At 41.1% G+C, this 62,278-nt stretch overlaps 2 protein-coding genes and 1 non-coding gene across 5 annotated transcripts; 1 reads left to right on the top strand and 2 right to left on the bottom strand.

Moving 5' to 3' along the window:
* The first annotated feature begins 4,262 nt into the window (after positions 1–4,262).
* LOC134346327 (low-density lipoprotein receptor class A domain-containing protein 1-like) lies at positions 4,263–33,786 on the top strand. The gene is made up of 6 exons (XM_063047676.1): positions 4,263–4,369; positions 10,079–10,160; positions 16,323–16,445; positions 23,043–23,180; positions 30,077–30,199; positions 33,639–33,786. The coding sequence occupies exons 1-6, from the start codon at positions 4,337–4,339 to the stop codon at positions 33,770–33,772; spliced, it is 633 nt and encodes a 210-aa protein (XP_062903746.1). The 5' UTR covers positions 4,263–4,336; the 3' UTR covers positions 33,773–33,786.
* A 3,370-nt stretch (positions 33,787–37,156) lies between these two features.
* Positions 37,157–50,150, bottom strand: btf3 (basic transcription factor 3). Of its 3 annotated transcripts, XM_063049227.1 has the most exons (7): positions 50,012–50,112; positions 48,813–48,855; positions 47,454–47,522; positions 43,312–43,425; positions 40,262–40,463; positions 38,187–38,243; positions 37,157–37,890 (listed from the first exon to the last, which is right to left on the bottom strand). In XM_063049227.1, exons 3-7 carry the CDS (start codon positions 47,520–47,522, stop codon positions 37,844–37,846), a joined length of 489 nt encoding a protein of 162 aa, XP_062905297.1. In that variant the 5' UTR covers positions 48,813–48,855; positions 50,012–50,112; the 3' UTR covers positions 37,157–37,843. The 3 variants fall into 3 exon arrangements, with proteins under 3 accessions (XP_062905297.1, XP_062905296.1, XP_062905299.1); XM_063049226.1 differs by lacking the exon at positions 48,813–48,855 and having other exon boundaries at positions 50,012–50,150; XM_063049229.1 differs by lacking the exon at positions 48,813–48,855 and having other exon boundaries at positions 49,966–50,027.
* LOC134347407 (small Cajal body-specific RNA 24) lies at positions 43,808–43,935 on the bottom strand. Its single transcript, XR_010018149.1, has one exon. It is a non-coding gene; the product is annotated as a small Cajal body-specific RNA 24 (non-coding RNA).
* Positions 50,151–62,278: the final 12,128 nt, after the last annotated feature.

Below are 62,278 nucleotides of genomic sequence, written 5' to 3'. Positions count from 1 at the left end.
GCTATTTATTATATGTCCTCTCTTTTGCTTTTAAGCTGTCTTTGACTATCTTAAGATCAAACGAATTGTAGAAATATGTTACATCTCCACACTTCTGTCCTGCAACTTAATGGGTCAGCTTTTGCTAACAGGATCATTTAACTTTCAGACTAGTTCTGCTTTCTAGAACTGCTATCAGCCTTTGTACATATGGCCTAGCTTTCACTAATTCCTTCTAATTATTAACCAATTTTCGATCTTCTATTTCCCTCAAGTATTCAATGATGTCTGTCATCTAACTGCATTCCAGTCTTTCCCACATTAATTGTTGTTTATACCTCTTCAATTCAGCATTCAAACTGTCCACGGCGTTAAGACTACACAGGATTTGCAAATGAAGCTACCATGAACAGCTTTTCCTCTCAACATTTACCACTCATTTACATTAAATGTCACTTTTTGCGGTCCACATTTATGGCTTATTCTTTCAAATTGGCTATCAGTACACTTAATCTGCCAGGAGACTTTCCTGATCCTGAGCTGAGTTTTAAACCTCATATCTTAACGCCTTACAGTGAATCTGTGGCTCTGGTAGGCAAATTGGAGCGGATTCAAGTTGTGTCTCAGGTATTGATGATGTATTTCATCACCAATTTCGCAAAACACCTCTTCATTGAATATAAGTGCTGCTGGACAATAGTTGTTGAGGCAGGTTACCATGTTCATCTTAGGCGTAATTGAAGCCTGCATGAAGCAGGTGGGTACCTCAGATTGCCGAAACGAGAGGTTAAAGATCTCACTGAGCACTAGCTAGTTGATCAGCTCAGTTCTTTAGTACTCAACCAGGTATTCCATCAGGGCCGGATGCTGTTTCGTGGGTGCACCCTTCAGAAGGCTGCTCACATGTTGGCCTCAGACTGAAATCACTGGATCATTGGGGATGTGGGAGTTTGTGACAGTTCCCCTAAGTTTTGATGGTCAAGGCAAGCATAAAAGGCATTGAGCTCATCTGGAGGTAAAGCTCTGTTGTCACCTGTGTCACGAAGAGGTGATAGTATTCAAGCCCTGCCACAACTGTCAAGCATTCTTCGTTGATTCAAGTTTAGTCCGGAATTTCCGCTTCACCCATGAAGTGCCTTTCCAGAGATTGTATCTGGACTTCTCGTTACTTTCTTGGACACCAGTCTTGAATGCCTCTGATCTGGCCCTTAAAGGATTGAAGATCTCATCCAGGGCATCTGGTTGGGGAAGACTGAATGATCTTGTGGGGACACATTCATCTACAGCTGTCTTAATAAAGTCTGTGACGGCCATGGTGTATTCATTCAGATCCACAGATGAGTTCTTGAACACGGCTCAATCAACCAAATTGAAGCAATCTCGTAGACACTCCTCTGTCTCCTGCAACCACCTCATTGTTGTCCTAATCTCTGGAGCTTTGCTCTTTAACTTCTGCCTGTATTCAGGTAGGAGAAGAACAGCAAATTGATCAGATTTATCAAAATGAGGTCGGGCATGGGACGATAGGCATTTGTTATCTTTGTATAACAGTTGTCTAGCGTGTTGGAACGTCTGGAGCTACAAGTTATGTGCCAATGGAAATTGGGCAGGGTTTTCTTCAAATAAGCTTGGCTGAAGTCCTTGACTATGATTTGAAATGCATCAGGATGGATTGTTTCTGGTTTGGAGATGGCTAAATGCAGTATCTCAAGCGCTTAATTATAGTTGGCCACTGGTGGTATGTAAACTACTGGCAGGATTATGGAGATCTCCTTAGGTAAATAGAATGGATGGAATTTGACCATTACATGTTCAAAGTTGGGGGGAACACAAGTTCAATAAAGCCACCACATCAGAGCATCACCGAGAGTTTATCATGAAAAACACACCTCCACCTTTTGCCTTTTCTGAATCAGCAGTTCGGTCCATTCTGTAAATCAAGAACCCTTCTGGTCCAATCACTAACCTGGTGTGCTGGAAGAAACCCACGTCTAGCTCAAACATAGAATACAACAATCTCTCAATCACTCTGATGCTGCAATCTTGTCCTCAGGCCCTCAGTTTTGCTCTCCAGCGACTGCACATTTGCTGACAAGATGCTGGGTAAAGGTAATCTCATCCCTCTGCATTTCAGCCTGACTTGGAGCACTCCCCCCCCCCCCCAACGACCTGGCCTCACTTCTGGCCATGGTGATGAACCCTTGTCCACTTAAAGGTGGCATACCTGCTTGGTCTGCAGAAGATCGTGAAATCTGTAGATCATTAAGTTGATTTAAAAGTACATTACTTTAAGGAAAATTACATGCTGCAGATTGCAGTGACAGTAATTCGAAAGTATATTTAGAAGTATTGTATGTAACCCACAGATGACATTTGCACAATGGTGGTTCACTGGCACTGTCATGCAAATGCCATCTCATTGTCCTCTTCATTAAACGCTGCAACATCTGGACAGCAAAGTTACATACATCAGGATGCTCTTTATCAACTTCTTTGGGATACTTGTTACAAATTGTAATCTATAATAATCCAGTACATTGATAATAACGCTGGATAATTTACAGTTTGTGTAATCAATTGTTTTCTTTAAAAATTAATTATACATTGTTCAATATGGTTTGACAGGAAAAAAAACTAGAATCATAACTTTTAAGCTTGGTTATTAGATTATGTAAGTGACCAAAATTAGTCAAAGAATTCAATACCAATTTTCAACTAAAGCCTCAACCTTTTAGTAAAACACTTGTTACAAATGTTTAGATTACATGAAATGCGAAATGAGGGAAGGAATCCACGTTTTGTCATGTCATGGATTTCTCTTCTTATCCTTCCAACTAGCCTGATGGTAATGGTGGGCAAGTTACTGGGAAAAACGTTCTGACAGAGCCGATGCTTTAGAAAGGTATATTATAAATCCGGGACATTCAACATGAATATAAGGTTTTTGTTGCACTTTGGTTAAATGAATTTTTGTGAGGATATTATGAGTATGTGTGTATGTCTGCAGCACATTTTAGGTAGACCATGTGGATTTTAGGAGCAATTTTGACAAATTCACACTAAATTATCAGATTTTTTTAGAAAAAACATGAAATCCAGAGAAGTGGGATTGAATTAAAACTTGTCTCAGGAGAAGTAAAAGCAAGATAAATAGAAATATAGTTTCTGTTTGAACTACCCTTATTCATTAATTTTGGGGATCTTTTTTTAATTACCCCAGCATGTGTGAATTCAATTGAATTGACTTACATCCTTCATATACATGAGTAAAAATCTTTACATTATGTCTCTGTCTAAATGTGCAATTTATAGTAATTTATAATAAATATTATGTACAACAGGATAGTCAATATAATATAGAAATACAGTTGTGTCAGCATGAATTAATCAGTCTGATGGCCTGGTGGAGGAAGCTGTTCCAGAGCCTGTTGGTCCTGGCTTTTATGCTGTAGTACCCTTTTCCGGGATGGTAGCAGCTGGAATAGATTGTGGTTGGGGTGACTCAGGTCCCCAATAATCCTTCAGGCCCTTTTTACACACCTGTCTTTGTAAATGTCCTGAATAGTGGGAAGTCCACATCTACAGATGGCTGGGCTGTCTGCACCACTCTCTGCAGAGTCCTGCGATTGAGGGAAGTACAGTTCCCATACCAGGCAGTGATGCAGCCAGTCAGGATGCTCTCAATTGTGCCCCTGTAGAAAGTTCTTAGGATTTGGGGCCCATACCAAACTTCCTCAATGGTCTGAGGTGATAGAGCTGTCTGTGTGTGCATTAGTGTGTGTGTGTATGTGTGTGTGTGTGTGTGTGTGTGTGTGTGTGTGTGTGTGAGAGAGAGAGAGAGAGAGAGAGAGAGAGAGAGGTACAACTCAAACTACTGAAACCTTTTCCCTCATTCTCATTGCATCCAGATTTACATCTACTTGTGTAGAAATATTTAGGATTTAGATCTGGTTCATTTTCATACAAAGCAGAGCTGAAGATCTGCATCTGAGTGTTTCTGGTAAAACCATTGTCAAGCGAGTGGTTCAGTGCTGTCTGATGTCAATGCTGGCGATACCTTCAAATGATAATGAGTAGACAACTTGATAATAATTAGCTAGATTGAATTTGCACTTCTTTTTAATCACAAATTTTGGAGGCATCGAGATTTTCTATTTCGCAGACTCAGATATAAGGATATTTGATCGTTTAAGCTTTGTTTTTCCCCGATGTGTTTATTGTACGCGTTGCTGAGTGACAGAAGTAAGTTCCTGGTCCTAGAGTTAGGTCTGGTTAAAACAGTTCCAGCCCTGCAGGTCGGCGAAAACTTGGCCGTTGGTATTATATTTTTTAGAACACAAGGCCGAGCAAAAGGAAAATGGCAAGCAGAGTCTATCCTTCACGGTTCAAGGTAAGAACTGGGTATTCCAACGTATCCTGGAAATGTAGATTACAAACGTAAAGGAAGGTAGCCACATACTAGAACAGTTTATCAAATGTGTGTTGCTCTTGTATCAAAGCGAGGAATTTCGTGAAAATTATCATTAAAGCAGTCCTTAGAATAGAAAGCCGTTAATATACCTTTCATAAATTAACTAAGAAAACCAATGGTGCATTTAGTTAGTCCACAATTATATGGTGATAAAAACGACCTTTGTTACTTTTCACAAATATTACACCTGCCGTAAAACTTCCTTTTATTAAAGTAGTGGCACATTTACATTTCTACTGCATGGATTTAAATTCAATTACTAAAAGATTAGCGCCAACAGAATGTTGATTCCATAAAAGATTAAAGCTTGGGATAACGCAGTAAATTTACCTGCGTTCCGCAATGTAACAATCCAAGTTTAACAAAATAGTGCCATCGTTCACAATTGCTTTCTGTGATAAAGCACCTCATATATCCGATTTGGTGAAGTGGGAATTTGGTAACTTCTTGATCCCAATCCAGAAAAGACGTCAGGTATAATTAAAATCGTGGGGAACTCCTACGATCCCCGAAGTCAGAAGAAAGGAAACGCTATTGCAATCTATTTAAAAGGGTTAGGTCTTAGTTGTCATGTTACACTATAGAACATGGGCGGAGTCAACATGGATTTTGAGAGGGAAATCACGTTTGGCCACTAAATTTAAAGTTGTTGCAAGCAGAATAGGTAGTTGATCTGGTATACTTGGACATTTACAGGACCTTCAATCAAGTGACACAGCATCTTCAGCAATTAGAGGGCACAGAGTGGAGATATAATGGCTTGGTTTTAAGATCGGTTAATTAAAAAATCTAAGGATCATTTTTGGTTGAAGAGGATATTGCAGAAATCCCAGCTGATCATCATCTCTGTCAAGGATTTGGATGAGGGAGCAATGTAGTATATCCAGGTTTTCCTATGATAGATAGTCGAGGACAATCGGAAGGATTCAGAGAAGCTTCAGGTTTAGTGATTGGGCAAGGAAATAGCGGATGGAATCTCGTGGAGAAAAGTAAAATCATCTACGTAGGCAGAAAAAGAAATGCTGAGGGTTTGAAAACTGTGTGTTCAGAGAGATCTGGCTGTCCTTATGTCTGAATCTCTGAATGTTAACATGCAGGTACCACGTGCAATTTTAAGGACTTATGGAACAATATCCTTTTTCTTGCAAGAGGGTTAGAATACAATACAGTACTGTACATTGCCCATGAAGACAATGTATTACTCCATTTATATCATGGTTGGCTACTGATTTTTTTAAAGGTTGTGACTAGCAGAATAGGTAAGGAACCAGGAAACTCTTCAATCACGTGTCACAACTCTAAACAAAAGTAGACAGCATACAATGAAGATATAATGGCATAAATTGAAGATTGGTTAATGAACAGATATAAGGATATTTTATGGATAAGCATCGGGAATACTGTATTGTATGCAGATCTGGTCTCCCTGTCTAAAGAATGATGTACTTACAATATAGAAAGAGCAGCCAAGATTGGCCAGATTTATTTCTGGAAATGCAGATGAAGCATTATTCTGGTGATGTTTTCAGTTTAGAAGAATGAAGCGCAATCTCACTCAAACACACAATATTCTTATGGAAGTTACGCAGCAAATGTGGGAATAATGTTACCCCCACTGTCAGGTCCAGAAGGGGCCAGAGTTTCAAAATAAAGCATTGGACATTCAGGACTAATTCCAGAAGAAACTTCTTCACCCAGAAATGGTAAATATTCAAATTGTCTATCAAATACAGTTGCTGAGGTTCAGTGATAAGTAAATTTGAGAATAAGGTATACAGATTTTAAAATATTGAGGGGGTCAGGGGATTTGAGATTAATGCAGGTCACTTGTGATGGGGAGAAACATCAGTCATGATGCTATTGAATAACAGGCCAGGCGTGAGAGGCCAAATGGCCTCCCCTTCTTCTGCCTAAGCTTCTTAGATGTGTGTAATTTAAATTCTCCTCTTTAAACTGCTGTGAGGAGGCCAAACATGATGCTTATTGAAGCTTGACCTCCTGGTATTGTCAGGAATTTGCTAATGTACTCATTTTACAGATTTAACTCAAGCTCTTACAAAAAACTGTCCAGTGAAATTTTGTGAAAATATTTAAGTTTGAAATGCAAAGCAGAACCTTGTCATAAAAGATCAATAAATGAAAATAGTTCTTAGGAATGATCAAGATGCTTAACTATTCCCCTCAATCTGTTTCCATTATTCAACAAACAATGAAGTGATGTCATGAAATTATGCTTAATCATTTAACCGCACAACGTGTTGCTAGGGCACATGTCTGGAACAATGTACCCACGTGGAACAATGACACATCAGTTAGTGGCAGTTTAGGATTTATTAAGACCCAGGACCAACAGAAAATTGAAAGCCCCAATCTTTCATTATGGTTAGTGGTGTAGTGGTATCAGTACTGGACTTCAGGGCAAGAGGTTCGGGGTTCAAATCAGCTGGCTGCTTGCATATTTTACATCCATGCTGGGTTTCATGGGAAAAAAATAGATAAATGTTAAGAAAATGGCAAAAAAATGCATCCTGATTCACTCACAAAGAGAAACAACAACGATTCATCGTGGCTGAAGTAATTATGGGACTGTGCAGCTTCACTGTATAACAGAAGATCCTGGGAGCTGGTCACAGCTTGGATGTTGTATGAAATTTTATTGAATAGACTAAAGAAGGGAAAATATATAACATGGAATCTGCTCGTCACCAATCCTGAAACCTGACTTTGTCTTGACAACACTGTAATGCTCAAAGAGGACACTGTTGCTTTCAAAAGCAAAGTCTTAAGAGCAATACTCCAAGCCATTCAGAGGCATCATTCTTCCCAGAGGACATCCCACTCCCCTCAGTCAAGGAGCCGAACAAATCTCCTCAACAACCACAATCAATTTTATCTGGCAATCCCTCAATCACTGGCGTCCTGTGCATGCCTCTAGGAAAAGAGTAATATCTGAGAGGGAGGCTGAACCAGGAGTGGCAGTTTAAAGAATCTTAAATCATTGCGTTTGAACCTGGTCATTAAAAGAGCTTTTCTAGTGCACAGCATAATGTTTCCATCGGAAATGCCAGTGAGAGACTCACTTCCTCGTGTTATGTGATAACTTATCTGTGAGCCCATGTTATACAGTAGCACATTTGTATCCAACGTACACAATGGCTGATCTCTATACACCAGCACAATACTGGATCCACCAGCATTTTTCCAAGTATTGAACATTAACAAACCTATAAGCACTGTAGTCCAACGTTATACACTAACATGCTTATTCTGATCAATAGTGTATCCCACTGTTACACACCAGGCAGGAATCTTTTTTGTGTCATTTGAAACCCACTTTATTTTATTTAGAGATACAGTGTGGAACAGGGTCTTCTGGCCCAACAAGCCACAATACCTAGCAACCCACCTATTTCACCCTAGCATAATCACAGGACAACTTACAATGACCAATTAGCTGACTTACTGGTATGTGTTTGGACTGTGGAAGAAAATCAGAGCACTTGGTGGAAACCCACACATTCATGGGAAGGATACACACACTTCTTACAGATGGCGTTGAAATTGAACTCTGAATTTCAACAGTCTGAGCTGTAATAGCCTGACATAAATCACTTATGCTACCTTGGCACCCCCAATAATTATTTCAAGCACAAATATTTAAAATTAGACATTTAAAATGGTGAACAATAGGAATAACCCTTTACTTCTATTTCTTTTCAACCAAATTCATTTTCCTATTTGGTTTTAAAATATTCTGCTAAAAATTCAGACTCATTACAGAAGGTGCTGACAGTGTGCAGGATATTCACTATCCAGGGCCAGGGTCCCTGCTACTAAGCTCAGCTTTCTAACATAGTAGCGGACACTTCTAGGGGTCAAATTGTTTTTGAGTAAGGTAAACTGCCAACCAATATTCTTTGTTCAGCTTCTTGTCATAAATGGGAGCCAGTCTTCAGTTCTTGATGTAGATGCCAAGCAATGATCAGTCTGAATTTAAAAGGACAGCTTTGCAAACAGATAGCACCATCTATGTAGCACAGAATGCTGGCCCACAGCACAAGGGTGACTGCTCAAGAGACGGAGTTTTAAAGAATGGGGTTATGTTAATTGGCCTGGATCAAACCAGACAACTCTGGCTAAATTATATAGTTCAAGGAAGCTTGCAAACCAGATTGATAGTATCACTTAAGACATTAAATAGCTGATATATCAATAGTTGGAAGAATTATGTACTCAGAGTCAGCATTCTCAGCATTAATTGTGGGTATCTGGGAATCTCATCCCCAGAAGCTTTTAGGCTATCTGTGCAAGAAGGTGTCTGAAAAAATATGACGTGTGTGAAGTTACCCAAGTTGCAATAAAACAGTACAATGTTAAAGAGCAATCAGGTTTCTTAGGAAGGGTCAGTGAACAAAAAGAAGAATGACAGAAAGACTGGGTGAACTAGAATCCATTATTCTGCCTTTGATTTCTGCAACAGGTTCATTGTTCATTTGCAACTTGTTGGCATGTCTTTTTAACTTATAAGAATTGTATCTGTGCTTTGGAAATACTTTGAAACACTTCATCTTTTAGAAATAGTTTTCAATTTGGAAGTCTTATAAGATAGAAAACATCTATGAATTTTAAGTGTGTTTTAAGAAGTTTATCTAAATCTAAATGTGTGTCACCGAAATAACTGAATGGTGCTTGAACTACTTTATTCGCTGGAAGTATCTCTTCCTTGGTAAAGTGTGGTGGGGGGGGGGGTCAACCACTCAAATAGTGGGTATTGGCAGCTAAATCCACTGTGGAGGACAAACAGGGAAGTGAATTAATCTTTGAATGGTACGTAGCTATATATATTGGATAGGGTTTAGGATCTTTGTTTGAGTTTAGAACTTTGCAGTCAGCAAACCCAATGCCATCACAACAGTGGATGTACTGTTCTAACAACAATTCCCCACAGCAGTGAACGGTAGACATGGCTGTTGTCAGGATCAGCCATGACTGAATGGCGGAACAGACTCGATGGGCCAGATGGCTAATTCTGCTCCTATATCTTATAGCCTTATGGTCTTGTATCTGAATCAGACTGCGGTGTTGCCACACTCCTATTCCAATAAACATGTCTGTCAAGAATCTAAGGCACTACAATTTATTTGATTTTCCTTCATTATTCTTTATATCAAATTACTTGTCCATCCCATTTCCAGTTCAAGCCATCTAATTTGACCTGACAGTACCTCCTTCACAAGTGCAATTAGGTCACTTCTTGAATGCCCCATGGCTGGAATGATGGGTTGTTCAAGTGTTCTTCATCTTAATAGCTTTCTATGTTTGCCTAAAGGATTCATAAGCAGCAGGTGTTCCTTGAAGAGCGGAAAGACAACATTTTGAAACTTTACTCTGTATTTGAATGACCACTTTCAAACAAAACCAATTTTAATATAGTTAAAGAGATGGAGCAACAGAGAAGTTGAAAAGAGAAGGGTGACAGAATGTAAGGAGTGAGATGAAAAATCTCTGAGTACTAAATCCATTTTTCTGCAAGTAACGCAGCAGAACACTACTGACATATATTTAAGGACAAAGAGAACCAAATTAACGAAAGCCTGCATGCTAAATAACAATAATTTTCCCCTGTAGGGTGGCGATGTGACTTCAGTTTCATCTGATGTATATTCTCATCTGGGATCCCAAGTTTCTTTAGCTTATGATAAACAGGAAGGTAGGTTGTATATCATTTCCATGTTTTCTGAAAAAGGACTGTGGAAGTACATTTTGTAACATAACAAGCCTTTGTATAAATGTTTATATACTACAGATCTGAAAATATAATTTTTACAGATTTCCTTTTCTGTTCTCGTACTCACCTCTTCCATGGTGGTCTTAATTCTTACCTCGGTAGCATATGGTAACTGACCCAAATACACGTTCTGTAACAGGGAATATTGGAAGGCTGACTGGGTATGAAAATATCATAACCAAGCAGGATCTTGTCTTCTTCCAATATCAGAATTTGATTGATTTCCAGCAGAGGTCACGTTATTGACTGCCTCCCTGTGCCAAAGAGATGTTAATTGGGATCTGGAAACCAGAATTTTGTATTTTTCTCATGAGAAGTGAAATTCTGAGACTAACTCTAGCAGATTAAAGCTGGATACTTACTTCAACTTTTCCTAATTTTTACCACACTACTGATTTAAATTTCTGCCGCTAAATGTATTTAAAGCTTTTCTGAGTGTGACTGCTGATTAAGCAACAAATGGAACTGAGTATCTTTTTCATAAATGGATCTTTGGGAACTCACTAAACTCAGTTAACAAGGTTTCTTACAGAGGGCCAAATGGAGATCACCTCAGCTTCAATTCAAAACCTAAGGATCTAAAGAGAACCTTCTCTTTTGTTCCACCACAATCTCAATAACTCTCTCCTCAAAGAAACATAGAAACATTAAGTGGATCCAAAGAAAACAACAATCTCTCAGAGGATTACTATGCAAGTTGTCCACAGTTCAAAATGTATCTCATTTTCCATCACATCATTATAACTATAGAGCTGATACCCAATGTGACCATAGTATTCACACAAAATAAAACTGGAAGATTGTTGCTTCATCCTGCTGAAGGGGTTGCAAAATACCCATAGCACTTACATCAGGACAACTATTATCTAATATTTTGGGAATGGTGAAAGAAAATTTGAGTGAAAAACTGGTATAATGATTAATCTTCAGCCCCATTTTTTAACCTATTTTTAGAAGATGTTAATGGCGAACACCTTTCCAGATTAATTTTATATACGGTGGATTCTAGCTGATTAGGACACATTGGGACCAATACATTTAGGCCCCATTAAACGGCTGCCCCAATTAGCTAAAGTTTCATGGAACTAGTTAAATTTAGGTATAAAAAAAGATGTACCATTTCACTAAGTAACAAATTGTGTATTTAAATGAAGTACAGAACTAATTAGATGACTGCCAAAACTGCTACAGTACTAGAACACTAGATCGTAATACTTATCAATGGAGGAATTAATCCAATATATGCTGCTGTGCCCTTTTGATTGATGTTGAATGAACAAAATCAATGCAGGCACCTAATGCAGATAATGGACTGCCTTCAAACAATGCTTTTGATGATTCCATCCTCCATAACTTCATTTTCATTGTAACATTTAAAGTGATTGTTGATACTTTCAAATCTTTTGTAGTTGCTAATTTGTTGAAGTAGTGAAATCATTTCATTTTCACTCTCGGAAGCCTCTCCAAACCTAAATGTTTGAAACAACAGAAAACAAAATAGTTCTGAATTGTCTTACTGCTTATTACTCGCTGATTATCAGTGATAAAAAAATCACTGCTTTTTGAACACAAGCAAATGATGCTATTTATGAACTGTGTGCTCTAAGCACAGTGTGGTGTCTAATGGTCACATGATGTGCACACGACTGATGCTAGATGGAAACTGTTTGGTGACGTCTCCTGTCCCAATTAAGCAGCATAGTGTCCCAAATAAACAAAGAGAATCCCAACTAATTCCTTGATTTGTCTTTATTGTTTAAGAATTATCCCAAATTAGCAGCTGCCAAAATTAACCGATGACCTAGTTAACTGGAAACCACTGCACTGAAATTAATATGGGACATAGAATAGTACAGTGTGGTACGCACTCTTCAGCCCAAAGTGGTGTGTTGACCTGCTCTAAGATCTAACTAACCCTTCTCTCCTACATAACCTTACATTTTTCTATCATCCAAATGCCTGTCATTTTGTCCATTATCAGGCCATGCTGCTTTTTTGCTTCTGCCATCAGGAAGGAGGTATGGTCATCTCAGGTCCCACGCCACCAGGTTCAGGAACAATTATTACTCTTCAACCATCAGGTTCCTCAACCAGCGCAGATAACTTCCCTCACCTCAACTCGAACTCAAATTAAATTTATTATCAAATTACATATATGTCATATACACAAACTTGAGATTCATTTTCTTGTTAGCATACTCAGTAAATCCAAGAATAGAATCAGTGAAAGACCACACCCAACAGGACAGACAAACAACCAGTGTACAAAAGACAACAAACTGTGCAAATACAAAACAGAGAGAAATAATAATAATAAATAAACAAATAAGCAATAAATATTGAGAACATGTATGAAGAGTCCTTGAAAATGAGTCCATAGGTTATGGGAACAGTTCAGTAATGGGTGTGATTGAAGTTATCCCCAATGGTTCAAGAGCCTGATAGTTGATAACTGTTCCAGAACCTAGTGGTGTGGGTCCTGAGGCTCCCATACCTTCTTCCTGATGGCAGCAGCAAGAAGAGAACATGGCCTGGGTGGAGTGAGTCCTTGATAATGGATGCTGCTTTCCAGCAACAGCATTCCATGTAGATGTGCTCAATGGTAAGGAGAACTTTACCCGTGATGGACTGGGCCACATTCTCATTTTTGTAGGGTTTTCCATTCAAGGGCATTGGTGTTTCCATATCAGGCCATGATGCAACCAGTCAATATACTCTCCACCACACATCCATAGTTTCTAATGGTTTTATATATCATGCTGAATCTTCGCAGATTTCTAAGGAAGTAGAGGTGCTGCCGTGCTTTATTCATAATTTCACTTACATGCTGAGCCCAGGACAATTCTCTGAAGTGATAACATAGAGGAATTTAAAGTTGCTGACCCTGTCTGCCTCTGATCCTCCAGTGAGAACTGGCTCATTGACCCCCTCCCTCCCCAGTTTCTTCCTGAAGTCAATGATCAGCTCCCTTGTATTGCTTCCAGCTCTGAATTGATTCACTTTCAAGGATTCTACAGCTCAAGCGCTCTTTATTAATTATTTAATAATTTGGTTATTTTTATGTTTTCATATTTTTGTTTAGAGTTTCATGCTTCAAATCAGCTACCATCAACCCTGTACCAAAGAACTCAGAACCTTAAGAACTAAACGACTACCACTCAGTGCTCTGACACAAGTTGTCATGAAGTGCTTTTGATGGCTGGTAATGACAGATAGTTCAAACTCTATTCCAGTCACATTGGACGTCCTCCAATGTGCTTACTGACAGAACCGCTCTACAACAGATGCCATAGCATCTGTCATGCTCCTGGTCCTGACACACCTAGAGAACAAGGACAATTTTGTGAGAATGCTGTTTCTGGATATCAGTTTGGCCCTCAACACTATTATCCCACAGATCTTGATGTAGAAACTCAATCTAAATACACCACTGGGCAGCTGGATGTTGGACGTCCTAACTGGCAGACCTTAGATAGGCAGAATGAACAACTGCTCCTCCCTCCCCATCATCTTCAACAAGGGGGCCCCCAAAGCTGTGAGCTGAGCCCAGTGCTGTACTCTCTGCTTGCATGACTGTATGGCCAAGCACCTAAGTGATCACATTGCCAAGTTTACCGATGATATGATCATGGTGGGGCTCATCACCAACAACTATGAGATGACTTACAGGTGCAAGAGTTCGAGGCCTGGTCCCAGGCAAATAACCTCTTCCTCAATGTCAGTAAGACAAAGAATATGGTTATTAACTTCAGAAGGACTCAGACCACTCAAACTCTCCTTAATATCAGTAGCACATCAGTGGAAAGTGCGAGCAGTTTCAAACTCCTTGGAGTGCACATCTCACACAGCCTCTCATGGTCCTAGAACACATCCTACACAGTCAAGAAAGCTTACCAATGCCTCCACTTCCCAAGCAGCCTAATGAGCTGGACTTTGCACATCTATACTCATGTCATTCTACTGCTGCACTGTAAAGAGCATCACTAAATCGTATAGAAACTGCACTGCTGTGGACAGGAAGGCTCTACAATGGGTTGGTCAAAACTGCACAACACATCATCAGCACCAGCCTGCCTGCCATCAAGGACATATGTACAGAAATGTACCAGAGAGGGGCCAGTACCATCATCTAGGATCACACCCAGGGGCTGTTTGTCCCACCCCATCAGGGAGGAGGCTACGTAGCACTTACACCAGTACCACTAGTCTCAAAAACAATTACTTTACCCAAGCTGATCAACACCTCCATCCCCAACCCACTACCACCTCTACTTTATCATTTTCTGTCACTCACCTAGTATTCAGATATTCCTGTGCCTAGTGTCACTGTATGGACATACAATCAATCTATGTATATAAGTTATCTTACGTGTTTGTATTTATTGTGTTTCTTCTTATTATTATTATTATTATTATTCTGTTCTTATTGTGATGTTTTTTGTGCTGCATTGGATCCAGAGTAACAAATATTTGTTCTCCTTTACACTTCTGTACTGGAAATTATATTAAATAATCTTGAATCTTATTTGCCCAGAGTGGCTTCTTTTACATAGTGGTTGTTTGTCAGTTTTAGTGTGTGGTTTTTCCATTGATTCTCTATTGTATTTCTTTGTTCTACTGTGAAAATGAATCTCAAATGGTTCTGTTTATTATCAGAGAACGTATACAGTATGCAACCTAAAATACATGTCTTCACAGACATCTACGAAAAACAGAAGAGCCCCAAAAGAATGAACAACAGAAAAGCATTAGTATCCTAAACCCTCCTCTCCCTCTCCGCCACGCAAGTAGCAGCAACCACCCCAATTCCCAGGGTAATATATTATTATTAAAGGTCCTAATATTGACTCTGAGCTAAATTTCAAATCACATATTGACCATAATTACTAAGACTGAATTCTTTCATTTAAGGAATGTTGCAAGAGTTCAATTTCTTATAACATCTCAAGTTGCAGAAAAATTAACACACACTTTTGTTCTTGGCTGATTAGACCACTGTAATGCATTCTGTTCAGCACGGCCTAAGAAAGATATAAATCAGCTGCACCTTGTTCAAACCGCAGCAACAAGAACCTTAACTAAAAAAAGAAAATCTGAGTACATTTCTTTGGCTTTGGCATCATGACACTGGCTACCCATATCCTTTAGGATCAATTATAAAATACTCTTCGTTATATATAAGGCTCTGAATAATCTAGCTCTTCCATATATTTTGGAGTGTCTACCCCCTTACATCCCTAATAATAATCTCAGATCTGTGAATATGGTTTGCTTAGTGTTCCTAAAGCTAAATATATAAGAACTGGTGATGTAGCCTTTTCCTCTTTTGCACCAAAAATCTGGAATACTCTGCCACTGAGATACACCAGGCTAGTACTGTGAAAAGTTTCAAAACATTTCTAAATACCTATTTTTAAAATTTAAACTATTTATAGGATTACTTAATGCCTGTTGGTGTTGATTATATTTATATAATTTGGTATATTCGATTACATTTTATTCTATATAATGTTTGTCTTTACTTATGATATTTAATTTTGTCTCATATTTTTATGACTATATTGATTTATGTTTACAATCTATGTAGAACACTTTGACCCTACATCTTAATGTATGAAAGGAGGGGAGGGAAAGTCGACTCAGACCATAAGAGGCCTGTGTCGGGCATTTTCATGAAAGGTTCTATATAATAATAATGTATGAAAGGTTCTATATAAATAAAATTATTATTAAATATTGTGACATATAAATACATTGATAATAAATTTACTTTGAACTTTGAACTATCTAAGGATTTCTTAAGTATCTCTTATGTATCTGCCTCTTCCTCTGACGCTGGCAGGGCATTGTACAGACCCACCACTCTCTGTGTGAAAACACTCACCTTGGACATTACTGTCAAAACTTTCTTTCACTCACCTTAACATTATGTCCCCTCATATTAGCTATTACTTAACATTTTAGTTCATCCATTACAGAGTGGCTGTTAACAAATTGTATTTGCAATTACATTGAAGTAGTGGTGGGGCCAACATCAGTTCCAGCATTTGAAACGTGACCTATTAACACCATCTTTTATCTCAGATTGCAGGAATTGTTGTCCCAGGAGATGCTGCATAATCACTTGTATAATCTTGCTCATTCTTGGAGTTCTAGCAGTTGTATTAACCTGTGCGGTTATATTTGGAATACCACCCAGAGAGCCAAGTATGTAACCATGATACAAATATGTTCAGTTTGTTTAATGTAAATGTTGCTACATGAAGAATAATGGACACCTGGTGGTGATTACAACCTAGGAGGTTTAAATGATATTAATCATGGGAGATAAACTTGAGGAGTTTATTTTCCCTCCTTCACAGAGATTAGATACAGCTTTGAAAATATTTTCTTTCCTGTACAATAAAGTACGCACCGTGTAGTGAACGGAATGATGCTGCATCTGAAGTCCAGCAGTGACATCTAATGTGACAAAGATGTTCAGAGGATAACACAGCCACAGAAAGCTTATCAAAATAGCAGCCCAAAGCCAATATTCTCTATTTGCCTTCATACATTTGTTTGGAAGTGTTTTTCTACCTTCTGCAAAGGCCTGTCCGTTAACTCATTCATAGCTGAACAAAGCAGGTGAAGATGCTCCTGAATTCATCATCTGCTCTGTGCTCAGATAGCTGGGCTCATCTAAAGCAATAATAATCAGCTAGAATGTGGCATGTATGACTGTGACACAAATATTCTTCCATTTCACAAAGCAAGACTTACACTGTTGACTTGAGGCTCATTCCATACTATGAACATCATAACTATGTTTCATGTAACTTCAGGGTTCATTATGACTAGTTTTGGTATATATGTCCAAACAGATCTTTTATTTTAAGCAACACACATAAAATGCTGGAGGAAGTCAGCATCTATGGAATTGAATGAACAGTCGACAATTTGAGCTGAGACTCTTCATCAGGACTGGAAAGAAAGGGGGAGGATTCCAGAATGAGAAGGTGGAGGGGGGAGGAGTGCAAGCTAGTAGGTGATAGTTGAAGCCAGGTGGGGGGGGGGAATAAAGTAAGAAGCTGTAAGGTGATAGGTGGAAAAGGTGAAGTGCTGAAGAAGAAGGAACCTGATTGGAGAGGAGAGTGGAGTAGGGGGGAAAGGGAAGGAGGAGGGACACCGGGGGTGAGATGATACACAAGTGAGGAGAAAAGGTAAGGGGGAGGCAGAGTCCGAATGGAAGAGGAGAGAAGGGGGAAAGGGGAAAAATTAGAGAAAATTGGAGAAATCGATGTTCATGCCATCAGGTTGGAAGCTATCTGGACAGAATATGCAATGTTGCTCCTTCAGTTTGAGAGTGACCTCCTCATGGCAGAAGAGGAGTCTGTGGAATGACATTTCAGAATGGGAATGTGGATTGAAACTAAATTGGTTATTCACCGGGAAGTCCTGCATTTTGCAGACGAAGCAAAGGTGCTTGACAAAGCAACCCCAGAATCTACATCAGATCTCACCAATGTAGAGGAGGCCGCATCAGGAGCACCAGATACTGTAGATGTCCCCCCTACCCCCATCTTCTTATACCTGCATCGTCCTCCTTTACTCTCAGCCTGAAATGTCAACTGATTGTTCATTTCTATAGACGCCCCGTGATCTGCTACGTTCCTCCAGACCAGAAGGACTGCCTGCGGAGGGAGTGAGATGGAGTGAAAGTGTCACATGGTGAGGGTGTGAGATGGAGTGAAGGTGTCACATGGTGAGGGAGTGAGATGGAGTGAAGGTGTCACGTGGGGAGGGAGTGAGATGGAGTGAAGGTGTCACGTGGGGAGGGTGTGAGATGGAGTGAAGGTGTCACATGGTGAGGGAGTGAGATGGAGTGAAGGTGTCACGTGGGGAGGGAGTGAGATGGAGTGAAGGTGTCACGTGGGGAGGGTGTGAGATGGAGTGAAGGTGTCACATGGTGAGGGAGTGAGATGGAGTGAAGGTGTCACGTGGGGAGGGAGTGAGATGGAGTGAAGGTGTCACATGGGGAGGGTGTGAGATGGAGTGAAGGTGTCACGTGGGGAGGGTGTGAGATGGAGTGAAGGTGTCACATGGTGAGGGAGTGAGATGGAGTGAAGGTGTCACGTGGGGAGGGTGTGAGATGGAGTGAAGGTGTCACATGGTGAGGGAGTGAGATGGAGTGAAAGTGTCACGTGGGGAGGGTGTGAGATGGAGTGAAGGTGTCACATGGTGAGGGTGTGAGTTGGAGTGAAGGTGTCACATGGTGAGGGAGTGAGATGGAGTGAAGGTGTCACGTGGGGAGGGAGTGAGATGGAGTGAAGGTGTCACGTGGGGAGGGTGTGAGATGGAGTGAAGGTGTCACATGGTGAGGGAGTTAGATGGAGTGAAGGTGTCACATGGGGAGGGAGTGAGATGGAGTGAAGGTGTCACGTGGGGAGGGTGTGAGATGGAGTGAAGGTGTCACATGGTGAGGGAGTGAGATGGAGTGAAGGTGTCATGTGGGTGAGGGAGTGAGATGGAGTGAAAGTGTCACATGGGGAGGGTGTGAGATGGAGTGAAGGTGTCACATGGGGAGGGAGTGAGATGGAGTGAAGGTGTCACATGGGTGAGGGAGTAGGATGGAGTGAAGGTGTCACATGGGGAGGGAGTGAGATGGAGTGAAGGTGTCACATGGGGAGGGAGTGAGATGGAGTGAAGGTGTCACATGGGTGAGGGAGTGAGATGGAGTGAAGGTGTCACGTGGGGAGGGAGTGAGATGGAGTGAAGATGTCACGTGGGGAGGGAGTGAGATGGAGTGAAGATATAAGTGCCAGGAGGAAGATTAGTGGGGTAGGATGAATGAATAATGGAATCACGGAGAATGCAGGTGATGTGTTCCCTCACCTGGAGTGTCTTGACATAGATTGTGAGACTTCTCTGTCAATCAGCTTTGCTAAATCTCACTCCCTCCCCATGTGACACCTTCACTACATCTCACTCCATCACCCACGTGACACCTTCACTCCATCTCCCTCCCTCCCCATGTGACACCTTCACTACATCTCACTCCCTCACCCATGTGACACCTTCACCCCATCTCACTCCCTCCCCATGTGACACCTTCACTCCATCTCACTCCCTCCCCATGTGACACCTTCACTCCATCTCACTCCCTCACCCACGTGACACCTTCACCCCATCTCACTCCCTCCCCATGTGAAACCTTCACTCCATCTCACTCCCTCACCCACGTGACACCTTCACCCCATCTCACTCCCTCCCCATGTGACACCTTCACTCCATCTCACACCCTCACCCACGTGACACCTTCACTGCATCTCACTCCCTCCCAACGTTACACCTTCACTCCATCTCACTCCCTCCCCACGTGACACCTTCACTCCATCTCACTGCCTCACCCACATGAGACCTTCACTCTATCTTACTCCCTCCCCACGTTACACCTTCACTCCATCTCACTCCCTCCCCACGTGACACCTTCACTCCATCTCACTGCCTCACCCACATGACACCTTCACTCTATCTTACTCCCTCCCCACGTTACACCTTCACTCCATCTTACTGCCTCACCCATGTGACACCTACACTCCATCTCACTCCCTCCCCACGAAACACCTTCACTCCATCTCACTCCCTCACCCACGTGACACCTTCACTCCATCTCACTCCCTCCCCACGTGACACCTTCACTCCATCTCACTCCCTCACCCATGTGACACATTCACCCCATCTCACTCCCTCACCCACGTGACACCTTCACCCCATCTCACTCCCTCCCCATGTGACACCTTCACTCCATCTCACACCCTCACCCACGTGACACCTTCACTGCATCTCACTCCCTCCCAACGTTACACCTTCACTCCATCTCACTCCCTCCCCACGTGACACCTTCACTCCATCTCACTGCCTCACCCACATGAGACCTTCACTCTATCTTACTCCCTCCCCACGTTACACCTTCACTCCATCTCACTCCCTCCCCACGTGACACCTTCACTCCATCTCACTGCCTCACCCACATGACACCTTCACTCTATCTTACTCCCTCCCCACGTTACACCTTCACTCCATCTTACTGCCTCACCCATGTGACACCTACACTCCATCTCACTCCCTCCCCACGAAACACCTTCACTCCATCTCACTCCCTCACCCACGTGACACCTTCACTCCATCTCACTCCCTCCCCACGTGACACCTTCACTCCATCTCACTCCCTCACCCATGTGACACATTCACCCCATCTCACTCCCTCACCCACGTGACACCTTCACTCCATCTCACTCCGTCACCCACGTGACACCTTCACTCCATCTCACTCCCTCACCCACGTGACACCTTCACTCCATCTCACACCCTCACCCACATGACACCTTCACTCCATCTCACTCCCTCCCCACGTTACACTTTCAGTCCGTCTCACTCCCTCCCCATGTGACACCTTCACTCCATCTCACTTCCTCCCCATGTGACACATTCACTCCATCTCACTCCCTCACCCATGTGACACCTTCACTCCATCTCACTCTCTCCCCATGTGACACCTTCACTCCATCTTACTCCCTCACCCACGTGACACCTTCACTCCATCTCACTTCCTCCCCATGTGACACATTCACCGTATCTCACTCCCTCACCCACGTGACACCTTCACTCCAACTCACTCCCTCACCCATGTGACATCTTCACTTCATCTCACTCCCTCCCCATGTAACACATTCACCCCATCTCCCTCCCTCACCCACGTGACACATTCACCCCATCTCCCTCCCTCACCCACGTGACACCTTCACCCCATCTCACTCCCTCACCCATGTGACACCTTCACTCCATCTCACTCCCTCACCCACGTGACACCTTCACTCCATCTCACTCCCTCACCCATGTGACACCTTCACTCCATCTTACTCCCTCACCCACGTGACATCTTCACTCCATCTTACTCCCTCACCCATGTGACACCTTCACTCAATCTCACTCCCTCACCCACGTGACACTTTCACTCCATCTCACTCCCTCACCCACCTGGCTTCATCTATCATGTTCTGGTTTGTACCTCTTCCAGCCCTACCCCTCTACCTGCACCTTCTTATACTAGCATCTTCCTTTTTTGGTCTCAAACTGAAATGTCAAGTGTTTGTTTATTTCCATAGATGCTCATTGATCTGCTGAGTTCCTCCAGCATTTTGTGTGTCTTACTCTGGATTTCCAACAGCTGCTGAATCTCTTGTGTTAATGCTTTTATTTAATGTAATTTGTGCTGTAATTGTTATCTTCTCTTTTTATATAATGGTGGTGCCTGATCTCAAATTTGAATTACCTGATGAATTACTTTATTAAATTACTTTGATTTTCCATTTTCTGAGATGTTTTGCAAGAGGCAGGTTCAGGTCCAGCTAAGATAAAGTAAAATTTAGTAATCGTTATTGGAAGTGGGTTCTACCCATCTGGCTAATTATGTAATCAGATAACTGAGCAAGACGGAAATAAAAACAAATGTGCTAGAAATGACGAAGAGTCTCGGCCCGAAACGTCGACTGTACCTCTTCCTAGAGATGCTGCCTGGCCTGCTGCGTTCACCAGCAACTTTGATGTGTGTGCTAGAAATCCTCAGCAGGAAATGAGGCAGAGGAGCTCATGTTTAAGACTGATCATTTAGAGCTATTGTAGGAGATGTTCAGCAGACGAAATCCTGGGCCAGTTATGTACAGATAATAGAAGAGATTATGTCACCTTGTCTTTTAATGATTTCAGTTTAGAAGAATAATAGGTGATACCATTGAAACACAAAAAATTCTATCAAGGCTTGACAGGTGAAATCCAGTTGTTGATATTTCCCCCGACTGAGCTGTCAAGAATCAATGATTTTATTCTCAAAATAGGGGATTTTCCATCTGCAACTGTGATGGGAATAAATTTCTTCAATCGAAGGTGAATCACATGCCCAATAGGGTTATGGATGGTTAATTACTCAGTACATTCAAATTAAATCAAGTCAAGCTTATTGACATTTAACTATATACATGTATATAATGTATATAACCATTTAGTGTGTATAGAAATAAGACGTTTCTCCAATCCAGAGTGTAAAGCACAGTAGTACACATAACACACAATAAATTATAACAAATCAGAGATCAGTAGATTTTTAAATAAGAAAATAATTGAGGAATGCTGAGTTAGTGCAGGAAAACAGGACTGAATTAAAGGATTGGGTTAATTCACATTGATTGGTGCTTATTTACTGCCCGTAGCACCACGGGCACTGGGCAGCAATGAAGGTCCTTGGCCATCTTCTTTATATGCCCCAGGTGTGGTTCAGGGTCCTCATTTCTGCCTCTATGGCACAGCTCCAAGTTGCCTTTGGTGTCCTGCGTTTCCTCCATCCTTCCCAAGTCCAGTGAAGTGCTGTCTTGATGATGGAGTTGGCTCTTCTCATTATGTGCCCCATTCATCTCAACATTTCCTCCTGATGATTGTGCAGAGCAGGAAAAAACAAACAAGTGCCTTACTCCTACTTCTATTTCATAGATTCTCAACGATGCATCCTATAAAGTCAAAATCTGTGTTTTAAGTGTCCTTTTCAAACTTTCACCCTCAAGGGGACATAAAAGGGCAATTAGAAAATCATCCCTGGCTGGTAAGCATGCTGTACTTGTGACAGTGTAAGAATAAAAACATTGTCACTATATAGTGCACCTAGTTTCACTGATGGGATTAATTTCAAATAACATTCAAAATGTTCTTTAAAGGCTAGTTGCTTTATGATAATCTGATCAACGTTAATGCTGTCTATGCCTTCTGATTTAGTAATCCGTCAGTGTAAAACCACTTCAGATTCAGTTGGCTTTCTATGTGATGACCGCAGTACTTGCATCATTTCGACACAGATGTGCAATGGCAAAGTAGACTGCAGCAATGGTGAAGACGAATCAGACTTGTACTGTGGTATGTATCAATTAATCTTTGCACATTGCTTCAAGTATTTGGTACATAGGAAGACTACATTTTCTGCAGCACGATTTTTGACTTGCTCCAACAATTTACTGAAAGCAGTTTAGTATTTTGTATTAAAAGCAAAACACTGAGCATTGATGGAAATCTGAAATATTGGGCAGGTCAGGCAATAACTGTGCAAAGAAATACAAAATTAGCATTTCAGATTGATGGCCTTTATTTACTCTTAAAGAGTTCTGCTTTAAAATGTCACCATCCTAAAAGGTTTCTTTCCCACAGATGCTGCCTGGCCTTCTGTGTATTCTAATTATTTGTGAAAGTCAGTCAAAATTTATTGACATATGCGCAAGTACATGCATGCACAAGTGTAATTAAAAACTTACAAATGGTATCCCAGGCTTATTGCATCATATAAACATAGAAACATAGAAACATAGAAACATAGAAACATAGAAAATAGGTGCAGGAGTAGGCCATTCGGCCCTTCGAGCCTGCACCGCCATTTATTGTGATTATGGCTGATCCTCCAACTCAGAACCCCGCCCCAGCCTTCCCTCCATACGCCCTGACCCCCGTAGCCACAAGGGCCATATCTAACTCCCTCTTAAATATAGCCAATGAACTGGCCTCAACTGTTACCTGTGGCAGAGAATTCCACAGATTCACCACTCTCTGTGTGAAGAAGTTTTTCCTAATCTCGGTCCTAAAAGGCTTCCCCTCTATCCTCAAACTGTGGCCCCTCGTTCTGGACTTCCCCAACATCAGGAACAATCTTCCTGCATCTAGCCTGTCCAATCCCTTTAGGATCTTATACGTTTCAATCAGATCCCCCCTCAATCTTCTAAATTCCAACGAGTACAAGCCCAGTTCATCCAGTCTTTCTTCATATGAAAGTCCTGCCATCCCAGGAATCAATCTGGTGAACCTTCTTTGTACTCCCTCTATGGCAAGGATGTCTTTCCTCAGATTAGGGGACCAAAACTGCACACAATACTCCAGGTGTGGTCTCACCAAGGCCTTGTACAACTGCAGTAGTACCTCCCTGCTCCTGTACTCGAATCCTCTGGCTATAAATGCCAGCATACCATTCGCCTTTTTCACCGCCTGTTGTACCTGCATGCCCACTTTCAATGACTGGTGTATAATGACACCCAGGTCTCGTTGCACCTCCCCTTTTCCTAATCGGCCACCATTCAGATAATAATCTGTTTTCCTATTTTTGCCACCAAAGTGGATAACTTCACATTTATCCACATTAAATTGCATCTGCCATGAATTTGCCCACTCACCCAACCTATCCAAGTCACCCTGCATCCTCTTAGCATCCTCCTCACAGCTAACACTGCCACCCAGCTTCGTGTCATCCGCAAACTTGGAGATGCTGCATTTAATTCCCTCATCCAAGTCATTAATATATATTGTAAACAACTGGGGTCCCAGCACTGAGCCTTGCGGTACCCCACTAGTCACCGCCTGCCATTCTGAAAATGTCCCGTTTATTCCCACTCTTTGCTTCCTGTCTGCTAACCAATTCTCCACCCACACCAATACCTTACCCCCAATACCGTGTGCTTTAAGTTTGCACACTAATCTCCTGTGTGAGACCTTGTCAAAAGCCTTTTGAAAATCCAAATATACCACATCCACTGGTTCTCCCCTATCCACCCTACTAGTTACATCCTCAAAAAATTCTGTGAGATTCGTCAGACATGATTTTCCTTTCACAAATCCATGCTGACTTTGTCCGATCATTTCACCACTTTCCAAATGTGCTGTTATCACATCCTTGATAACTGACTCCAGCAGTTTCTCCACCACCGACGTTAGGCTAACTGGTCTATAATTCCCCGGTTTCTCTCTCCCTCCTTTTTTAAAAAGTGGAGTTACATTAGCCACCCTCCAATCTTCAGGAACTAGTCCAGAATCTAAGGAGTTTTGAAGAATTATCACTAATGCATCCACTTAAGCATCATTTACAAGAAAAATATTAATTGAACATAAATTATACGCAAGTTTTTTTACAAGTTAATGTTATTGGATCAAAATTAAAAAAGAGTGCATTTAGTGCAAAGTGGTGAAAGTTTTTACTGTAGTGATTAGGGATCTGGCTGTTGATTCAAGATCAAATGGTTGAAGGGAAGTAGCAGTTCTTGAACTTAGTGGTGTGGGACTTCAGGCTCCTGCACCTCGTGCCCGATGGTAGCTACAAAAAGATGGCATGGCCTGGGTAGTGGGAATCTTTGATGATAAATGTTGCTTTCTTATGACAGCACCTCCTGCAGATGCTACAAATGATGGAGAAGGAGGTGCTCATGATATACTGGGCAGAGTTCACTACCCTCTGCAGCTTACTACGTTCCTATGCATTTGAATTTTATACTAGACCATGCTGCATCCAGTCAGGACACTTTCAAACGTACATCAGCAGAAGTATGTTAGAGAGTTTGATGAGGTGAACCTCCTTAAATCTCCTAAGAAATAGAAATACTGGACCCAGGGCAGGCCACCCGGGAATGTTAATGCCCAGTAATTTAAGGCTGCTGACTCTCCCTCACTGATCCCCCAGTGTAGACTGGTACACAGCTGCCCCGTTTCCCCTTCCTGAAGTCGACAATCAACTCTTTAGTTTTGCTGATGCTGAGCAAAAGGTTGTTTCTGTGGCACAAATCAATCAGGTGATCTATCTTGCTCTGGTAAGCTGACTCATTGTCACCTATGATCAGAATCAGGTTTATTATCACTGGCATGTGTTGTGAAATGTGTTAACTTAGCAGCAGCAACTCAATGCAATACATAATAGAGAAGAAAAAATATATAATAAAAATAAATAAATAAATAAATAAATAAATAAACCAATTACCATATACATTTATTGAATAGATAAAAAAATCATGCAAAAACAGAAATAACATATATTTTAAAAGTGAGGGTAGCATTCAAGGGTTCAATGTCCATTTAGGAATCGGATGGCAGAGGGGGAAGAAGCTGTTCCTGAATCACTGAGTGTGTGCCTTCGGGCTTCTGTACCTCCTACCTGATGGTAACAGTGAGAAAAGGGCATGCCCTGGGTGCTGGAAGTCCATAATAATGGACGCTGCCTTTTTGAGACACCACTCCTTGAAGGTGTCCTAGGTACCTTGTAGGCTAGTACCCAAGATGGAGCCAACTAAATTTATGAACCTTGCTGCTTCTTTCAGTCCTGTGCAGTAGCCCCCCATACCAGACAGTGATGCAGCCTGTCAGAATGTTCTCCATGGTACAACTATAGAAGTTTTTGAGTGTATTTGTTGACATGCCAAATCTCTTCAAACTCCTAATGATGTATAGCTACTATCCTGCCTTCTTTATAACTGCATCGATATGTTGGGACCAGGTTAGATCCTCAGAGATCTTGACACCCAGGAATTGGAAGCTGCTCACTCTCTCCACTTCTGATCCCTCTATGAGGATTGGTATGTGTTCCTTCGTCTTACCCTTCCTGAAGTCCACAATCAGCTCTTTCGTCTTACTGGTATCGAGTGCCAGGTTATTGCTGTGACACCACACCACTAGTTGGCATATCCCACTCTTGTACGCCTTCTCGTCACCATCTGAGATTCTACCAACAATGGTTGTATCATCAGCAAACTTATAGATGGTATTTGAGCTATGCCTAGCCACACAATCATGTGTATACAGAGAGTAGAGCTGTGGGTTAAGCACACGCCCCAACACAATAACAATAGTGTTGTCAGCCAATTTGAAGATGGCATTAGAGTTGTGCTTAGCCACAGTTATTGGTGTGTGTAAAGAGTAGAGTGAGGGATAAGCATACAGCTTTGAGGTGCGCCTGTGTTGATGATTAGTGAGGAGGAGACTTTGTTGCCAAACCTCACAGATTGTGGTCTGCCAATGAGGAAGTCAGGTAATCAGTTGCAGAGAGCAGTAGGGAGTCCAGGTCTTGAAACCTGATGATAAGTTTGAAGTGAAGAACTAGAGAAAATACATCTGTTATTTTTGTGTTGTACCATATTTACTGGAATAAAAAAATATAATTGTATGTTTACATCCCTATGACTGGAACAGTGTCAGTAATCAATACTTCAAAATCTAGATATCAACATACAGTCTGCTGATTTAGTTATTTCCTTCATTTCGCAGTCTGCTCTGGGTTGTTGGGTTGTAAATTTTTATTATTATTAGTGAACATTGCATTTGATTATCTCCTGCTATTAGAGTTTAGCAGAACAGGAAAAAAGATATCCTCTCCTTCCTTCATCCTCTCACAGTGGACAAGTATAGAATCATTTGTGTGCCTGATCTTCTCTTTCTTTGCCTCACTTCTTGAGTGTCTTTTTTAAAAAATCTCATTCTTTGAATTTGAAACTTCTCTTCCAAACTTTACATTTCCTTATCTGTTTTAATTGTCCAACACTCTGACAAACTTCTACAGATGCACTGTTGAACATGCCCTGACTGGTTGTATCCTGGTCAGGTATGGCAATTCAAAAGCTGGGGGATGTAAGAAGCTGCAAGACTGCCCAATATATTATGAAAACATCCCTCTCCATCATCAGCAGCATCTACAGGAAGTGCTGCCTCAAGAAGAGAGCACTTATCTTCAAAGGTCCCCACCTTCTGGGTATGGCATCTCTTTTACAGCTACCATTGGGCAGGAGGCACTGAAGCTCGGAGTACCACTCCACAGGTACTTCCTTTCAATGATTTCGTTCTTGAAACAACCAGCAATACTATAATAATTACAATTGAACAACACCTTGACCACTTTGCATTAAATTAGCCTTTGATATTTTTGATCTAATTATGCCTTATAAAAATTTCACATAATATGTTCAATTTATGTTTTTTGTTCTGAATGCTAGTTTTACTACATGCCTGTGATGTTCTCACAAGTAAATTTAGACTAGATTAGATTATTAGATTATGAGGACACGCAGTCCTCTTTTATTTTCATTTAGTAATGCATGCATTAAGAAATGATACAATATTCCTCCGGTGTGATATCACAGAAACACAGGACAGACCAAGACTGAAAAACTAACAAAAACCACATAATTATAACATATAGTTACAACAGTGCAACAATACCATAACCTGATGAAGAAGAGGCCATGGTCACAGTAAAAAAGTTCAAAGTCTCTCAAAAGTCCCACATCTCACGCAGACGGGAGAAGGAAGAAAACTCTCCCTGCCATGCCTGACCACAGTCCGACTCTGAGTCGTGCGAAAACTTCGAGCCTCCGATCAGCCCTCCGACGCCAAGTACCAAGCACCATCTCTGCCAAACGCTTCGACCTCAGCTTCAGTCGCCAGCAGCAGGCAAAGCCGGGGATCTTGGGGCCTTTCCTCCAGAGATTCTCAATCGCACAGTAGCAGCGGCAGCGAACCGGGCATTTCAGAAGTTTTCTCCGGATGTTCCTCTGCTTCTCATGTCTGTCTCCATCAAATCAGAATTGTGCATGGCATCCTACTTACAAATACAATATCATTTCACCGGAGAGCTGCGCGCGCTGCGCCGCACCACCATCGTCTCCTTCCGCACCTGTACTTGTGAACATGACAATAAACACAACTGTGATCTTGACTTCTGTCTGATATTCTTGCAGTCTGCCTCTCCCTATACATCTGAACACCCTATTCCTTCCTGTAATTCTCTTGCCCTGGATGTCAGACAGAACATCTCTGATTCTCAGTTTGTCTACCCTCTCTTTTTCCCTGCATGAGTGCCACCTTACTATAATAAATCCATAAACAGTAAACCAAAAGGAAGCCCTAAACTTTAAGCACCAATTCAAACGAGTAAATATATCAGAATGACATTGAGCCAGACTGTGACAGTGGCACGAGTTCACATGTTAAAGTTGCACAATTATTAATAAAACACACTTTTGATTCGGGATGCTCAGTACAATGCCTTCCAACAACTACAGTTTATCAGTCAGTTACTGAGCACCCACAGCTTTTTCTTCATCCGAATGAAGTTAATGTGAAGATGCAGTATCTAGACATTGTGAGGGGATGGATATTCCAATAGATGGAGCAACACACACAAAATGCTGGAGGAACCCAGCAGGCCAGGCAGCATCCAGGAAAAGAGTACAGTCGACGTTTTGGGGCCGAAAACCTTCAGTCAGCTTCGAGATAGTATTTTGAAATTATTAACTTACCAAAAGCCTTCCTCACATTTCATGTGGACTCACATAAAGTTCATGTGGACACACCTAAAGAAACTATCGCAGAAGACTAATTGAAAGTGGAGCACCCAATTATCTTTCCTAGAGGTGTAGAGACCTAGTTGCCATCTCTAGGCTGGTGTTCCATGTGAAATCTGTTTACTTCCAACGGGAAGTCAACTTGGACCTTCTTGTCAGCAGAGCTTCATTCTGCATTACTTAGTGTTTTTTTAATGTCGGTACATCAAAAAAATCTATCCAAGGCATATTTCAATGAAGTGGTATTGCCTACTGGTTATGATGTTGCACAGGTAATACAAAGAGAATGGGAAGTTTTGAAAATAGTTGAACAAACTAATGAGTTGCAGCCGAGCACACAATGTTCTACAGAAGAGGCAGGTTGACAGACTTAATTAACGTAATGTGACCACAATTCTAGACTATCTGGTCAACACCTGGAGCAGCATAACTGGGGAGAAATAATAAATATTGTTGGTGTTATTTACATCATATGAACCTATAATTCTGGAAACATATTTCAGATAAAGTTTACTTAAAATATGCATAGCAGTGTAAATAACTCTCTATGCAAATTTTGCAGTTAACTGGCTGAAACCAAAAATCTCCATAGAAATTCTACATACAATTTTATAATTTCACACAAAAATAAAGAGGTCAAGGTTTACAGAGTTTTCCACAAACTTATCTCTGCAGGAGACCTGCCGAAAAGCCTCCCTAAGCATTTAGTTTTTACATGTGGCAACCAGAAGTCCTGGATCTATTCAGATCAGAAGTGTGATGGAAAAAATCACTGTGGAGACTGCTCAGATGAATCAGGTAATCTCACCTTCCTAAAACATTATTCATAATGTTCTAGCACCATACACTTTTACTGCAGGTATGTTATAACCGTATATAGACAAATCCCTGCTTATCACATGAAGGGAACAAAAGTAAAATCCAAAACAATACATTTCTAACAAAATAGAAAGTATTGTGGAAGTTGTAAAACTGGAATAAAATAGAATATGTAAGAATATCATTGAACTGAAGCATTACATATTTGTTTCCTGCAGACCAGCAGTTTCCATTTGTTTTTCAGATTTCCAGCATCCAAACTGTTTAAAAAAACTTATTTGGAAAGATTTCAATGTGCTCTCAATGTGCTTGGAAGTTCTTTGTCTCATAACATAACACAAAGAGTGTCTGGATCCAAAATCATCTCTGCAGAGGGTCGCTTACTGAACTTCATTTCTGTTTTGCTGTGGTCTGGCTGGAGCCCAATAGATGAAGATAAATTTTGACAATGGTTGCCAAGTTGCAATGGCCCTAAACTATTATCTTCTGCCTTCCCAGAGTTCAAAATATGACTTGACAATAAGACCATAAGATAGAAGAGCAGAATTAGGCTACTTGGCCCATCGAGCCTGTTCTGCCATTTCATCATGGCTGATCCAAATTTTCTCTCAGTCCCAATCTCCTGCCTTCTTCCCCCGTATCCTTTCACGCCCTGACCAATCAAGAATCTATCAACCTCTGCCTTAAATATATGTAAAAACCTGGTCTCCACAGCAGTATGTGGCAAAGAATTCCACAGATTCACCACTCTCTGGCTAAAGAAATTCCCCTCATCTCCATTCTAAAAAGATGTCCCTCTGTTCTGAACAACAGGAATTCTGCAGATGCTGGAAATTCAAGCAACACACATCAAAGTTGCTGGTGAACGCAGCAGGCCAGGCAGCATCTATAGGAAGAGGTAGTGTCGACATTTCAGGCCGAGACCCTTCGTCAGGACTAACTTTATTCTGAGACTGTTTCCTCTGGTGTTAGACTCTCCCACCACAGGAAATGTCCTCTCCACATCCACTCGATCAAGGCCTTTCACCATCTGATGGGTTTCAATTATGTCACTCCTCATTCTTCTATTTGACACATAATTCCCATCTAGCACCTGTGCGTTCACACATGCAGGTACTTTTGTTTTGAAATTCACTATCATTTCCCACATGCATTTGTTTTTTGAGATACAGCACAGTCCAGGCCCTTCCAGCCCAATGTGCCCAATTACAACCAATTAACCTACCAGCCCATTGGTCTTTGGCATGTGAGAGGAAACTGGAGCACTGAGAGGAAATCTACACAGTTAGAAAGAGAACATACAATCTCCTTGCAGACAGTGGTGGAATTGAACCCGGGTCTCTGGTGCTGTAATGGCGTGACACTAATAGCTATGCTACTGCGTCTCCACCACATCTGCTCGCAGGATGAGACTTTTCATTCCGGAACTAATGAGATGTCCACCTTCTTCAAATAAAGGGGCTTTCCTTCCTCTACAATCAACGTTGCCCTCACCAGCATGTCTACCCTCACCCCACCAGGGATAGTGTTCCTCTTGTCCTCACCTACCACCCTGGTAGCCTCCATGTCCAACACGTAATTCTTGGTAACTTCCACCATATCCAATGAGATCCCACCATCAAGCATATCTTTCCCTCTCCCCCCCCCCACAATTTTTTGCTTTCCACAGGGATCACTCCCTTGTGCATTCATCCCTCCCCACTGATCTCTCTCCTGGTACTTAACCTTGTAAGTGGACCAGTGCCATACCTACCTCTACACTTCCTTTCTCACTACTATTCAGGGCCTCAAACAGTCCTTCCAGGTGAGGTGACACTTCACCTGTGAGTCTGTTGGGGTCATCTACCATATCCAGTGCTCCCAGTGTGGCCTCCTGTATATCAGTGAGACACAACGTAGATTGGGAGGGTACTTCACCAAACACTTACACTCCACCAGAATAAGTGGGATCTCCTGGTGGCCACCCATTTCAATTCTATTTCCCATTCCCATTCTGACATGTCAGTCCATGGCCTCCTCTACTGCTGAAATGAGGCCACACTCAGGATGGAAGAGCAACACCTTATATTCCATCTGGGTATCCTCCAACCTGATGGCATGACCATCATTTCTCAAACTTCTGTTAATTGCCCCCTCCTTTCACCATTTGCCCATTCCCATTCTCCTCTCTCTTTATCTCCTTACCTACCTTTCACCTCCCTCTGGTGCTCCTCCCCCTTCCCTTTCTTCCATGGTCTTTTACCCTCTCCTATCTGATTTCCTTCTTCAACCCTTTCTCTCTTTCACCAATCAACTTCCCAGCTCTTTACTTCACATCGCTCCCCTTCTCCTGGTTTCACCCAACACCTACCACCTTGTACTTCTTCCTCTCCTCCACCCACCTCCTTGCTCCAACTTTACATCTTTTTTTCCAGTCCTGATGAGGGGTCTCAGTCCGAAACGTCGACTGTTTATCCTTTTCAATTGATGGGCATGCCCACTGAGTTCCTCCAGCATTTGGCGTGTGTTGCATCTGCAGATTTTCTTGTCTTTTTAGTACACTACTGTCTTGTCATCAATGCGCTAATAGATCACAGTTCACAAATCTGCCATTTCCCGTAGCTCAAAAAGTATTTAAGTGAGTAACTTAAAAACACAAAATACTGGAGATATTCAACAGGTGAGTGAGAAAGATAGTTAACATTTCAGGTAAATGATATGCTATGACTTGAAATCTTCCTTTTCTCTCCAAGTATGCTGTCTGATCTGCTGGCTATTCGCAACTTCTCCTGTGTTTGTTATTTCAGATTGTCATCTGCACCATTTTGTTTTCAAATCTATAGATACTTCCTTGATCTTAGTGCTCTTTAATGAGCATTAATAAAGTTATGCACACAATTACATTGTGTTAGAAGTCATATTTTCAGTATTGAACATCAGTCTAGATGCAATATTAAATGGTATAACTGATTATGCCAAAATATTGGTCTAAATTCTTTAATAACTAAAATGATAAAATTCTTCCTAAGCCAGAAACTTAATTATTAACTCCCAGGTCTATAATAGTAATGGAAGCTGCTCTATTCCCAGTTATAATGTCCATAAAATACCCCCCAGTTAGCAGGTCCCATCTCTAAGAACTTTATCTGAACTTGGCTTCAGGATGTTTCTGGGTATCTGTACAGCCTCCAAATTAATAATTGAGCAGAAATGAAAATACCACTATTTCAAGGTGAACAATCCTGCCAGCGCAGTGTGAATACTTAATGTTGGTACATAAGATTCCCAGAGTGAATAATCATTAAAGCTAGGAAGCAAGAAAAGGAAGGCCTAATGTAAATAACTTTCATTTGCTCCAGCAAATGTGTTACACCAAAACATAGCTGTTGCAGAATACTTTGATCAATGATTCCAACAATCATTTTGCTTTGAAAAACAGAGTTGCACTGCCCTGCCTGTTCTGGATGGAAATGTTCTACCATATTCTTCAGTGACTGTGACTGCATACCAAAGAGTCGCTGCAAAGACTACATTCAGGACTGCAGTGATTGGAGCGATGAAAATAACTGTTAGATGACTTTTGAATGAATTGCTCTCTTTATATTGGCATTTATCTGTATAATAGACTTTGTATACATGTATTTTAATGAACTTTTCAGTTAAATGACACATGTGAATTAGCTAATTTCTAAGACTAAAAATAGTGCAACTCCATTTAGTAAACAATTTTGTCATTAGATCCGAGTTTGTGAGCCAGTGTTCTACATTATCTGTTGCATAACATGGGATTTTATCACATTCTCCACTGTAACTACAATCATAACATTTCCTGGATAACACACCATAGTAGTAGTTGCAACTGGTGCAAGAATTTCTTCCACTATTCTCAATTCATTGATGTGCAAGTTTAAGGATGATGTTGGTAAACATTAATTTTTGAAATAAATCAGTGGGGTTAGTGAAGCCAATTTCTTAAGAAAGCATTTAAAAAAGTATTTTCCTTATACTTAGAGGCCACTTTAAATGCAAGGGGCGAAAAAAACCAGAGGACATGGGTTAAGGGTGAGGGGGTAAAAGTTTAAAGAGAACATTGGGGGGGGCTTCTTCACACAGAGTAGTGGGAGTATGGAATGAGCTGCCAGATGAGGTGGTAAATGGAGGTTCTTTTTTAACATTTAAGAATAAATTGGACAGATACATGGATGGGAGGTGTATGGTGGGATTATGGTCCATGTGCAGCTCAGTGGGACTGGGCAGAAAATGGTTCAGCACAGCCAAGAAGGGCCAAAAGGCCTGTTTCTGTGCTGTAGTTTCTATGGTGTAGTCTTCTGCTGCTGTAGTCTAGCCACTTCCAAGGTTTGATGTGTTGTGCAAGCAGAGATGCTCTTCTGCACACCTCTGTTCTAACACAGTTGTTTGAGTTACTATCTCCTTTGTCAGTTTGAACCAGTCTGGCCAGTTTCCTCTGACTTCTTATTAATCCACAGAACTGTCACTCACTGGGTGAATTTATACATATTAAGAATTTACATCCTGAAGCAAGCTGAATTGCACACGTCTCTGGATTTCTGCACATATCCTGTCTTGGGTCATTTTGGTTTTTAAAGTCATGGGCTTTGGAAATGTTTTCAGAGGTTTAAGTGCAATGGTGCATCTTTTAAAATTGTACTATGTAAATAGTGTGCCAATAAAAAAACCCTATCAAGTGTTGTTGAAACTGCATATCAAGACAAGTGCTGCATTTACAGAAGTGTCTGGCTTACACTTGTGGACACATTATTTACATAGATGGCCCAAACAGTAACCACCTGTCCATGCATTTGTTTACCTGTATTAATAGTATCTTTGCTGGCTAAATGCCAAGCTAACAATACAGATTTTACAAGAGAAATGAAAGGCAACTTTTAAACACAAGCAGTTTTGCTTTCTTTCAAAAAATCTCAGGAACTGCAACATGCTAAAGGCACCATCCTCAAAATTAAAAAGGATTCATCATTAAATCCTCTAATCAGCAATGCTAATTACATTCCAGCAAAATACATAATTGAATATACTCCTGGAAGTTTTACATATCAAGGTTAAATACCTGTTTAAAAGTAGTTGAATTAACTATGATTGCCCACTTAAAGCATTTCACCAACACCTGAATGCTTAAATTTATAACACTGGCTAAATCACTTTAAAAGATTTGATAAACTTTGCACTCGGGCTGTATGGGTTCTGCATTGGAACCATTTTGTTTACAACCATTGTACAATTCAACAATATTCAGCATGATTTACCTTTTCTTAAGATGGTCTGTACAAAAATTCAAACCATCAGTAAAGGCCATGCTAAATATTCCAAAGAAACACAACCTACTAAGATTTTTACTTAGAATCCAATGACTACATTAGGATGGACTATGAGGTACATGTTGCCATATGCAGATCAGAAATAAACTTCATGCTGCAGTTTCATCTTTATTTGAGCAGACTTAATGCCCACTAATTTAGATCAAAATATCACTCAAACGTTCAACCTCATTCTAAATTTGACTATAAAAGTAAATCAATTATCCAAATTCAATCTTAAGTTGCAATGTCATCATAAATATGAAAGATACCTGGGGCAGATATCATGCAAAATTCATGATAAAATGGACAATTTTGAACACCTGCTTCAAGGATATAAACATTAACACAAATTTTGCATTTAAAGATCCGTAGGTGATAAATTATCGCACAATCATATGCATTATTTCACGTTAGAAAGTACATTTGAGTTGCAGACAGAAATATGCTTTATTGCAATGAACTTAAAACATTCAACCTGCATAGAGCAATGGCTGTTGGCAAACTGTGATAAATACTGTATGTTTACACTATGTAGCTTGGCATGTTCATTTAAAGAGGAGCACCTTTAGCTTTTATCCAAGAACTAAACATTAGATTTCTCATGCTTTATTGAAGGGTGGGAAAAAAAAACTTGTCAGATATTGGGAGGACTGGCAAGCAGTCCTGTACACCAAGTATTTAACCAAACCAGTTCCCTTGACGCAAAAAAAATGAACTTTATTTTATTCCATACTGCATACTTGCTATTCCAATAAATACGAGCTGTTTACCATCCACCTGATCACCAAACCAAAATGATGGCACTGTCATTGAAATATATTCCCCCCCAAGAATTACCTGTAGTTAGCAGTTGATGCATGAAGTGCAATATTTGTACCCATAACCACAAAAGAATCTCCCATCATGGGAATATATTTAACAATCTGAACTTTGCCCTAGTACCCCATATTTGGTGTATTATCTTCTGTACAAAATGAGGAGGAGGCCACTTTAGTCTATAGGCTCCTCACTTGCTCACAAAGCAATTTCAATATATTAAAACATCAATATTTCCAAGAGGGAAACCTCTTCGTAGGATTTGGAGAATAGTTTGCCTCAATGACCCAGACAGCTATGTTGGCTGGAGTCAAGGCCTTGTGCTTTGGCTCTTGGTAGGGTCACCCATGCCAAACAAGTCAAAGGGTAGGGGCCAGGCTAAGAATGGTACACTGACATTCCAAGTTTGGGGGGCTCAGCTTATGGCTAACAAAAAAAACTGTTAGAGCAACAGCAATGAAAATTCCTTCTATGTGGCCAAGGTCAAACAGATGGAGGATCTTCATTGCTGCCCTTAACAGCAGCAGAACAGGCAATTAATACAACTTCAGTCAAAAGCCACAATATAACCTAATTCAGGTGTGAGCTAGGGAAATTGCTTTCTGCTTTAATTATATTCTTTTGGGAAAAGTTTGAGGAAAACCAAAACAGGAACTTCGACTATGATTCATGCAGATTATGAGAAAATATTGAATTTTACAGTGGACATACTCCACATTCTCTAAGGTGCTCTTGTAATTACACACACATTTGGTAAATACGCAATAGAAAATACTGTCAATGAATCAGGTTAGAGGTGAATAAATTTAACATATGAAAATTGCTTGTTTTTAATGTTTATGTATTAACATTTGTTCAAAAAGAGCAATAAAGTAATTTTTCCAGAAGCTTTATGTTAAATCCTGGTGATTTAATGCGATGACTTCAGCATAATTCACAGCTTGATCCTCAAAAGCACACACACCAGTTACTTTTTTTTTTCCAGAATTCAGCCATTTGGGTGCATGGAGGAATTTGTGAACAGGAATGCTAGTAGGAAATCAACAACAATCCTAAACCAGAAGAAATGGCACAAGATATTTTACAAAGATAATTAATCATAAATCAGAAGCACTCAAGGTTTTTAATCCCCACTCTCCAAAATGTTTTCCACGTAAAAATTGTTAACTTTATGCTATTTTTGCCAGCTGCTTGTTTTTATAATCCACAATAGACCAAAATAGACACTTTTCTCCTTTATTTCCACTCCAATCCAGCAGAATTTCTACTTTAAACCAGGCTGCAAAATTGGTAAACATTCTATTTGCATGATTTAGCATTAGAAGAGCTGCTACAAATAACAAAAATTAACAGGATAACCAAATCACCACGTGACTGCAAACTTATGTGTAACAGTACAAAAATGTAATATTACAAAAGCAAAATATTAAACTAATACAAATAGCAGCCCTCTAAAGTCATTTAAACTTCACATCATCCTCAGGTGTCAACTTCAGTTTGCTTCATCCTTTGAAGCCTCGTCAAAGTTCTCAACAAGATCTAGAGGAAACAAGAATCACCGTTTAGACAGCAGAAATTCAACGATGAAGCAGTCAAGTAAGCTCTAAACAGCAGTTAAGTATGAACACCAACTAATATTCTAATAATATATAGAAATAAATATGTATTCACAACACATAATTTGTTGTCAGTAGCAATTATTTCCCAACTTGTTTTATTTGGGGAGAAATCAAACACGTGCTATATGCCTGCTTGCCAACAACTGAAGTTAAGTTTGAAACAATAGTTAACTCTCCTTGCTTTTCCCATATTAATATTAGTATGTTTTTAATTACCTGGAACTTCATCATCGTCATCCTCACCAGAAGCAAGCGGTGCTTTGCTGTCCACAGCTGAAATCAAAACAATTTGGTGAAAATTGAGCATTATTCAAACTTCCCTTTATAATATTGAAGTACACCTTAAATATATTAATGATTAAATTGAATGCAGAACCAAACCTACAAAGAAAAGTTAAGCTCATAATGCTTGCGCAAGCACATTAAAAGTATAACAAAATTACCCCCACTCATATACCCTGCCCCCCTACTTCATTGCTCAGAAATCAAATTACTGGACCTGCTTCTATCAGACAGAGGACTCAGACCAACAATCTTTTCGTATGATATCAGTTCTTTCCTGACAGGCGTTCTGATTTAATAGCTGGTGTATAATGACCCACATTAATGTCTAACAATTCCAAATACCTTTGGCATCCAATAGAAATGCTAATTGATAAGTACACATGTTGAAACTGAGAATTTGTGTTGAATCAAAGACAAATGACAAAAGTGAACATTAATTATTATGATTTTTTTTAGTGTAAGTGACTGAACTGACATAAATTAACTGTAAAATTCAGAATCAGAATTATCACTGGCATTTGTTGTTAGGGTTATATTTTAAAAATTAAATTAAGTAAATAGTGCAAAAAAAGAAAAAAAGGTGAGGTACCAAAAAAAGGATCTGATGTTTTTAAAAAAGTGAGATACTAGTGAGGTAATGTTGAATGCCTATTTGGAAGTCTAATAGCAGAGTGGAAGAAGCTATTCCTGAATTGCTGAGTGTGTGCCTTCAGGCTCCAATGCTTCCTCTTTGATGGTAGTGATGAGAAGAGGGCATGCCCTGCGTGATGGGGGTCCTCATTGCTCGCTGATGTCAGGGAGGCTAGTTCCCATGACGGAGCTGACTGAGTTCACAACTCTCTGGATCTTGTGCAGTGCCCCCCCCCCCACCCCACCTATACTAGAGTGATGCAGCTAGCTAGAATGCTCTCCATGAATCTCTAGAATACTCTATAGAAACTTGCCAGTGTCTTTGGTGGCATACAGAATCTTCTCAAGCTCCTAATGAAATACAGCTGCCTCCTTTGTAAGTGCATTGATAAGCTGGGCCTAGGATAGATCCTCAGAGAGGTTGACACCCAGAAACTTGAAATTGCTCACCCTTTCCACTACTGCTTCCTCAAAGAGACTGGTGTGTGTGCCCTTGTCTTACCCCTTCTGAAGGCCACAATCAATTCTTTGGGCTGTTGTCAGGACACCAATCACCCAGCTGATCTGTCTCACTCCTGGATGACCTCACAACCATCTGAAATTCTGCCAATAGTTGCATTGGCAGCGTTTATAGATGGCATGTTGGCTCTGCCTAGCCAGTCATGGGTGTAGAAAGAGAGAGGGTAGAGCACTGAGCTAAAGCACACATCCTTGAGATATGTCAATGTTGATGACCAGCGAGATGGAAATATTATTTCCAATCCGCAGAATGTGGTCTTCTGGTGATGAAGCTGAGGATCCAATTGCAGAGGGAGGTACAGGGGCCTAGGTTGTGTTTTTTTTTAAATATATATCAGAACTGTAGGAATGGTTGTGTTAAATGTTGAGCTGTAGTCAATAAACAGCAGTTTGACCAAAAGATTAGTATTGTCTAAGTGATCTAAGGCTACATGAACAGCCAAAGAAATTGCATTCACTGTAGAACTACTGCAGCAATAGGCAAATTGCAGTGGATCCAGGTCCTTGCGTAGGCAGTTGATTCTAACCGTAATCAACTCTCAGAACACTTCATCACCATAAATGTGAGTGCTACTGGGCAACAGTCATTGAGCAGCTCACCCTGCTCTTCTTGGCAATAGTATGATTGTTGCCGTTTTGAAGTAGGTGGGATTTTTTTGAATGTAGCAATGTGGGAGTGAAAATGTTTTTGAACACACCCAGCAGTTGGTTGGCACAGATTTTCAGAGCCCCTCCAGGTACACCATTGGGGTCTGCTACCTTGCCAGGGTTGAATTAATGAATGTGTTTATAGATAACCCACTATAGTTTAAAATCATCTGTGAAGTACAATTATGATCAAAGATCAGCATACTTACGTTGTTTAGGCAGAGACTCTGCCAGCCTCCTCAAGCTAGTCAGACTATCAGCTCCAAGTTGGTTCAAGATACTGGGCAGCATCTCAGTCAGCTGCTTAGTCTCTGCATGTCCTGTGATCGTAAATGTGTTTGCAGCAAGTGAAGCCTGAACTTTAGGATTATTAAAATGGATGACTGTTCCCTGGTTTGTGAACATATTCACCTACAACAAAATGTAAAAATATTTACAAAGTTTTATCATTTTAGAAAGGGGAAAACATACAAAAATTATCATACAAAAGCAGACAAAGTTTGCACTTTAAAATTATCAATATGTTTATCAATTCTAATATAGATTAGATCAGGGATTCCCAAACTGAGTTCATGGACCTGTTGGTTAATGTTAGGGCTCCAGGAATAAAAAAGGTAGCGAACCCTTGGATTAGATAATATTAGTGCCAATTGTACTGCTGCTTACCATGACTCATTAGTATTTTAGTTTTAAAATGGAACCTCATCATTCATGAATTAGAGGCAAGTCTAAATAGAGTTGTTTTTACTGTAAGAATACCAAAATGAAAAAAAATTGTACTTACATCAATTGAGGAAAAACTCAGTATTATACAGTCTCTACTGACCATTTAACCATTTATAACATCAGGCCAAGCACAATAATAATTAGGCATTAAAATTTCAATTCACTTTTAACCAAAATCAATCATGGATACTTGTTTCTCCTCCACACACTAAGTGTGATCCTTATTTTTAGACTTTCCACAACTGAAGCATCTCTGTAAACCTATGTAAGGGGCTTCTTCTTTTGTTACTGCTAAGGCTAACAAAAATGGGTTCTTTGTTATGTTAACTGCTGAGGAAGTGCTTCTCTATAGCAGCTTGTTTGGGTTATAATTACTGATAGAGAGAATTGTATTCATTTGCTAACCAATTGGGATAGATGTTAATTCTTTCTTGAGTCTGTAAGCTATTGTTTTGTGGGCTTTGGGGCAGAAGGCGTGATGGGGACAGAGAGAGAATATGCAATGCTGTAAGCTGGGCAACGGAACGGACCCCAAGCAGGAGTCAGAGGCCCAGGGTCTTCGGTGAGGACAGACTCATGTGGAGCGTCTGGTCGACCACCGTGGTTGGTCCCGGTGGCGGGTCGAGGAGGTTGGAGGAGATCGAGTGGTGGAAGAAGACTCCGGGTGGGGTACATCACACAGCATCCACACAAACTCAATTCCAGAGTTTGGCAGTACCAAAGGCTGCTCCCCCTAGATGGAAGCGAGTTGAGCGAGCCTGAGGCTTACCAAGGGGCTACACCTATATAGAATTTCACTTTTTTTTTTAAAATCAGGAAGGATTAACCAAAACACAAGTAATTAAAATTAAACTTACTACTGTGTAAACCTGAAAGCAGAACCTGGCTTCATATATGGACAAACTGAAGTACAAATCTGCATATCACTGTGGGTTTTAATCCTCAGAAAACTTCAAATCAGAGATTTGACACACACTCCTAAACTTATGGACCTTTCTTCCTGTAAAAAAAAATATTCCCCAGCTGTCTAGTCACCTTCTCCAAGTGTCAGTAGCAGGATTATTGTACTATTAGATTCCTCAGTAGCCGGCTGGTGGTGGTGTGGCATCAGCATCAGACTTCGGAGCGAAGGCTCCTGAGTTCGAATCCAACCAGCTCCCTTGCACGCTTTCCATCTGTGCTGGGTTGAGTGTCGAGCTAGCAACTCGGTGTCGTAAAAATAAGAAAGCCTGCTAAAAAACAACGCCGTCATGATGGCGTCCCCATGACTCCACCCGGAGTTAAGGGCTGTAAAAAAAAGATTCCCCAGTGTGTTCAAGGAGCAGGAGACTTACTGAGATCTTTCAATAAAAGAGGAAATCTGCCTCATGACCTACAATAAAAATCCTACGAACTCACTGGAAGTGCATCCTTTGTATAGAAAATGCAAAGTAAAGTTTTACAGATATGCACAGATAATCACTCTGCCCTTTCTATCTCAATTCAAGCAGCAGCCAGAAACACAAGCAAAAGATATTGCCAAGAGGACTGATACAAAAGATTGTACTCCAACAACAAGCAACTGGTCACATCAGATGGGCTAGTCAATTGACTTCGCCCTAATTATAACTGAAAATTTCTTGGTCCAAAAAAAAACTGGTAAGCACTGTTTTCTCAACTCCATGATTTTAAAAAATCCGAGGACTGACAATTAATATTTTCATTCATTACATTTTTTTTTGGGTCCCAATCTTTGTTTTGTTCTGTTAAGAGGAATAGAAGTGTTGACAACAATCTTGCCTCTTAATTTCCTGGTTCACTTAACAAAATTCTTCATTTATGAGTGGCTGCTCAGACTGTTTAACAGCTTCTGTTATTGGAAATCATTATTTCCCTCAAGGTGCCAGATCAAAGTCATGTAGTTTGGGTTTAGTCACTGCCAATTGCCCAAGACACAAATGGGTCCATTGCTAGTCTGAGTGATACGTTCTAAGTCACCTGATTTCATTGCAGTTCTCCATCACACCAGAATTCCATCTGTTCAGTCAGAGGCAGCAGCCATCAAATAGGAAATCTTGCCTATGTAGATTAAATGAGTTCTTAGCCTTGTTGTCATAGAGCTACACAGATCTGCAACACTGGCTACCAATGCTGGCAATCTGAAGGTTTAATTTTGACTCGGAGTGCTCTTTGGAATATAAAAGTTCTCTCTGACTATGTGAGTTTCATCTATTTGGTTCAGTTTCCTTCACATGCAGTGGGCAGCAGGTTAATTAGTTAGCATTAGTTAAATATTGACAACAAAAGAGTAAGAGAGGTGACCAGACCCGGTCTCATTCAGGCAACCATCAACCATTCACCTACCAACTCATTGTTTAAAACTGAAGAGATGATAAGGGCAGATTGGGGAAATTATTTAAAGTATTGTTACACAATAGCCACTTTCATTTTCAAGATGCACACATTTTCAATCTGAGGGTAATGGAACAGCAGTCTGATTTCTAGGACAAGGTTCCAATAATAAAGCATCTATAATGCAAACATATCTCAATACCTCTTCAATACCAGAAATATTATTCACACCAAGCTTCTTTAAAGAGAACTGAAGTTTTTTGTCATCTGCTGTTGCAGTCCTGTGTACCACCTTCTTCTTCCTGCGGGCAGTACCCTACATACAAAATCAGAAAAATAATCAGTGGATGTTAACATGTTAACTTATTCATCTCTGACATTAACGACCAAAATCCTCTACCCAAATTACATTTGCAGAAATTTGCTTTAAATTCCAAAAAGGTCATAGCACTGATTACATACATTATATATTTCACCAAGACAGACAAATAAGACAAAGCAACATTTTATTTCCTCAATTACTGAAGGGTATATACAAAATTCAAGCCTGTATTATGAAGCATAAAGTGCATTTTGTAGTAATTACTGGGCAAATGTAATAAGACAATTCTACAGAATGAGTCTATAAATTACAGAACTACTAAGCTAAGCAATTATACATTTAGTTTGTATGGCCGTGTATGAAATTTTAATGAAATTAATGTAAGAAGTGGAACGATCCAACCCTCAAACTTTAGAAGGCTGAACAGAAAGCTTCTCTTTTCTCTAGGGCATTGATTGGACAGATATCTCAAAACCTAGAAGATACTGGGGTGATCAATGCCCATACCAATAACTTGTAACAATGATCAATTACCAGCAAGTATAATCCAGAATTTTTCATACACATCAAGAGTATCCAAGTCACTAACAGCATGTAAAATAAAACTGAATCCCAATAGTTCAAATCTCTAACATTTAGAAGAAAGCACCAGGTCCTGGGTTGGGACACAGGGCTCTAGCAAATCCAAAATTAAACTGAAAAAATGCACAGAAATTTGAAGGATAGCAGACATGGTGTATGTCATCAAGCACAGCCCAGCTTCAAACAGACCTCCCACACTGTTCAAAAATAAGCTCAACTGTATCAATGTGCAACCTGAGGCTTAAGTAGTGCCAATATCAAAAACTGTTACACTGATTCTGTACATTAAGCTTCTAGGATGCTGTGTAATTTTAAAAATTGCTGAAATTAAGATCAACATTCTTGACACACATTACATTTGCACATGGTAAATACTGTTTACTTAGAGCCTCAGGATTAGAAATGGCTTAATTGCAGTACATCTTTGTTGTGGTGAAAGAGGCCATGTGGAAACCTCTTATAGATGAGGGAGGTAGGATTGTAGTTTGCAAGGTGGTCCACTAATCTCCTTCTATGTATTACCAATGAATGGACTTCAGGCTCTGAATGCCACCCCATTACTCCTCTATTTTGAGGTGTTGTGGGCCTGAGATTACTGGGGAATTTGCAATTTTTCAAACATGCTTGGGGCACATGTTTAAATTATTTCCTCTGTCCATTTAATCTCTTCCCATGGTCGAGCTTGGAACAAAATTGCTTTGGAAGGCCAATATTGAGCATGAGGAAATAATAAATAGGGCCTCAGTATTGGGATTGTTGATGTGACCTTCAACTGAATTTGAAGCATTTTGTGTTATATTATAATGATGCCAACCATCAATCACTTTTTTCCTACCAAAATTCTAAAATCGTTAGCTATTCTTCAAAGCAAAAAATGCAACTGCATTGTTATGCAATTTTATTACCCCAAAATTTTATTAATTTCTGTAAGTTATTCAGAACTCTAACCCTAATTACTAGTCCCTCAAATAAATGCAACCAATGGATTTTCTAAAATTAACTACAGAACTATAGAATATAAAATTAACCATAGAACTATAGAATATAAAATTAACCTGAGAACATAGCAGAGATGCTTGATGAGAATACTTTGTTTCAGTATTCACTACGGAAAAGGACCTTGGCGATTGTAGAGATGACTTACAGCGGACTGAAAAGCTTGAGCATATAGACATTAAGAGAATGTGATGGAGCTTTTGGAAAGCATCAAGTTGGATAAGTCACCAGGGCTGGACAAGATATAGTCCAGGCTACTGTGGGAGGCGAGGGATGAGATTGCTGATCCTCTGGCGATGACCTTTGTATCATCAGTGGGGACAGGAGAGGTTCCGGAGGATTGCAGATGTTGTTCCCTTATTCAAGAAAGGGAGTAGAGATGGCCCAGGAAATTATAGACCAGTGAGTCTTACTTCAGTGGTTAGTTGGTGAAGATCCTGAGAGGCAGGATTATGAACATTTGGAGAGGCATATGATTAGGAATAGTCAACATGGCTTTGTCAAAGGCAGATCATGTCTTACGAGCCTGATTGAATTTTTTTGAGGATCTGACAAAACACATTGATGAAGGAAGAGCAGTGGATGTAATGTATATGGATTTCAGCAAGGCATTTGATAAGGTACCCCATGCAAGGCTTATTGAGAAAGTAAGGAGGCATGGAATCCAAGGGGACCTTGCTTTGTGGATCCAGAATTAGCTTGCCCACAGAAGGCAAAGAGTGATAGTAGAAGGGTCATATTCTGCATGGAGGTCAGTGACCAGTGGTGTGCCTCAGAGATCTGTTCTGGGACCTCATCTCTTCCTGATTTTTAAATGACCTAGATAAGGAAGTGGAGGGATGGGTTAGTAAATTTGCTGATGACATAAAGGTTGGGGGTGCTGTGGATAGTGTGGAAGGCTGTCAGAGGTTACAGCGGGACATCAATAGGATGCAAAACTGGGCTGAAAAGTGGCAGATGGAGTTCAACCCAGATAAGTGTGAGGTGGTTCATTTTGGTAGGTCAAATATGATGGCAGAACATAGTATTAATGGTAAGACTCTTGGCAGTGAGGAGGATCAGAAGGATCTAGGGGTCTGAGTCCATAGGACACTCAAAGCTGCAGCGCAGGTTGGCTCTGTGGTTAAGGCGGCATACGATGCATTGGCCTTCATCAACCGTGAGTTTCAGAGCCAAGAGGTAATGTTACGAGTTTTATAGGACCCTGGTCAGACCCCACTTGTGAAGTACTGAGCTCAGTTCTGGTTACCTCATTATAGGAAGGATGTGGAAACTATAGGAAGGGCACAGAAGAGATTTACAAGGATGTGGCCTAGATTGGGGAGCATGCCCTATGAGAATAGGTTGAGTGAACTTGGCCTTTTCTCCTTGGAGTGATGGAGGATGAGAAGTGTCCCGATAGAAGTGTATAAGATGATGAGAAGCACTGATCGCGTGGATAGTCAGCGGCTTTTTCCCCCCCCAAGGCTGAAATGGCTACAACGAGAGGGCACAGTTTTAAGGTGCTTGGAAATACAGAGGGGATGTCAGGGATAAGTTTTTTTTATGCAGAGGGTGGTGAGTGCATGGAATGGGCTGCTGGCAACAGTGGTGGAGGCAAATACAATAGGGTCTTTTAAGAGACTCCTGCATAGGTACATGGAGCATAGAAAAAGACAGGGCTATGGGTAACCCTAGGTAATTTCTAAAGTACATGCTCGGCACAGAATCATGGGCCAAAGGGCCTGTATTGTGCTGTAGGTTTTCTATGTTTCTATGAGCAAGTAAAACAATAGCACTTATCATCAGAAATAGTTTCTAGGGATTGTTATTGCTTAACAGAAGTTGATCTGGTTTATTTCAGCAATTTTTCCTTAAATCTAAACCTTTCAAATATTCCTTCAACTCACACCGGCTCCTGGGCTGTCTAGAACACAATACATACATTTTCAAACCATAAGATTACTGAACTCCCTGCCACCTCCAAGGTCTCAACATGTATGAAGTGCTAGTAACATTATACTGTTTACTTTTTAATTTGTGTTGTAAATGCACCATAATATTTGTGGTAAGATTACTTCTAAGTGTTGTGTGTATGCGTGAGTTATATGTACTGCGCACCTCAATCCAGAGGAACATTGTTTTGATTGCGGTATACAGTTGAAAGATGATAAACTGAACCCGATCTCCCTTAAGGCTTCACCTCTCTTTTTGCATTTCCAACACCCCTTTAACCCCAAGCATCTCTGCATTTCTCTAAATCTGGGTTTGCGCACACTCCTAATTTTCACTCTACCATTCCCAATCAAATTTTTAGCTGCCTCACCTTCAGTCAAGAAATTTCACTTGAATCTTAATCAATCCAACTTGATTCCAAAAACAATTGTTCAAGCATCAGGCATGCCATATCATGTAATTTTTTTCCAATATTAAGCTGAATCAGAAAATCTTGTGAAATACCTTACCTTTCCACCAATGCGTACTTGGGCTTGCAGCTTGGCTAGTTTTTCTTGATTCATTATTATTTCTTTCATCTGAAATAACAAGTTTAAAAATTATGAAATGTAATTTTAAAAAAATCACATTTCCCTGAGTTTCACCTTAGTTCACCTGACTTCCATGCAGGTTGTCACAGATATAGGCAAATCATGGAAAATCTGGCAGCTAACCATCCAGCCCAAAGTGTCTATGTTGAACAAGTAAGCAAGCTGAATACATAATACTAGTGCACATCAAGGCCCATTTCAGATGTTGCAAAAGAATGATAGCAGAAGGAAGTTCCAAATCCTTACACAATTTGGTTGACAAAACTTTTTTTCTCCATTCTATTTCATAAAACCACCTAAATCTATGTGCTAGAAATCTATCTTTGCAACTTTTCCAGTGTGATCACAACTTTCTTATAAGGGTGTAACCAAAATTATACACAAGTCAAGCCATAGTCAAAAATGCTTACTAGAGTATAATTGGAGTATACTCTAGTCGTTTTTTTACTCAATATTTCAGGTACTAAATCCCATTCCAATATGCCTTTTGAATCATACCTACTTGCCCTGCTATATTTAAAGATCCATAGATAGACATCAGATTATGTCCCAGCTACTTATAAACTTTTATCAGCAATTTGGTAGATGGGGCCAAACGTAACATTCCAAGTTTGCAAATGACACTAAACTCAATAACGGTAGAGGTAAAGAGTGTTAATAGGAGCCAGACAAGCTGAGTTAGTGACCAACATGGCAGATGAAGCACAAATGTGGAAACATTTGACTCTAAGTACTGAAAAACATATATAAAGGGTGAGTTTGAGAAGGGTTGATGCCTAAAGATACTCAAGAATCCCTGTAAACAAGTTACTGAAAGGTAAGGTGCAAGTGGATTTGACAAAACGAGGCTGCAGAGTCAGCTGGTTCCAACACAGAACATTGCCCAGCAAGAGAGAGGGCAACTCAAGAAGGCACACCCATCATTTAGGAACCTCACCATTGAACATTTGCACTCTTCTTGTTGCTACCATCAGGGAGACCCACATTCAACTGTTCAGAAACAACTTCCTCCCCACCATCAGATTTTTGGATGGTCCATGAACACATGCCATTATTACTTTTTATTTACACTATTTTGTAATTTATAGTAACTTTATGACTTTACAGCATACGGATACAGCAAAACACCAAGTTCACATCATGTAAAAGTGATATTAAACTGAATACTCTAGACACAACAAACATAAAATTAAAGACATCTTACTATAATTACATTGGGAGTAGATGAGACCATATCTGGAACATCATATAACATTTTGGTCTCCTTAAAGGACATACCTGGTAAAAAGGGAGTGCAGTGAAGGTTCCACGACTGGCAAGTCTATTATAGAAGAGATTAAGGTTGGCCTCTATTCTCAGAAGTTTAAAAGAATTAAATGACCTCACTGAACCATGCACATTTAGACAGCTCTGTATGGCAGATACATGGTTGAGGAGCCAAAGACCAGTGACTGCAACCTCCAAATAAGTTGGGGCTGAAGTGAAGAGGTATTTGCTCTATAGTGGTGATTTTTAAAAAAATTTTCCATCCTGGAAGGAAGTGGCAGCTCATTAACTGCATTTTCAAAAAATTCGTTAATATTTAATGAACAAAGGAATATGCGACAGAACAAAAAATGAGAGATCAGCCATGACCTTACCAAATAACAGAGCACGACTAATTGTCCTATTCCAATTTGTGTTCAGATCTAAAGTAGCATTTCCCTCGTTGGTTTGACAACATACTAATCTGAGAAACCATGTATTGTACGTTTCAAGGAAACATCCTTCATGCTATTTGTTCATTCCACATGAAAATAAGTTCTCCCATTTTATAACCAATATTATATGCACCTTTAAGTTCTTGATTCAAACTATACCTTACATTACTAGTCCTGCTTGAGAACCGCCATAAAACCAATTTTATTTTGGCCGTTACTGTTCTTTTCAAGGTTTTATGAAAGGTAATCAAACCGAACCCTTAGCTCTACTCTCACCTTTCCACATTTCGATATATGACAAATTCCTATGATATTTAGAAGATAAACTAAAACAAAGAGAACCATAGGAAGTCAAATCCAACAAAAATTACATTCTGCAGCAAAATATAGATGAGATTCCCGCATTCTGTGAAACAATCTTTTGTATAGATACGTGAGCGTGTTGATATAAAACAGTTGTACAAAGTATAAAAAGGCCCATTTGGGAAGCCCCTTCCCAGGAATGTGTACAGTCCCAGCCTGTTCTGACCCCTCCTCAGCAATGGGTTCCCCCAGATCCCATCCCGCACCGAGTACCGACAGTTGTGTGAGAAGCCTCTTCCCATACGGAGCGGAGCGGTCGAACCGTTTCCCAGAGCAGAGCCGAGTCGAGCCTCGGGGACCGCAGCGCCTGGGCCCAGCTCACGAGCAGGCGGGCAAGCACGTTTCTACGCCCATATCCCCGGACAAACCTTCAGCCGTGCAGCCCGGTTTCCAAGCGCTCGGTTGCCACGTTACCTTGGGTGGTGTCGAACTCCCGGGGCCGCGGCGGTACCAAGCGTGAAAGGCTCCGCACACACGCACAGCTGAAGGGAAACACACGAGGAGCCCTGCAAGATGGCCGCCAAAGAGAGAGCGGATGTGACGGTGACCACGTGATGCCGCAGCTCACGGGAAGCGGAAGAAGGGGACGGGCGGCTGCGGAGCTGCGTCGGGAGAGATCGGAGAAGTGTTCCTTATTCACATTATCATTCCGAAACAAAACTCCTAATAAGCCCTAGGATGAAATACTTTGATCTGGGAATACAGGTCCGTAATTCCTTCAAAATGCCGTTACAGGTAGTAAGGTCAGCCTGTTTTCTCTCCGTAACCTTTGATGCCCTTGTTGATCAAGAATATATTCAAAGTACATTTATTATCAAATTACTGGTGCAGTGTACAACTCTGAGATTCGTCTGCCGCACAGACAATCACGAAAAAGAAAACCGTGGAACCAGCCAGTTCAAAGAAAAACTTCGAGCCCCTCCTCCTCCCCCCCCGGCGAAAAAAACACGATCGGGAACACAAAATCAAAAGGCATATTTCAGTATAATTTAGCTCAGTTTTCATTATTTGTAGGTCGCCCCGATTTATCGCCCAAAAGTAGTAATGAAAAAGGAGCCACCAGAACTAGAACACATCTTAAAAACGTGAGTTGGAGTTTCCCTTAAAGAAACCATGCTGACTTCGGCCTTCCAAGAACCCTGAAACCACATCCGTAACAATCGACTCCCAACACCTTCCCAACCACTGAGGTCAGACTTACTGATCTTTCCAATCTTCTGCCTCTCTTCCTTCTTAAAGAGTGGAGTGACATTTGCAATTTTCTAATCCTCCGGAACCATGTCATAATTATTGATCTTTGAAAGATAATTACTAATGCCTCTACAGCCGCTTCTGCCAGCTCTTTCAGAACACTGGGATGTACACCATCTGGTTCAGGTGATTTATCTACCTTCAGGCACCTTCTCCCGAGTGAAGTAACAACAACTTCACTCACTTCTGCCCTCTGGCACTCCAGAACTTCTGGCATACTGCTGGTGTCTTCCACAGTGAATATTTATTCATTTCATCTGCCATTTACTTGTCCCCCATTACTACCTCTCCAACAATTGTTTTCCAGTGGTCCGATATTCACCCTTGCCTCTCTTTTACTCTTTATATATATGAAGAAACTCTTGGTATCCTCCTCAATATTATTGCCTCGCTTAAGTTCGCATTCCATCTTTTCCTTCTTTATGTCTTTTTAGTTGCCTTCTGCTGGTTTTTAAAAGCTTCCCAATCTAACTTTACACTAATTTTTGCTCTATTATATGCCCTCTCTTTGGCTTTGAATTCCCTTGCCCGCCATGGTTGCATCATCCTGCCTTTAGAATACTTCTTTGGGATGTATCTATCCTGCATTTTCCTAATTGCTCCAGATGCTCCAGCCATTACTGCTCTGTAGTTATCCCTGCTAGTGTCCCCTTCCAATCAACTTTGGCCAACTCCTCTCTCATGCCTCTATAACTCCTTTTACTCCACTGTAATACTGATACAGCTGACATTAGCTTCTCCCTCTTAAATTGCAGGGTGAATTCTATCATATTAAGATCACTGCCTTCAAAGGATTTCTTTACCTTAGGCTTTCTAATCAATTCTGGTTCATTGCACAACACCCAATCCAAATATCTGACCCCTTCGTGGTCTCAACCATGAGCTGCTCTAAAAAGCCATCTTGTAGGCATTCTAAAAACTCCCCGTCTTGGAATCCAGCGCCAACCTGATTTTCCCAATCTACCTGCATATTGAAATCCTCCATGACTATCGTAACATTGCCCTTTTGAAATGCGCTGTCCACCTCCCATTGTAATTTGTAGACCACATCTTTTCAACTGTTCGCAAACAGGAGAAAATCTGCAGATGCTGGAAATCCAAGCAACACACACAAAATGCAGGTGGAACTCAGCAGGTCAGGCAGCATCTACGGAAAAGAGTACAATTAACACGCTGGAGGAACTCAGCAGGTCGGGCAGCATCCCAACTGATGGTTTCTACGGATGCTGCCCGACCTGCTGAGTTCTTTCAGCGCGTTGTGAGTGTTGCTTTGACCCCAGCATCTGCAGAGTATTTTGTGTAAAATAGTACAGTTGTTTCCGGCTGAAACCCTCCGGTAGGACTGAAGAAAAAAGCTGAGGAGTAGATTTAAAAGATGGGGGAGGGGAGAGAGAAACACAAGGTAATAGGTGAAACCTAGAGGGGGAAGGATGGAGTAAAGAGCTGGGAAGTAAATTGGTGAAAGAGACAGAAGACTATGGAAGAAAGAAAAGGGGGGAGGACCAGAGGGAGGTGATGGGTGGGCAAGGAGATAAGCTGAGAGAGGGGAAGGGGTGGGAAATGATGAAGAGAGGGGGTGGTAGGCATTAACAGAAGTTTGAGAAATCAATGCTCATGCCATCAGGTTGGAGGCTACCCAGATTCAGTGAAAAATTAACCAGAGTGCAGAAAAGAACAAACAATGCAAATGCCAGTATGACTAAATAGCAAGAAATAACAAGGACATGAGATTGAAAAGAGGCCTTAATTGGTGTGGGACCATTTCAATGGTGGGCAAGTGAAGTTAGTGTCGTTATCCCCTTTTGTTCAAGAGGCTGATGGTTGAGGAGCAGCAACTGTTCTTGAACTTGGTGGTGCGAGTCCTGAGACTCTTGAACCTTCTACCTGATGGCAGCAGCGAGAAGAGAGCATGGCCTGGGTGGTGGTGATCACTGATGATGGAAGCTGCTTTCCGACAACAGCATTTCATATCGGTGTGCTCAATGGTTGGGAGGGCTTTACGCATAATGTGCTGGGCCATAAAAATCCTACCCTTTGTAGGATTTCCTGTTCAAAGTAATTGGTATTTCCATGCCAGGCTGTGATGCAACTGGTCAATGTACTCTCCACGACACATCTATAGAAGTTTGTCAAAGTTTTAGATGTCGTGCCAAATTTCCACAAGCTCCTCAGGAAACAAAGCCGCTGCCATGCTTTCTTCATGATTGCGCTTACATACTGGGCCCAGGACAGGTCCTCTGAAACAGTAACACCGAGACATTTAAAGTTGCTAACCCTTTCTTCCTCGAATCCCCTGCTGAGGACTGGCTCATGGTCCTCTGGTTTCCCTTTCCTGAAGTCTATCAGGTCTTTTGCCGAGCTGACATTGAGTGAGAGGTTGTTCTGACATCGCTCAGCCAGATGTTCAATCTCCAGTTGGAGAGCGAGGCATTGACTCCCAGGGTCTAAGGTTTCATTGGAATAAAAGTACTGAAGTTAAAATTGTAGTCCATAGACATACAAAATGTTTTATCTTACTTCCATGTTGAATAAAACTAGTATTTTACAACCAGCTTGACATATCCTGTACACTTTTGCCACAAGTTATCAGATTTTTAACCATATCTCATAAACTGCGACAGTGCCACAAATACACATACTGACAGCCATAGTAACTGGGTATGAGGTTACAAACAAGAGAAAATCTGTAGATGCTGGAAATCAGAGCAACACACACAAAATGCTGGAGGAACTCAGCAGGGCAGGCAACACCCCCTGAAACGTCGACTGTACTTTTTTCCATAGATACTGCCTGGCTTGCTGAGTTCCTCCAGCATTTTAGGTCTGAGGTTAGCCAATTATATTTTGTTGAATCCTTTGGTTTGGTTTATAATAATTACAATATTACCCACAAGTGATAAATTTTGCTGAAAAAAGTAGTTATTTGCATACCCAATTCTTATTAAAGAATGCAATACTCAGCTGTACAAGGAGAAAAGCTTTGATCTCAGCTCAGTTAACTGAATTTAACTGAAATGGGTTGGGTAATGCACATGGGTAGATTTGATCTCATCGTCGGTGGGGTAGAAAATAAGTTTACTTCATACTCCTGATGCTGTTGTGAAGTGTGTATTGTGTGGCTGTAAGCTAACAGTAAGATTGTCCTCATATATTGTATAGCCTGTTTACTCTCATTGTCTGAGACCACACACAGGAAGAATGATATTTGAGTTTCAAATAATTATACTGCCTTCCAATTACAAGTACCAGCTTCAGATAAGATGAGAAGAAAATGCCTGGTTCGCTGCTGCTGCTACTGTGCAATTGAGAACTTCCGGAGGGAAGGCCCCAAATCCTCGGCTTTGCCTGTTGCTGGCGGCCGGGGATTAATTGTAACTATATGTTATAATTATGTGTTTTTTGTCAGTTTTTCAGTCGTGGTCTGTCTTGTGTTTCTGTGATATCACACTGGAGGGACATTGTATCCTTTCTTAATGCATGCATTACTAAATGACAATAAAAGAGGACTGCGTGTCCTCACAATCTAAAAAAAAATTAAAGGCTGTTAAATTTGTAGAGAGATTGCAGACTGTTCAACATTTTCTGTTTCAGTTCTGGTCTTTCAGTTATATCATGGAAAATCAAATCTTTGGTTTTCATTTTCCCACCTTGTCTCTGAAATACTTGATTCCATCTCTTAGAGTCTGAGAACAACCTATTAAAAGCCTCAGATTAAGAAATTTGTACAGAGATCACAGGCTGCCTCAAAAAACACAATGTTGTTATAGTAGGTGAATTTAACTTTCCACATATTGACTGGGGCACCCTTACTGTAAAAGGATTAGATAGGATAGGGTCTTTCAAATGTGTTCAGGAAAGTTTCCTTAACCAGTATATGGCAGTCCCAATGAGAGACTATGCAATACTTGATCTGCTATTAGGGAATGAGACAGGACAGGTGACAGAAGTTTGTGTAGGGGAACACCTTGCACCTGGAGATTGCAATATCATTAGTTTCAAAGTAAATATGGAAAAAGATAGTTCTGGTCCATGGGTTAAGGTTGTAAACTGGAGAAAGGCCAATTTTGATGGTACCAGAAAGGATCAAGAGAGCAAGAAGAAATGCGGTAGTTACGGGGGATTCCATCGTAAGGGGGACGGACAAGAGATTCTGTGAGCCGGACAAGGATACCCAGATGGTGCGTTGCCTCCCTGGTGCCAAGGTACGGGATGTCTCAGATCGAATCCAGAGTATTCTGAGGAGAGAGGGCGAGCAGCCGGAAGTCTTGGTACATGTTGGTACCAATGACATAGACAGAAAAAGAGAGGAGGTCCTGAAGAAAGATTACTGGGAGCTAGGAAGAAAATTGAAAAGCCGGACCTCCAGAGTGATAATATCAGGATTGCTGCCTGAGCTGCACGCTAATGATGGTAAGAATAGCAGAATTAAGCAGATGAATGTGTGGCTAAGTAACTGGTGCAGGGGGCAGGGCTTCAAATTCTTGAATCATTGGGATCTATTTTGGGGAAGGTATGACTTATACAAAAAAGATGGATTACACCTGAACTCAAAAGGTACGAATATTCTGGCGGGATTGTTTAATATAGCTGTTAGGGAGGGTTTAAACTAAGTTGGCAAGGGGAAGGAAACCGAGGTGTTAGGGTCGAGGAAGAGGAAAATAGAAATAAGTCAAAAATACTGTGCAGCAAAGATGGCACAAGGACAGGCCGGTGAAAATACAGGATAATTTGCTGCAAAATAGAAATATAGCAATATCGGCAACAGATACTGTTCTAAATGTACTGAACTTAAATGCACGCAGCATTAGAAATAAAGTGGATGACCTTGCTGCACAGCTGCAGGTTAAAAGATATGACATTGTGGCCATCACTGAGTCATGGCTAAATGATGGATGTGATTGGGAGCTGAATATCCAAGGATACACAGTGTATAGGAAAGAGGAAGGTAGGTAAAGGGGGTGGTGTGGCCCTGATGGTAAGTAACGATATCAAATCAAGAGAAAGAAGGGACATAGGATCAGAAGAGGTAGAATCCTTATGGGTAGAATTAAGAAATGGCAAGGGTAAAAAGTAAAAAAGATGCTAATAGCAGTTATATAGAGGCCCCCAAACAGCAGCCGGGTTGTGGACTACAAGTTACAGCTGGAAATGGAAAAAGCATGTCAGAAGGAAAATGTCAAGATAATTATGGGGGATTTTAATATGACAGTGGATTGGGAAAGTCAGGAAGGTAATGGATCTCAGGAGAGGGAGTTTGTAGAATGCCTACAGGATGGCTATTTGGAGCAGCTTGTCCAGAAGCCCACCAGGGGACCAGCTGTTTTGGATTGGGTGCTGTGTAACGAACCTGAGGCGGTTAGGGAGCTGGAGGTAAAGGAACCCCTTGGAAGTAGTGATCATAATATGATTGAGTTCAGTTTCAAATTTGAAAAGGAGAAGCTGGTATCAGGTGTATCGATATTTCAGTGGAACAGGCAAAATGACAGTGGTATGAGAGAGGAACTGGCCCAAGTCAATTGGAAAAGTAAACTAGATGGAGGGACGGCAGAGCAGAATTGGATGAAATTCCTACAAGAATTAAGGAAAATGCAGGAAAAATATATCCAAGAAGAAAGAAAATCATGAATGGAAAAATGGCACAAATGTGGCTAATGAGAGAGGTTAAGGCAAAAATAAAAGCAAAAGGAACGGCGTATAAGGAAGCAAAAATTAGTGGGAAGAATGAGGACTGGAAGACGTAAAAACTTACAGAAGGAAGCTAAGAAAGTCATTAGGAAAGAAAAGATGAATTATGAAAGGAAATTGGCAATTAACATAAAAAAGGATACCAAGAGTGTTTTTAAATATATGAAGAGTAAAAGAGTGACAAGGGTAGATACGGGACCGATTGAAAATGATGCTGGAGAAATTATAATGGATAACAAAGAGATGGTGGAGGAACTGAATGAGTATTTTGCATCACTCTTCACAGTGGAAGACATGAGCAATATACCTGATAGCCAGAGGTATCAGGGAATAGAATTAGGTACAGTCAAGATTACTAGAGAGAAAGTGCTTGAGAAGCTAGGTGGACTAAAAATAGATAAGTCTCCCGGTCTGGATGAGGTGCACCCAAGGGTTCTGAAGGAGGTGGCTTTGGAGATTGTGGAAGCATTGGAAATGATCTTCCAGGAATCAATAGACTCTGGCATGGTTCCGGACAACTGGAAGGTCGCAAATGTAGTTCTGCTATTTAAGAAAGGAAGGAGGCAGCAAAAAGAAAATTACAGACCTATTAGTCTGACATCGGTAGTTGGAAAGATATTGGAGTCGATCCTCAAGGACGATGTTATGAAATACCTCGAGGTGCATGACAAGATAGGCCGAAGCCAGCATGGCTTCATGAAGGGAAGATCCTGCCTCACCAACCTATTGGAATTTATTGAGGTAATCTCGAATAAGATTGACAAGGGAAAAGCTGTGGATGTTGTGTACTTGGATTTTCAAAAGGCCTTCAATAAGGTGAATAAGATGAGAACCCATGGAATTATAGGAAAGATATTGAAATGGGTGGAGCATTGACTGATAGGCAGAAAACAAAGGGTGGGAATAAAGGGGTCCTATTCTGATTGGTTGCTGGTTACTAGTGGTGTTCCACAGGGGTTGGTGTTGGGGCCGCTTCTTTTTACGACGTATATCGATGATTTGGATTGTGGATTAAATGGTTTTGTGGCTAAGTTTGCGGATGACACCAAGATAGGTGGAGGAGCAGGAAATGTTGAAGAAACGGAAAGGTTGCAGAGAGACTTAGTCAGTTTAGGAGAGTGGGCAAAGAAATGGCAGATGAGATACAATGTTGACAAATGTACGGTTGTACATTTCGGAAGAAGAAATAATCGGGCAAATTATTATTTAGATGGGGAGAAAATTCAAAAATCAGAAGTGCAAAGGGACTTGGGGGTCCTCGTGCAGGATACCCTAAAGGTTACCCACCAAGTTGGATCGGCGGTAAGGAAAGCGAATGCTATGTTGGCATTCATTTCAAGAGGAATAGTGTATAAGAGTAAGGAGGCGTTGATGAGGCTCTATGGGGCATTAGTGAGACCTCACTTGGAATACTATGTGCAGTTTTGGGCCCTCTATCTTAGAAAGGATGTACTGATATTGGAGAGAGTTTAGAGAAGATTTACCAGGATGATTCCTGGAATACAGGGGCTAACATATGAGGAGCGTTTGTCGGCTCGTGGATTGTATTCATTAGAGTATAGAAGAATGAGGGGGGATCTCATAGAAACATTTCGAATGTTGAAAGGGTTGGACAAAGTAGATGTGGAAAGGTTGTTTCCCTTGGTGGGTGAGTCCAGGACAAGAGGCTATAGTCTTAGAATTAGAGGGTACCCAGTTAAAACAGAGATGAGGAGAAATTTTTTTAGCCAGAGGGTCGTGGATTTGTGGAATTCGTTGCCACATACAGCTGTGGAGGCCCGATCATTGAGGGTGTTTAAGGAGGAGATTGACAGGTATCTAATTAATCAGGGTATCAAGGGATATGGGGACAAAGCCGGAAATTGGAACTAGATGGGTGAATAGTTTAGCTCATGGGGGAGCTGCGGAGCAGACTCGATGGGCTGAATGGCCTACTTCTGCTCCTTTGTCTTGTGATCTTGTGATCTGGCAGGTATGGATTGGGACAGGCTACTTTCTGGCAAAGATGTACTTGGTAAGTGGGAGGCCTTCAAAAGAGAAATTTTGAGAGTGCAAAGCTTGTGTGTGTCTGTTAGAATAAAAGGTAAAATAAACAGGTGTAGGGAACCTTGGTTTTCAAGAGATACTGAGGCTCCGTTTAAGCAAAAAAAGGAGGTGCATAACAGGTATAGGCAGGTAGGAACAAATAATGTGTTTCTGTAGTATAAGAAATGCAAGAGATCACTTAAGAAAGAAATCAGGATGGCTAAAAGGAGGCTTGAGGTTGCCTTAGGCTTAGCAGACAAGGTGAAGGAGAATCCTAAGGGAATCTACAGATCTGGTAAAGCAAAAGTATTGCAAGAGATGAAATTGGTCCTCTGTAAGATCAGAATGGTAATCCATGTGTGGACCCAAAAGAGATGGGAGAGACCTTAAATGATTTTTTTTTGCATCTGTATTTACTCAGGAGACATATACAGAGTTTATAGAAGTAAGGTAAAATGGCATCTACTTCATGGACATGAGGAAAATTAGTGTAGATAAATCCCCAGGGACTGCCAAGGTGTTCCCTTGGACCTGCAGGAGGCAAGTGCAGAAATTGCCAGGGCCCTAGCAGAGATACTTAAACCATCCTCAGTGACAGGTGAGGTACCAGAGGTTTGAGGGATAGCCAATGTTGCTCTGTTATTTAAGAAAGGCTCTAAAAAAAATTATAGGCTGGTGAGCCTGATATCAGCAGTGGAAAAGTTATTGGAAGGTATTCTAAGGAATCGGATCTATGAGTCTTTGGATAAATGTGGACTGATTAGGGATAATCAGCATGGCTTTGTGTGTGGTAGGTCATATCCAACCAATCTTATAGAGCTTTTCAATGAAGTGACGAGGAAAGTTGATGAAGACAAGGCAGCGGATGTTTTCTACATGAACTTTAGCAAGACATTTGACAAGGTTCCGCATGGGAAGTTGATCAAGAAGGTTCAGTTGCTCGGCATTCAAGATGAGGTAGTAAATGGATTAGGCATTGGATCTATGGGAGGAGCCAGAGAGTGGTAGTAGATGACGGCCCCTCTGACTGGAGGCCTGTGACGAGTGGAGTGGTGCAGGGATTGGTGTTTGCTCCATTCTTGTTTGTCATCTTCATCAACAATCCTGGATGCGGCCTGGAAGACTAGCTCACCTTCAGGAGTGCCAGTGGCTCTGGACGCGGGTGGATTCGAGGCCGGTGCCACCGCCTGGTGCAATGTTGGAGACGGAAGATCGAAAACAGCGAGCTGGCTGCTGGCTGTGGTCCCAGAGTCTCAAGTTCTTTGGGTACAGAGCTCAGAAAAAGAGATGCAGCAGACTTTTAACATCGTAAATCGGCAAGTTGTTTGTTATGTCTCCCCTCTCGCTGTGAAATGGGGACATCTCTTTTTCCCTTATTAGGGAGAGAGAGAGAGAGAGCCTGTGGTATGTCGAATACCAGGTGAATGAGTAGACTTTGGGGTACTGCAAGTCTGTGTCTTTATTGATACTTTGCTGCATGCTTGAGTGTTGGGTGGGGGGTGCCAATGCTTCTTGCAGGTGGAGGGGGGGGTCATTGCTTTGCTGCTGCTTATGTGTGGGAGGGGGGAGCTGGGGGGTGCTTTGGGGTTCTAGCATTTAAATGCCATTCATTCTTTGGGGCACTCCTCTGTTTTCATGGATGCTTGCAAAGAAAAAGAATTTCAGGATGTATATTTTATACATTTCTCTGACATTAAATGTACCTATTGAATCTGGATGGTAATGTGCTTAACTGAATCAGCAAATTTGTGAATGACACCAAGATAGGGGGTGTAGTGGATAGTGAGGAAGACTATTATGGCTTGCAGTGGAATCCGGACAAGCTGGAAAAATGAGGTGAAAAATGGCTGGTGGAATTTAATGCAGACAAGTGTGAGCATTGCTCTTCAGTAGGACCAACCAGGGTACATCTTACACAGTGAATGACAGGGCACTGAGGAGTGTGATAGAACAATGGGATCTGGGAATACAGGGCTGTAATGCATTAAAAGTGCCGTCACAGGTGGATAGGGTCATAAAGAAAGCTTTTGGCACATTGACCTTCATAAATTAAAGTACTGAGTACAGGAATAAGATGTTATGTTGAAGTTGAATAAGATGTTGGTGAAGCCTAATTTTCAAAGTTCGAAGTACATTTTATCATCAGAGTATGCATAAATTATACAACCTTGAGATTCATCTGCTTACAGGCAGCCACAAAACAAGAAACCCGAAAGAACTTAATTAAAAAAAAAACTAGCACCACCCAATGCACAAAGTGAAAAAATGAACAGATCATGCAAACAATAAAGCAAGCACCAGCATTTAGAATGAAATTGAGTCCATAAACACAAAGCGAGAAATAGCTGGAGCAGGCCCATAGCGTCGGTCTCAGTTCATCACTGAGCAGGGCAAATCCCTGCAAAGCTCGCAGGCACTAAGCCCGCAGCAGCTGGAGCATGACACAGCCTTAGCATCGTCAGTGCAGAAAATGGAGTCAAACATTGCGGAGCAGAACTGGTTCAACCCTTATCTCCGGTCCCGACACCCTATCCTTTTAGTCCATCTGGTCCGGTGTTTAAATTGTCCAAGCACCAAGTTGTCTGCCACACTAGGACCCGGCCCCGCCACAGCGATACGCTCTGGGCCGTTCCAGCCTGTGCCTGTACCTGATCTTTCCACATTGGCCTAGCACTTAGATGGATCCAACCTTGCCCCTGGTTTAGGTGGACGAACTCCAAAACAACTCTGCTCCAACTTTTCTCCACGCCATTCACTCCAATGGAGAGGGCATACAGGAGCATACAGGTGTTGGCGCGTGGCCAAGTGGTTAAGGCATCAGTCTAGTGATCTGAAGGTCGCTAGTTCGAGCCTCAGCTGAGGCAGCGTGTTGTGTCCTTGAGCAAGGCACTTAACGACATGTTGCTCTGCGATGACACCAGTGCCAAGCTGTATTGACCCTAGTGCCCTTCCCTGGGATGACATCGGTGGCGTGGAGAGGGGAGACTTGCAGCATGGGGTCTTCCATACAACCTTGCTGTAAATCTTCCAAGGCGTAAATCCATGGTCTCACGAGACTAACGGATGCCTATACAGGAGCAAGATATACCAGCTCATAGTTACTGTCAGGAAGGAGAGACAGAAATCTGATGGCACACACTTAGTGATTCATGTGTATCATAGCTTCTTTCCTTCTGCCATTCGATTTCTAAATTGATATTGAACCCATGAATGCTATCTCACTTTTTTCTCTGTTTTTGCACTATTTTTAATTTAACTATTTAATATACATATACATACTGTAATTGAATGATTTATTTTTTCTATATTATCATGTATTGCATTGTGCAGCTGTTAAATTAACAAATTTCATGATATATGCTGGAGATATTAAACCTGATTCTGATTCCAGCTCCACCTCTGACTCTGACTTCATCTCAAACATGCCTTAAGCTCACTCCAGCCGCTTGAAGATGCCTTGACCCAGCTCTGACTCCATCTTGCACCTGTATGCCTCGACCCTTGGATCAGCCTCACCTTCGCTTCTCTCTTCATTGATTGTAGTGATCATTTGCCACAATTTTCCACAGAAGATTGTTATTATTTAGTCATGTTTCATGCTTTGAAAGCCACCAGTAAGCTGTTGCCTACCTTCAGTAGTGCCATCTTAAACTGGAAGATGGAAAATTTTGAGTATTGTGTGCAATTTTGGTCACCTACTTACAGGTAAGAGGTAAATAA

Source organism: Mobula hypostoma, chromosome 5, assembly GCF_963921235.1.
Source record: "Mobula hypostoma chromosome 5, sMobHyp1.1, whole genome shotgun sequence".
NCBI lineage: Eukaryota > Metazoa > Chordata > Chondrichthyes > Myliobatiformes > Myliobatidae > Mobula > Mobula hypostoma.
The sequence above is the reverse complement of the archived record's forward strand: the minus strand, read 5'-3'. Positions and strand labels throughout refer to the sequence as shown.

What these genes read in the sequence shown, in the direction of transcription:
- LOC134346327 (XM_063047676.1), top strand. Translation starts at nt 4,337, where the DNA reads ATGGCAAGCAGAGTCTATCCTTCACGGTTCAAG. An exon ending in AATACCACCCAGAGAGCCAA is followed by an intron (nt 16,446 to 23,042) that starts GTATGTAACCAT and finishes CTTCTGATTTAG; the next exon opens with TAATCCGTCAGTGTAAAACC. An exon ending in CGAATCAGACTTGTACTGTG is followed by an intron (nt 23,181 to 30,076) that starts GTATGTATCAAT and finishes TTATCTCTGCAG; the next exon opens with GAGACCTGCCGAAAAGCCTC.
- btf3 (XM_063049226.1), bottom strand. Translation starts at nt 47,522, where the DNA reads ATGAAAGAAATAATAATGAATCAAGAAAAACTAGCCAAGCTGCAAGCC. An exon ending in ATATTTCTGGTATTGAAGAG is followed by an intron (nt 40,464 to 43,311) that starts GTATTGAGATAT and finishes ATTTTGTTGTAG; the next exon opens with GTGAATATGTTCACAAACCA. An exon ending in TGACGATGATGAAGTTCCAG is followed by an intron (nt 37,891 to 38,186) that starts GTAATTAAAAAC and finishes TGTTTCCTCTAG; the next exon opens with ATCTTGTTGAGAACTTTGAC.